At 38.7% G+C, this 72,089-nt stretch overlaps 1 protein-coding gene across 1 annotated transcript; it reads right to left on the bottom strand.

The window, feature by feature from the left end:
• Positions 1-18,097: 18,097 nt before the first annotated feature.
• Tespa1 (thymocyte expressed, positive selection associated 1) lies at positions 18,098-53,243 on the bottom strand. The gene is made up of 11 exons (XM_077799227.1): positions 53,081-53,243; positions 52,222-52,264; positions 46,225-46,274; positions 45,762-45,766; positions 45,598-45,649; positions 44,820-44,856; positions 44,459-44,557; positions 42,686-42,894; positions 41,381-42,186; positions 40,028-40,127; positions 18,098-18,517 (listed from the first exon to the last, which is right to left on the bottom strand). The coding sequence occupies exons 1-11, from the start codon at positions 53,241-53,243 to the stop codon at positions 18,309-18,311; spliced, it is 1,773 nt and encodes a 590-aa protein (XP_077655353.1). The 3' UTR covers positions 18,098-18,308.
• Between the last annotated feature and the right edge of the window lie 18,846 nt (positions 53,244-72,089).

Below are 72,089 nucleotides of genomic sequence, written 5' to 3'. Positions count from 1 at the left end.
AGCAGCTCAATTCTCAATAGCTAAACCGTGGAACCAACCTAGATGCCCTTCAATAGATGAATGAATAAAGAAACTGTGGGTATATATATACAATGGAATATTACTCAGCATTAAAAGAGAATAAAATTATGACATTTGCAGGTGTATCAATGGGGTTGTAGAATATCATGCTAAGTGAGTAAGCCAATCCTAAAAAAAATCAAAGGCCAAATTTTCTCTCTGATAAGTGAATGCTGATCCATAATGTGGGGTGAGGCATGGGAAAAATAGAGGAACTTTGATTGGTCAAAGGCAAGGGAGGGTAGGGAAAGGAGTGGGCATGGGGGTGTGAAAGGTGGTGGAATGAGATAGACATTATTAGCCTAGGTACATGTATGACTGCACATATGGTGTGGTGCTATATTGTGTAAAACTAGAGAAATGAATAATTTTGCTGCAATTGTGTACAATGAATTGAAATGCATTCTTTTGTAATATATACCTAATTAAAATTAATCAATTTGAAAAAAAGATAATATATCTATGACCAAGTTGGATTTATTCTAAAAAATAATTGTGAAATTTGCAAAGTGATTAATGTAGTTGATATTCACTGACTAAAGGACATGGACATCTCAACAAATGCAGAGAAAGCATTTGTCAACATTCATTCATGATAACCACTCGTAACAAACTGGAAGTGGAAGAAAAAGTCCTTAATCAGATAAAGAATTTCTATAAAGAGTAGTTATAATATTCAGGGAGTAGTATTGGTTAAATTATGTTTTTATACTGTGTATTCTGTGCATGTACAAATATGTAACAACAAACTCTATTAGTATGTACAACTGTAATGCACCAGTAAAAAATATGGAAAAAGAAGAGCTATAATAAACATCACCCTTCAACCTGAAATATTAAAACTTTTCTTTTCATTGATTAAGAAAACAAATAAATTAAAATCAAAATCAAAACCAATTCAGTTTTTTAAAATGGGCAAGTTTTGACCATGCAGTTGCAAAGATGAGAGTCAAATGACTTGTAAGTATGAGAAAATGCCTCATCTCACTAGTAATCAGAGAAATGCAAATTCAGACTTATATAAGTACTACTGCATCCTGTTAAAGTGGCTAAATAGATGACCATCACACTGTTGGCAAGGATGTAATGATGTGCAGGTGGTGTCCTGTTCTGCTATCATCATCTACTAAAACTGAAAATATATATAAATTATGACCCAGTAATTCCCACTCCAAAACAGCTAATCTAATGAAATATGCATCAGAAGGCTCATAACAGCATGGCTTATACTTGTAGAGCATTAAAAACAACCCAAACATCAACAGTAGTAGAGTGAATAAGTAAATTATGGTGTCTCATAAGATGAAATAGCAAACAGCAGTGAAAAACTGCATTTCATACAACAACATGGATATTACAGTTCAATGAAAGAAGATAGACAAAAAAAAAGTATGTGCTGGAAGTTTCCAATTGCATAAGATTCAAAACCAAACAAAGCTAAACTTTACAGTTTAGTGATGACTTCTTGGATAGCCACACAACAAAGAAAAGAGTTACCATAAAAGTCAGGACAGTTGGTCGCATTTAGATGGGAGAGTGGGCGTTGTGACTATGGAGGAGCCCAACCAAGAGCACCTCCATGATGCTGGGAATGTTTTACTACTTAATGCTGGTGTTCACTTTGTAACGTGTTGAAGTACACACATGTGTTTTCTGATCTTGGGTCTATGTCTCATAGCTCACAAAAAGTGTTAAAAACAAATGCATACAGACATAAATATTTAAATTTTAAGTAAATAACCATTAAAATGACAACGTTTCTTGAAGTTTGTGATAGAAAAATAGAATTTTGAATACAAAGTGAAAGCACTATGACTGTTTTCTAAAATTTTTTAAATTGATGTGGGATTTATTATAATAGTGGGATTTATTGTAACACACATGCACATAACATAATTAGGTCAATTTCATTCTCCAGTACCTCTTTTTTTCCTTTTCTCCTCCCTGTCCCTGGTCTCCTTCCTCTACCCTATGGGTCTCCCTTCTATTTTACTGACTGTTACATGGTACAAGTAGTTAATATCCTTATTAACCAGATAGCATTGTACTTTAGACAACTTAATTTCAATTCCCTTGCAACACTGTGGTTTTCACTGTTCTGTCTGTCCTTGTTCTTCCTTTGACTTACATTTTTGTCTCCCAATCTAGTGTATCACTGGTTACTTTGCTTAAGCAAGCTCAAATGTCAATTTTTCATTATGCCCTCATGCAAACTTTCCCTAATCCCAATCCTAGTCCTCATCTAGACTACACCATCTAGTTCTCTGAATACCTATCATGCTATTATATTTTGTCTTTTCTGTTAGTTTGGGCCTCCTTGAAGTTAAGGATTGTCTTATTCATCTTTATGCTACTTATATTTTGGGCAGAGTTGAAAATTGAACAAATGAGATCTATTTCTTCATCATTAAAGTTATATCCAATTATGATATGATTATATGATAATTAAGGTTCTCCTTTATAGTTACAAAATGACTTGACATGTTTACCATAAATGCTTCTTTGTTATACACAGGGTCTTAGTCATATTGTTTATCCTTGAAGTAGATTAAAAACTGTAAATTCCTATTATTTGTACGTTGAGACTTCTATTTCCTTCACCATTTAAAATCTCTTCTATAGTATTTGACCAGAGAGATCAATAAACCATATTTCCTCCATGTCCCTCTCCTCTCTATCATTCTTGCTTTCAATCAACTGAATCACAGTTTATTATCTACTAATCCAAATGCTTGAATTGTTCTATTCTAGTTCAGGACTATAGCTGAACATCTTGTCATATGTTATATTTTATGGCAAGTAAGATGGTTCTGAAAGACACTCATATTGCTAGCCTAGAAAGTGGGTAAAAATATTGTACAGGTGTACCTATATTTTTTGCAGAAAAAGTTTGTTAAAGCCTAGTAACCTGCAAATAGTCCTTGGGCTGAGGATTGTATATGATGCAAAAATGAGACCATAAAGAAGGAAGAGCAAAAGTTTTCTCTTCTCTCTGCAAGCATTTGACCACTTGTAGTTCCCTGAGAGTATTACTTCAAATTATTGATATCCAAATCTCTATTCATTCCTGAACTCATAGATTTTATTAAACTAAAATATTTTTCATAACTATGTAAATTTCATCATCACTAAAATGCATGCCTGTGTGTGTGCATGTACACACACACACACACACACACACACACACAAACTCCTCTCACTTCATAATGAGATTCAGATCTGAATATCTCTGGGTGAATTAACTTATCTGTGCAAACACTAACCTAACTACACAGCACAGTTATATTAACCTTCTCCTGATCAGCTATGATATTGTTGGAGGCATAAGTTTGTGAAAGCAAGAAGCAATATTGAAGGCTGGAGGTATAAGCTCAGTGTACAGTGCTTACCTAGCATGCATAGGCTCTGGGTTCAATCCTTAGCACTACAAAAAAAAAATGGGTAAAGAAAAGTTTAAATTACAGACAAAAAGAAACATTGTACTGTGCTCCATTAAAAAAAAATTAGCAATCCTAAAATTACTCTTTTCTTTCCAAGAAAATTCACATGAGTTTCTTATCCATTACCTTCACCTAACAAAATGGCATCAGATACTTCTGCTAAGGGAAGGTCATTTTGGATGATCCACTCATAAATATGTTTAGTTGAATGTGGGATTTTCTGATCTTTCTTGTGGGTTATAGACATGTCACATATTTCTAAGTTCATTTTCGTTTTATAGGGAAAAAATGAAATTGAGAAGACCTACCTGTAGTGTTTTGGGGAGGATCTCATTATGTGTTAGGAAAATACTCTGAAGCCCATGAAATATCTCATAAATATTTGCTAGTTCAGCTGTTAGGCATGGAGTCCCCTTTTCCTTTTTAGGACCACTCTGATTTATATTTCAATGTCCGTCTTTTCCTCAAGTAGCTCCTTGCATTTCAGGGTAAACTGAACCTACCCAGGGCTTCAGGCAGAAATATGCAGCTGAAATATAATCAGTGAATCTCAAATCCCCAGTCACAGCCATTGTTCAGGGATGGAGGGAAGAATGAGTGGGAGTGGCCACCAACCAGGTTGAATTAATTTAACTGAAGCCCAAGGCTTTGTACCAAACAAAAAAGAGGGAAAATTGACTTGTGGGGTCATATGTAATTAAGGAAGGCTTTAGCCCAGGACTAAGTGGCAGACAAGAGAAAATTGCTGAAAACTGAACAATTGTCAAAGAAGCAGGAGAAAAAAAAAAGGAAAGAAAAAGTTGATTTGTTCCCATCCTTTAAGCTGTCAGTTCAAGCCTCACCTGAAGATAGTTGTGCCTCTCTGCCTAGTCTGGGTCTCTCTCTCTCATAACAAAATATTTACTTAAAAAGTAAAAGCTATTACTTTTATTCTTGACTTTGTAAAAATAACTGTAAATGAGGAAAAACTATAATAACTTGAAACATGCTAATTTTGATAGAAATAGCATTGTCTCGAAGGCTCTTACCTCTCATCTTTCTAGGTACAAAAAATTTCTATTTATTTAAAGAAATTAATTTAAATTTCTATTACCATTTTAGACAGCTTTTTTCCTTAATATAAAGTTAAAAGAATTCCTATAGTACAATCTTGTACTAACACAAGGCAACAAAAAAATTATTATGTAGCATATAGAATAGGACATGATAGGTGATTTGTCTTAAATTTTCTTTTTGCATTAGTAATAATAAATTATTATATGTAACAACAGTAAAAATTAGCATTAAGTATAATGATCATTTATGTCTAGGTTCTGGATGAATACAGGTCGATTGAGGAGCCCCAATGTGAGTTTAGATAGGACATAGTTGAGTTTTCCCTTTCCAGAAGTACCAACACTTACTTGCCTCAGCAGAAGACCCTGACTCTTGATCTTGCCCCTGTGTAATGTAGACAACCTGTGTGTTTTAGTCATTTTTTTTCCTGCTGTGACCAAAAGAATGACAAGAACAATTAGAGGGGCTAATGGTTTCAGAGGTCTCAGTCCATTAACAGCTGTCTCCATTCCTAGGGACCTGAGGTGAGGCAGGATGTCTTGGCAGAAGTGTGTGGCAGAGGAAAGCAGCTGGGAACATGGTACCAGGATGCAGAGAGAGAGAGAGAGAGTTCCACTTACCTGGGACAAAATATACACCCCAAAGGCATGCCCCCAGGGACCTCCCTCCCTCAGCTATACCCTACCTGCCTATAGTTACCACCCAGTTAATCCCTATCAGGGGATTAATGCACTGATTAGTTAAAAGACTCTCATAACCCAACCATTTCACTTCTAAACTCTCTTGCTTTGTTTCACACATGAGCTTTTGGGGGACACCTCATATCTAAATTATAACACCATGGTTCTCATTTTCACCAGTTAGAATTCTCTTTCATATTTCAGCTCCTTTACAGGTACCCTAAAGGGGAACAGTCACATTGAGGGAGAGGGGATTTCAATCAATTTTTTTCTTGTAAAAAGAAAGTCCTAAGAGTCTTGGATAGGAGCTGGAAACTTGATAATCTGGGATTAATCAACCATTTTCACCCTCAGTATGTCTCCCTTCCTACAAACACATTTGATCTTTCATCACGTTTCTCAGTTGCCATGAGTTTTTGAAGTTTTTCTGAGCTCACAGCCCTTTTAATTCTATGGAGAACTTTTATTTGTTTTTGTTTGCAGGAGTTCCAAAGAAGAACATTTTAGCATTTTTCTCAGTAGTCATTGTCACGATGCTTTATGATTATTACTGACAGTAATAATACTGATGATATACTGATCCCCTTGGATCCAGTCTGATCATCAATATGCTGAACTCTTTGCCCATTTCTCTCCTCTCATTCTTTGGCTGGGAGCACAGCTGTTTCCCATTCTCAGCAGGTAGCAACGTGGTTTAGACACATGAACAATTCCTACTCAGTCTGCTCTTTCGAGAGCTGAGTCATTCCTGTTCCCACTGGATTGAAACAGTCCAATCTATTTTAAAGGCACTTTTGGCAATACAAAAACTTAGGGGGGAAAAATCATCTCACACATCTTTTTTGTAACCTGGCAGAATCACTTCCTGCCTGGAAGGACAATGTTCTTTCTTCTTTCTGAAGGATCCTCCAGGAGAGGGATTGCATCTCAGACTTTCCTAATACTGGTCCTTCAGGTCACCACTGAGACCCTACTAACAATTTTTTAATCTCATACCTTACAGATAAAATGAAAGGCCCCAGTGCTTACCTTCTAGTAATTTTAATATACATTAGAAAATAAACTTCATTTAAATAGAATCAATCAAGAATGATTTCTACCAGGAGTTAACAGAGTTTATTTTTGTTAATGTGAAAGCCTTTGGATCCATCCTGAATCCTTGTTGCTATTGTTGAATTCATGGGATGGTGGCAGAATTTATTACAATTCATTTGAGGGAGGATAATACAAGGTAGAATGAAATCAAATGATAAAATACCTCATGACTAAATCAAGAGTCAAACCATTAAATCTGGCCAAGTTGAGATTGTCATTTCTTTCCTTCATTTATTTAGTCACAGAGTGACTCATGCATCTGCCACTCTTCTAGACCCTGAGGAGACAGTGGTGGGCAAAACAGACAAAAGTACTTTCCCTCGTGGTGCTTTCATTCTGTTAAGGAGAAATAAACAGTAAACAAATAGGTAACACAGAATGTTGAATCGAGAAAAGTTCTACAGAGAAAAAAGAGGCACAGGAAAGGAGGGTAGGGCTGCTCAGGTGAAGTTGGAAGTGAGTGAAAGCACAGATTGAGAGCTGGAAAGAGACTTGTCCAGGTCAGGGAGCAGGTTAGAGCCATGGCAAGACAAGAAGCAAAGTTTCTTGGCTCTCCATCCTCGTGCCTTCCTCTAATCCTCCTGTAGGTGCCAAGATCAGAAGGCAGCTTTATGACACTCACTGCATCCTCAGTAAACCTGATGAAAGGAAACAGGGGAAAAAGCTGAACAACACATATTTTTTTTTCTTAAAATATTGATACGTTTGTTACCCAGTATAAAAACTACATAGCCTGGTTGAGCTCTTGCTCGACTCCTGTCTTTCTCTAAGGACAGGAAATTTAGGAGGCGAAGAGTCCTCTGCAACCAGACCACTTGGAACCAACTGAGTCTAAGATGGCCATCTAAACTACTTCTAGTAGAACCCAACTCCATTTTAATACTTCTGCATGCTAGATGACACCACCCCCAGTGCCATGACAGGTAGAAATTGCCACAACTAGGATCAGAAAGAATGTGATAAAAGAAGCAAAAAGAGGAGACACCAAGTTCTCAAAAAATCTCTGCCTATTCTAAAAAAAGAATGAATGTGCCTTCCCTTTATAAGCCTATTTCTCCCCTTCATTGTTTTTACTCTGTATCCATGTCTCCCCGCTCTCCAACAAGGTGAGAAGCTGATTTGTAAGCTCGACTCCTGCTTCTCCATTCTTTGGCCACTGAATAAACTTGTGCTTTTGGTGTTCAGCTTTGGTTTCTTTTCCCTTCTTCTTCTTCTCCTCCTCCTCCTCCTCCTCCTCCTCCTCCTCCTCCTCCTCCTCCTCCTCCTCTTCTCCTCCTCCTCCTCCTCCTCCTCCTCCTTCTCCTCCTCCTCCTCCTTTTTCTTCTTCTCCTCCTCCTCCTCCTCTTTCTTCTCCTTTTTCTCCTCCTCCTCCTCCTCCTCCTCCTTCTTCTCCTTTTTCTTCTTCTTCTCCTCCTCCTCCTCCTTCTTCTTCTTTTTCTTCTTGACTTTGCAATGCTAAATGAAAAAAGATTTTGCTCAAGGGGTCTCCCCCTTTTAAGAGGGAACCAACAAACCATTGGTAAGATTTTGAATACAACAGACACTAGTATGGCAGTATGTATAAAGCGGATGTGTAACCAGTGTGATCCTGCAATCTGTACACATGGTAAAAATGGGAGTTCATAACCCACTTGAATCAAATGTATGAAATATGATGACAAGAGCATTGTAATGTTTTGAGCAACCAATAAAAAAATTTTTGATTGTAGTATAAAAATTGATTTTACAGGTAAATTTGGAGAGTGCTAGGATATGAAAAGAGAATATCAATGACTTAAACTTGTAAAAAGAAATATAATTGCATATATATGTATATATACATATATATATATATTATAGTTTATAAGACACTCTTATGCTTTTATCTAGTCAATGACTTTTAGTAACAGAAGAAATCTGAGAAATCATTTATGACAATAATTGAAAACTCTTCCCCGTTGCTTAATATACATATAAGAAACTCCTTTTTGCTCTTTATACAGAATAACACATTTAGTGCTCAGAAGTATTATGAAGTAAATATTATTATTATTGAACAAGATAACCTTAACATCCTCCTCCAACTTGACTAAACTTTAGACTTTTTCCTGATTTTGGTCCTGAACCTCCTTTTTCTTTGAGCGTTGGCTTTAGGAAACTTGCTAATTGATATACTGCCTCTTTGAGGTATGAATCTTCCAGACTTTGGAAGCCATAGATATTTATATAAATATTCAAGTATATTTTCACATGTATATATTTATTCACATATAAATTTATACATAATTCATATATGTTCATATTCTACCTACAATCCAACCTGTACTCATATACCTAACCCTAAATCTATCTATATATAAACGATAAATATTTATTTTGTTTTTCATATATATGTTTATGTATATTCTTATATATGGATATATATATTTATACCCTAATCCTCAAACAACATTACCCCTAGATTTACTCCAAACCCTATTGTTAACCATAAAACTATTTCATATAAAACATATTTATGTGAATATCCATATATATTTAATCTATAGATTTAAATATTCAAATATAAGTTTACATATATTTATCCCTTATCATTAAACAAAACTTTAACCATACCCCAACCCTAAATCTATCTACATATAAAACCTTATATACTTAAATAATTTTTCATATATATTTGCACATGTATATTCTTATATATTTATATATATGTTCATACTCTAACCCAAATCCTAACATTACTCATAAACTTAGTTCTAACCCTGACACTTTCCCTATCCATAAAGTATTTATATATAAATCTATATATATTTTTATGAATATTCACACATATTTTGACATATTTATTTATATATTCACATATATATTCATAACTTCACACCCAACTGTAATCATATATAAAATCATTTATATTTATATAGGTTTTTATATATATTTTACATACATATTCTTATGTATGAATATATATATTCAACCCTAATCCTAATCCTAAACATACTCTTAAATTTAGTATAATCCTAACACTACAACCATAAAAGCATTTTTTATAATACCATACATATTTGTATGAATAGTCATATGTATTTGACATATATATTCAAATACATATGGATATGTATTCATATATACATACTTTATCTCTAAACTGAACCCTAATGATACACCTAACCATACCTATCCATATATGAAAACATATTTATTTAGGTTTTCATGTATATTTTTAAAATATATATGCCAATACATATTCTTATAAATAGATATGCATGTTCATACCCTAACCCAAGTTATAAACTTACCCCTAAATTTAATTCAAACTCTAATGTTACCCTTAATTACAAAATTATTTTTGTATAAAACCATGTATATTAAATATGAGTTTATATTAAATAAATATTCACATATATTCTCACATATATATTTGTATATTCAAATATATATTAATAGACATATTATATATATCATACCTTATCACACAACCATCTCTAACCATAGCCTAACAATTAACTTATCTGTGTATAAAGCCACATATATATAGGGGTAATGTTGTTTATATAGGTTTTCTCACATATTTTCACACATATATTTTTATCTATATTGTTATATATGAATATATAGGTAAATATATATATAAATATATTTGAATATATAAATCTATGTCAAATATTTATAAATATTCATATAAATATGTATGATTTAACCTACAAGTAGTCGTACAGGTAAAGGCTAGTTACAGGGTTAGGCTAAGTTTATGGTAGTGTTAGGGTTAAGGTGAGGTTATCAACACATATATCCATATGTATATGAACATATACATGGATAAGTATGTAAAAATTTATATGAAAACCTATAAATATATATAATTTTTTACCTTCAGAATAGTTTTAGGGTTAGGGTATGGTTATCATTAGGTTTAAAGATAGGGTATTAATATATAAATGAATATATATGAATTTATATGATTTATAAGTAAACTTATATGTGAATATATAATATAAACAGCAAAATACATATACATATTTATAAAACATATGTGGTTTTATATATAGTTTTATGGTTAAAAGTAGTGTTAGATTTAGGACTATATATGGTTTACATATAAATACTTACATGATTGGGGCAATATTAGGATAGGACTATGTTTAGGGGTAGGGTCAGTGTATGAGCATATATATTCATTAAAAAATACATATAGGCTTATATATGTGAAAATATATATGAAAACTAATATACCTATATAAAATTTAATATATGGAGATGTTCAAGGTTAGTTATATGATTACTGTTTGATTTAAAGATAGAGTATAAATATGGAAATGAATATATATGTGAATTTATATGAGAATATATAAATATCAAAATCAAAATATATATGAATATTCTTATATAAGGATTTATGTAAAAATAATTTTGTGGTTAGAGGTAGTGTCAGGATTAGGACTAAGTTTAGGGTTAGAGTTAGGGTATGAACATATACATCCATGTATAAGAATATATGTAGAATATGCAAGTGAAGGGCTGGGGTTGTAGCTCAGTGGTAGAGTGCTTACCTCACACATGGGAGGCACTGGATTAGATCCTCAGTGCCACATAAAAATGAATAAAAAGGTATTGTTTCCTTCTACAACTAAAAAATATTAAAAAAGAATATATGTGTGTATATATATAATCTATATAAAAATATATGGTTTAATATACAGATAGGTTATGTGGTTTTATATATGGATAGTTTAAGTGCTAGGTGATGGTTACAGTTTGGTTTAGAGATAGAATATGAATATATAAATGGATATTTGTGAATATATAAATATATATTTGAATATGTAAGATATATAGGAATATTCCTATAAATATATATATATAATTTGTATAAAAATAGTTTTATGGTGTTTTATAGGGTTTGTATTAGGGTTAGGACTAAGGTTAGGGTTAGGGGTATCAACATATAGATTCATATGTATGAATATATATATGACATTTGTGGAGCATTCTGAGAACTGATTTAACCCAGTCTCTGTCTGATTAGCTCTGGCATCTGAGGCCAGGACAGTGGATTCCTCACCTGTATAGTTAAATATGGGATCAGGAGGTTTTCAGCTGTCAGTTCTCATTTCAGGTGTGAGAACTTGCTGGCATTAAAAGGGTGATTGAAACCTTGATAAACTCAAAACTGGCCAAATCATGAATTACAGGGAATAGAAACTCCAGTTTTTATCAATACCTTAATGTAACCACACTTCTGAGTTTGAAAATTAAGTTGGCTGTTAAAAGGATTCTGCATATATTTTACACATTAACAAGCATTTTTCTTGGATAACACCAAACATTTTTTTTATAACTGTACATATTAATTTATTATCAGGATAAATTGTATTGGCATGCTAAATAAAATCATCTGATAATTTCAGTTAAAAAAGAATATATATAGGAATATATATGTGAAAATATATATGAAAACCTAGTACGTATATAGGGTTTATGTATGGATAAATTTAAGTTTAGTTATATGATTATGGTTTGGTTAAAATATAGGGTATGGATATATAAAAGAATATATATAAACATATGTGTGAATTTACATGTGAATACAAAAATATATACATCAAAATGTATATGAATACTAATAAATATAAATGGGTTTGTATAAAATTGTTTTATGATTAGGGGTAGTGTCGGGGTTAGGAATAAGTTTAGGGAAAGAATTAGAGTTACAGTTAGGATTAGGGTATGAACATACCTGTTCATACATAAGATTTTATATAAGAATATATATGTAAAAATATATTAAAACCTATATAGATATATATGGTTATATATGTGGATAGGTTTAAATTTAGTTATATGATACAGTTTGGTTTAAAATGAAGTAAATTTATATAAATGAGTATATAAATATATTCATTGATTTATATGTGAATATATAAATATATACATCAAAATAAATATGTATATTTATATAAGCATATAAGGATTGATATAAAATTAGCTTTATGGCTAGAGATTGTGTCAGGGTTAGGACTAAGTTTACAGATAGGATTAGGGTTAAATTATGAACATATGTAATCCATGCAGAATAATATATATACAAATATGTGTGTGTGTGTGTATATATATTATATATATATAATATATATATATATATATATATATATATATATATGAAAACCTAGATAAATATATATGATTTTAAGTAGAGATAGTTTATATGTTAAATGTATGCTTATGGTGTGGTTAAGAGATAGGATATGAATATATAAATGAATATATATGAGTCTATATTTAAATATATAAATATGTATGTCAAGTTTTATAGGAATTTTCACATAAATATATATGGTTTTATCTAAAAATATTTTTAGGGTTGGGTAATGTTAGTACTAGTGTTAAGGTTACGATTAGGGTATGAACATATACATGCATATATATGAATATATATAAGAATATATGTAAAATTATATATGAAAACTTATATAAATATATTTGGTTTTATATACAGATAAGTTAAATGTTAGGTGTATGGTTACCATTTAGTTCAGAGATAGGGTTTGAGTATATAATAAATATATATAAACATATTTATATGAATATGTACTAAATATATGAATATATAAAATATGAATATTCATATGAATATATATGGCTTTATATAGAAATACTTTTATTGTTGATAGTGTTAGGTTGGGACTAGGTTTAGGGGTAGGGTTAGGGTTAGGGTTAGGATTAGAGAATGAACATATATATCCGTACATAAGAATATATATAAGAATATATGTTTAAATATATATGAAAACCTGTATACATATGTATGATTTTATTTTATTTTATTTTATTTTTTTTAAATTTTTTTTTTAAAGAGAGAGTGAGAGAGGAGAGAGAGAGAGAATTTTTAATATTTATTTTTTAGTTCTCGGCGGACACAACATCTTTGTTGGTATGTGGTGCTGAGGATCGAACCCGGGCTGCATGCATGCCAGGCAAGCGCGCTACCGCTTGAGCCACATCCCCAGCCCTATGTATGATTTTATATAAGGATAGGTTTCAGTTTAGTTATATGATTACAGTTTGTTTTAAAGATAGGGTATGGATATATAAATGAATATATACGAATATATGTGAATTTTTATATGAATATATATAAATACATTTCAATATTGATATAAGCATATGCATATATAAGATATTTTTATATTTGTATAAATATATTTTGCATATGTATTTTTAAATAAAAATAGTTTTATAATTAGGAGTAGTATCAGGGTTAGAACTAAATTTAGTGTAGGTTTAGGATTAGGGTTAGGATATAAACATTTATATTCATATATAAGAATATTTAAACAAATATGTATGTGGAAATGTACATGAAACCTATATAAATATATATGATTTTACATATACATGTTATATATTAGGTGTATGGTTACAGTTTGGTTGAGAAATAGGGTATGAATATATAAATGAATAAATCTGTGAAAATATATATGGAATCTTATATAAATAAATACAGTTTTATATATGGTTAGTTTTAGTTGTAGTTATGTGATTACAGTTTGGTTTAAAGATGGGGTATGAATATATAAATAAATTTATATGAATATATACATTAATTTATATGTGAATACATAAATACATGTGTCAAAATATATATGAATATTCATATAAATATACATATAAACAGATACATATATAAATATATATGGTTTTATACACAGATAGGTTAAGTGCTAAGTGTATGGTTACAGTTAGGTTTAGAGCTAGGGTATGAATATATAAATTAATATATATGAATAGGTTTTCATATATATTTTCATATATATATATATATATATATAATATTATGTATGTATATATATATGTTCATACCTTAACTCTTATCGTAAAAATTAGTCTTTAACAGGATCACTAACCATAAAAACATTTTTATAAAAAAAATATATGTATAATTAATATATATTAACCTTTTATTTATATATTCACATTTAAATTCATCTATATCCTCAGAAAGTGAGTCGCCTCATCTTGGCCTGTAGTTTTAACATTTACAGAGGGAGAGTAGCTTGCAGATGGAGTCAGGGTGGGGTTATGCAATTTCATGCCGTTTCCTTGCACATTGCCCTGGCATATTCTAATCATGCTACTTTCTACATTTCATGTCTCATTAGTATCTTAAATTTCTACCCAAGAATGTGGGTCTTACTATTTATAATGAGGCTGGGGTCATTTCTAGGTCTCCAAAGGCTTCAATGTGCATGTTCTTTAAAGGAGTGGTTCCTCAGGATTTCTTGTGGTAATTTTGTGGTTTTGTTGCTTTTCTATCAGCTAGCTACTGGCAAGCTACTGGCAGGGACATGGGCACAAGGACACAGGCTGGGTTGCTCACAAGTAATATGTTCTGCATTCCAATGACTTATGGGTATTTATCTGGAGACTCAGTTTTAAAAAAAATGTAATGTGGAAAGCAGAAAAGTAACTTTAATAGGTATGGCCATCCTGGGAAGACAAAGGGGACCAGCATTTCTAGTCTTTCTTTGGGGTTACTGACAAGAACTTTCAGACAGTATAGTCAAGGGTTGGGAGAGGGGGGAACCAGAAATATGCGTAGTAACCAGTCTTGGTCAAATTGTGTCTGGCTGATCATTGTCTCAGGATTGGTCACCTGAAGTGATAAGAAAGTTGCCTGGGGGTAGTTTTGATTCATCCCAAAGTGTTTATCAATGAGACCTGTTGTTTACTCAGAGTAAAGGAGTCAAATGCAAAATGGAGACAGAGTTACTAGGTTTTTTACATTTGCAGGCCCAAGAGAAAAGTCAATATGTTTAGCAAAAGTAGCCTCTAAGTCCTTGTTACATGCCCTATGAGGTTCATAAGAGTGTGGCAACATGGTTGCGCTGAAGGAGCAGAGGGCTTGTTTACAAACACACAGTTTGGAACTGGAGGCATTATGGAGCCTTCCAAGGCTTTACTCCACTTACACAGCTGATGACTCTCCAGGAGACTAACCCATCCTACCTGACCAATCTAGTCGCTCTTCCATCAACTCAGCTCCTTTTTGCCACACAGCTCTTCTCATGAGCTCTGACATTGGAGAAAGGTGGGAACTGCAATTGGCCTGGGGACCATGAGCCCCCACTGACTCCTATGTCCCATTACCTGAGGGCTGAGGAGGCTGACAGGGAAGCCTGGTCATCCTTGGTCACCAAAGGGGCAAGGAGGATCCCAGAGAGATGTGGCAACAGAGAAGCAGGGAAGTCTTTGTTTCTCAGTCTAACAACAGAGCCTTCTGCCAAGAATTCTGATCACCTCAATTCTCCAGAATCTGCTTGGTAGTAGGAAGGGTGGGGGGGGGTGTTTTTTTTCCCCCTGCCTTGTACTGCATGTAAGGATTCATCATTTACATCTCATGGGTTGTGTAGCCTGGGGACTAAGGAAACTTCTAGGGAACAGAGTAAATTATCCTGGCCATACTATAAACAGAGGCTCCCTTGAAGTTGTTCTTTAGCTGAAGAGAAGCCTCACTTGGATGGTTCTATGCAAGCAGCATTTACTGTGTCATCAATTTACACATCCATATGAATTGAGTTGCAGAACAGTAATATGTCTGTTTGAAAAGAAAATGCTAGAGCTGGGTGGGCCCAGGAAGTTGAAATGTTCTGGAGAAGACACCCACCCTAACTGATGAAGGACTGGCCCAGCCTGCAGCCTGTCTTATTTCTCTTCCCTATAAAATCCTGTCATGTCCCTGAGACTCCCTAGGGTAAAGCTTTGAAGTGAGCCCCTCTGTCTCCTTCAGGGTCAGCCAAAACTTTCCAACAATTCCTGTTTCTTGAATTTTGGTCATTTTGAGTGGCAGTCAGCCTGGTAACAATACTCTGCCTCCAGAAGGCCCTCCCATAGCCAGAAAGACATCTCCCTAGGTGCCTTCAGCTATCCACTCCTGTATCTAGTGGGTAGATTCTGGATGGAAACTGGAAGTAGGGATTACCTCACTCCACTGCCCCAAACCTTTTGCTCAACAACATGGGATCACATAGGCTTTATTCTCCTGTCTTCTTTATATGAAATAATCTCAGATCCTTCTATTCTTGTTTGTGACCAAGACAACCTTAGAGTTTTTTTAAAAGTTTTTTTTAAAAAAAAATTTTATTTTTTTAACCTTAGAGTTTTCACTTAGTCTTGCCACTTGAGGAAAGAGATTTCTTTCTGGATTCTAGGCTCCTGACCTCTCTTTGAGTATTTACTTTGGAAAATGTATTGCTAAGTCCTTTCTCTGTCCTTTTGAGTTGCAAATATCCTAGCCTCTTTTCAGCTTGACAACACCAAATGTCTTTTTCTAGGACCCTAGAACCTTCTCTTTGAAAGGTAAGCATCAAGGAAGATAGTGCCCCAATCTCCCAGATTCCGTAGGAGCCTTGAGTGGGAGCTTGATGGAGTATCCCTCTGAGCTGTAGAACTATCTTCTCTCATGAAGCTAGAAGAAAGTTTATTTTTCCTTTGAATAAGTAAGGTCAATTAGTAAACACATATGGTCTAAAATTACCCTTAGTTCAGCACTTAAAAATTCTCCAGCCCTTTAAGTGCTGTGTCTGGCTACATAGAATTAAACCAAAATTTAGGGAATCTCTAAACTAGAAGTATTGATTGAACTGTGACAGATGCTAGCCAGAAAAGGACCAGAAAAGAATGAGTTCTGTAATCAACAACAGGCTACTTAAGAGGATTTTTTTTAAGGAAAAATTGGGGAAGAAAAGTATGGGTTGTTTACATTGAACCTTCATTGGCTATAAAGAAAAGAGGCCTGATAACATGAAACAGGTCGAGTTTTGGGGTAGGGGGATAGTCCATTAGTTGTTGCTTCTGGATTGATTGGTTGAGAATGGCTGAAAGCAGGATGCTATTTTGCCAAGGGGATGGTTACCTGGGGTTCTGAGTAAAGATTTTAACATCCTTTGAAATGTGGACTGTTTTTTGTTGTTGTTGTTTGGACCAAGGTTAACTAATTAGCTCCCTTTCCGCTTTCCTCTTCCATCCTCCCCCTTATAATTAAATTTAGGACATCTCAGAATTTTTCTCATCACCAGGTATTCAGACTTAGTCTGTGCTCTCCCCAGTATTGATGGCAGTGGTCTTAGAATAAAATAAATCTTCTGCCCATTCATGTCTGTGATTTTTTTAACTTTAGCTCTCATGGTTATGATTTCCTTCATATTCCCTCAAATTCTTTTCTGCACTTTGCTTTCTTGCAACTTATTGAGCAATGAAGTAAAATGTTACTGAAAACATGTGTCTTGCCACTCCATTCTACTAGACTATTCTTGGAAGAAGAATGTGTTCAATATGCTCTATACCACACACGACCTGGCACAACCCTGTCTGTGCTCAAGTCTTTTTGTGGCTGAAACATATTCCCTCCAAAGCAATTCACGACAGTCTACCTTTAAAAAACACAATTAAGAAATATTTTTATTCGGATTGTTTTCTGCCAGCAGAAAATTTGCGATTTTTTTTTCAATGGCCAAGAGTAAGAACCCAGAATCCAACTCCTCTTTTTTCCTAGGAAGATACAAAATTTTAGATAGAGGGAGGAGCTGGATTCAAGGGGGAGGCACCAAATAGATCTCATCTAATAAGTCCTCATGAAGAAAAATAGGACTCTGGGGTTGTGGAAAATTTTATGGAAGTTAATTAGGACATAGGGATAAGTGAAGTCCACAGGGAATTCCACTGTGCTTTGTACCAAGGTTTTAAAACCAGAAGGTGGGATTTCTCCTTCTTCTCTTAGCTTGAACCCTTTGAGAACATTCCACTAGCAAACCTTATGCCCCGAACTTAGTCATCCTTAAATCTTCTGCCTTCAGCAATGTCAGAGTTTGGGAGAAAATTATGTCTTTGTCCAGTTTATCACTGTCCATGTCATGTAGCTAAAACCTATCAAGTAGAAAAACCAACGTGCAGAGCAATGAAGTTATGTGCCTGGGGTTCTTCTCTGAGCATGAAGTTTGCCACACCATCAGGATGCAGAGTCCCGATCTCTCAGTGTGGTCTCCTTTCTGGTGCTCCAACTTGTCTTTCCCCTGCTGAATTCAGGGGTTTGGAGTGCCAGGGAGCAGCGGCTGGATGTTGGGGGCATGGATGTAGAGGGCAAGAAGAGGTGGGAGTTAGGATCTTCTGAGAAGCCACTGCTGTCGGAGCATGTGCTGCTGTGGTGGTGGAGAAAGCCTGCAGTGAGATTGAAAAGAAACACATGGTGCATCTGTGAGACGACTGAGTGTACTGAGGCTGGTAGGTATTTTCATGCCCCACCTGAGGAAATATTTCTCAACATCATAAGTCATATTTAAGGTTATTAGAAGCAGTAGCAGCAGCAAAAGATTATGAGACTTAGGGTTTCTGCTCTTCTCACCATGAAATGAGATTTCTGGAAGAATCAACCCCTTATTAACTGTAATACTTACAAAAGTATATGTTTGTACTTGAAAGTATATTATTTTATGGTTATAAAAGCATGTTTATTCTTTTGTTTTATGCTGCATTTAAATGATTATATTTAAGTGTATGTTTATACTTTTATTCTTATATTTTATTATCTATTTTGGATTGCTGAGCACTGATGGACAAAATCACAAAACTATTTTCAATGTACATTTTACATCATGAGCTGAACCTAACATTATTCACTTATACATCTTCCCTCCCTCCCTCCCTCTCTCCTTTCTTTCTTTCTTTTGCTGGGGAATGAACTCAAGGCCTTGCACGTGCTTGGCAAGCACTCTATCACTGTGCTACGATCTCAGCCTTTTTAAAATGTATTTTATTTTGAGATATGGTCTTGCTAAGTTGCCCAGGCTGGCCTTGAACTTGCAATCCTCTGGCTCATCCTCCTGCATAGCTGGTATGTACCATCATGCCTGGTTATATGTTTCTATTAATAAATATTTCTCTTGCCATTTCTCCATGTGACATTCTCAAATATTTACTACCCTTCTCCAATCTCCTGCCTCTTCAGTCATGCTCCCGTAGGGAAAAGAGAGAAACCAATAGGTAGAAAGTTCTTTGACTTCCTCTCTGGATGACCAATATAATGGTGCTCACACCTATCATTTTTTTCTCTAATCTCAAAGATCTGTACTACCATTTCATAATTAAACCCTAAGAGTGCTTCAGATCTCAACTCATCCCAGTTCCCAGTGACCTCCACCTTCATTCTCCCCTTCCGTCCTAAGCCTTGGTCAAGACCATTCTATTGATTCTTTCCCCTCAAGCAAATGTATGTGATAAACATTTCCTCTCTCAGAACAGCAGCAGCAAACATTCCCTGGAGTCTCTTGAGTCCTGTATCTACTTTCTTTTCATCATTTCCTATTTGCTTTTCACATCAATATTTTAAAGCCCTGCCACACAAATAAAAATACTCTCATCAAGGTTGCAAGTCACTATCGAGTTGTAAATGCATTGGTATCTTTGCATTCTCCTTCCTTACTGGATGTCTTATGACACATTACTGAAGACTATACTCTCCTTCTGGGACCAAATTTCACTTGACTTCTACTTGCAACTTTATGTTTCTGATCAATTTGGATGCTCCTTTTGTTTTTTCTTGATTGATCCATAAATATTCTAAGGTTTCTTTTTGGCTTCAGTGTCTGACTCTCATACTTTTCCTGTATGAACTATTTTTTTCTTAGGTCATCACTTATTATAATTAAGCCTTGAATTAAAGAAATCTCGATATTTAGGTGAAGAACATGGCCGCCGGCGAAGAGGCAGCACATTCAATGCATCCGTGGTAAGGGGATCAGAGAGACTCATTAATACACCCACAGGCGTCAGGCTGAGAAACTTCAAGCAAAATTCCACTGAAAGGAGACCTACCGGGAACTAGTAAGTTTAATTGGACGTGTCTGCTTGTCACAGACTACTGAATCACGGCAACACAGATCAGGGGCACAGCCCCTCCAGCAGCCGCCAAATGGCTGCTGCTCACTCGTAGCAGAAATCCAAGGAGCGGGCGTGGCCTGCCTGGGCCCACACCGGCCCGGCTCCGTGATCCACCACCGGCCGCTGCCGGGTGGCAGCAGCTAACGTAGGAGCAGACATTGACCACCTGGGCCCCCGCCGCCCGATTCTGTGAATCGCAGCCAGCCGCTGCTCACAAGTAGCAGCAATCTACCGGCCTGGCTCTGTGAGCCGCTGCTGGCCGCTGCCGGGTGGCTGCAGCGAACGTAGGAGCAGACATTGACCACCTGGGCCCCCCCCACCCGGCTCTGTGAACTGCCGCCGCCCACACGCTACAGCAAACCTAGGAACGGGCGCTGCCTGCCAGGGCCCACGCCCGCCGCGGCTTTGTGAACCGCCGCCGGCTGGCGCCAAACAGCCGCTGCCTGCAACCTTGCAGTGAGTGGGGAGCGGGCGCTGCCTGCTCGGCACCGGCCGGCCCGACTCTGTGAACCTCCTCTGGTGGTTTGGAGCTACAGACGACCACCCCCCACCTGCCAGCCCCAGTGCTGCAAACGACCCCTGACCAGCTCTGGGAAAGGCCCCGCCCACAGCAGGAGTGGAGACTCGCCCAGTCCGGGAGGAAGAACTGCTGCACAGTGATTGACTCCCGCCTACTGAGAGGAGAGACTTGGCCCGAGGGGGAAAATATCAAAGACACAACAATTTCACCAAGCAGAAAGAAACGCCAGCAGTATGAAACGACAAGGAAAGAAAGGACCACAGGCAATGCAGGTCAACTCAACTTTAGAAGAGGTAATAGCTGCAACAGATGGAATGTCAGATAGAGAGCTCAGGACATACATGCTTCAGATGATCTGGAGTCTCAAGGAAGACATGAGACAGCAAAATCAGACAATGAAAGATCACATTGACAAACAAATCCAGGAAGTAAAAGATCAATTTCACAGGGAGATAGAGGTAATAAAAAACAAACAAATAGAAATACTAGAAATGCAGGAAACAATAAACCAACTTAAAAACTCAATTGAGAATACTACCAGCAGAGTGGATCACTTAGAAGATAGAACATCAGACAATGAAGACAGAGTATTTCAACTTGAAAAGAACATAGATAGCTCAGCAAGTCTACTAAGAAATCATGAGCAGAACATTCAAGACCTATGGGATAATATCAAAAGACCAAACTTAAGAGTCATTGGGATACAGGAAGGCACAGAGCTCCAAACCAAAGGATTAAGCAATCTATTCAGTGAAATAATAAGAGAAAACTTCCCAGACTTGAAGAATGAGACAGAACCCCAAATCCTAGAAGCCTACAGGACGCCAAATGTGCAAAATCATAAGAGATCCACACCTAGACACATTATAATGAAGATGTCCAACATACAGAATAAGGAGAGAATTTTAAAAGCTACAAGGGAAAGGAAGCAGATTACATTTAGGGGTAAACCAATCAGAATAACAGCTGATCTCTCAACACAGACTCTAAAAGCTAGAAGATCCTGGAATAACATATTTCAAACGCTTAAAGAAAATGGATTCCAACCAAGAATCTTGTATCCGGCGAAATTAAGCTTCAGGTTAGAAGATGAAATTAAAACCTTCCATGATAAACAAAAGTTAAAAGAATTTGCAGCTAGAAAACCATCTCTTCAAAAAATCCTTGGCAAAACATTACAGGAAGAGGAAATGGAAAATAACATTGATAACCAACAATGGGAGGTAGGACAGTAAAGGGGGGAAAGTAGTCAAAGAGGATAACAAATCAGGTTTAGTAACATCAATAAACAAATATGGATAGAAGAACAAACCATATCTCAATAATAACCCTAAATGTTAATGGCTTAAACTCACCAATTAAGAGACACAGGCTAGTAGAATGGATCACAAAACAAGACCCAACAATATGCTGTCTACAGGAGACGCATTTGATAGGAAAAGATGTACATAGACTGAAGGTGAAAGGTTGGGAAAAATCATATCACTCATATGGACCACGGAAACAAGCAGGAGTGTCCATACTCATATCTAATAAAATAGATTTCAAGCCAAAGCTAATCAAAAGGGATAAAGAAGGACACTTCATACTGCTCAAGGGAACCATACACCAACAAGACATAACAATCATAAATATATATGCCCCAAATAATGGTGCAGCCGTGTTCATCAAGCAAACTCTTCTCAAGTTCAAGAGTCTAATAGACCACCATACAGTAATCATGGGAGACTTCAACACACCTCTCTCACCACTGGACAGATCTTCCAAACAAAAGTTAAATAAGGAAACTATAGAACTCAATAACACAATTAACAACCTAGACTTAATTGACATATATAGACTATACCACCCAACATCAAGTAGCTACACTTTTTTCTCAGCAGCACATGGAACCTTCTCAAAAATAGACCATATACTATGTCACAGGGCAACTCTTAGACAATACAAAGAGGTAGAGATAATACCATGCATCTTGTCTGATCATAATGGAATGAAACTGAAAATCAATGATAAAAGAAGAAAGGAAAAATCAAGCATCACCTGGAGAATGAACAATAGGTTGCTGAGTGATCAATGGGTTTTAGAAGACATCAAGGAGGAAATTAAAAAATTCCTAGAGTTAAATGAAAACACAGACACAACATATCGGAATCTATGGGACACATTGAAAGCAGTTCTAAGAGGAAAATTCATTGCTTGGAGTTCATTCCTCAAAAAAAGAAAAAACCAACAAATAAATGATCTCATACTGCATCTCAAAATCCTAGAAAAAGAAGAGCTAAACAACAGCAAAAGAAGTAGAAGGCAAGAAATAATTAAAATCAGAGCTGAAATTAATGAAATTGAAACAAAAGAAACAATTGAAAAAATTGACAAAACTAAAAGCTGGTTCTTTGAAAAAATAAATAAAATTGACAGACCCTTAGCCATGCTAACGAAGAGAAGAAGAGAGAGAACCCAAATTACTAGCATACGGGATGAAAAAGGCAACATCACAACAGACACTTCAGAAATACAGAAGATAATCAGAAATTACTTTGAATCCTTATACTCCAATAAAATAGAAGATAGTGAAGGCATAGATAAATTCCTTGAGTCTTATGATCTGCCCAGATTGAGCCAGGAGGATATAGACAACCTAAACAGACCAATAACAATAGAGGAAATAGAAGAAACCATCAAAAGACTACCAACTAAGAAAAGCCCAGGACCGGATGGGTATACAGCAGAGTTTTACAAAACCTTTAAAGAGGAAATAACACCAATACTTTTCAAGCTATTTCAGGAAATAGAAAAAGAGGGAGAACTTCCAAATTCGTTCTACGAGGCCAACATCACCCTGATTCCTAAACCAGACAAAGACACTTCAAAGAAAGAAAACTACAGACCAATATCTCTAATGAACCTTGATGCAAAAATCCTCAATAAAATTCTGGCGAATCGGATTCAAATACATATCAAAAAAATTATACACCATGATCAAGTAGGATTCATCCCTGGTATGCAAGGTTGGTTCAATATACGGAAATCAATAAATGTTATCCACCACATCAATAGACTTAAAAATAAGAACCATATGATCATCTCGATAGATGCAGAAAAAGCTTTCAACAAAGTACAGCATCCCTTTATGTTCAAAACTCTAGAAAAATTAGGGTTAACTGGATCATACCTCAACATTGTAAAAGCAATCTATGATAAGCCACAGTCCAGCATCATTCTGAATGGAGAAAAATTGAAGGCATTCCCTCTAAGATCTGGTACAAGACAGGGATGCCCTCTCTCACCACTTCTGTTCAACATAGTCCTCGAAACACTGGCCAGAGCAATTAGGCAGACGAAAGAAATTAAAGGCATAAAAATAGGAAAAGAAGAACTTAAATTATCACTATTTGCAGATGATATGATTCTATACCTAGCAGACCCAAAAGGGTCTACAAAGAAGCTATTAGAGCTAATAAATGAATTCAGCAAAGTGGCAGGATATAAGATCAACACGCATAAATCAAAGGCATTCCTGTACATCAGCGACAAAGCCTCTGAAACGGAAATGAGGACAACTACTCCATTCACAATATCCCCCCAAAAAATAAAATACTTGGGAATCAACCTAACAAAAGAGGTGAAAGATTTATACAATGAAAATTACAGAACCCTAAAGAAAGACATAGAAGAAGACCTTAGAAGATGGAAAAATATACCCTGCTCATAGATAGGCAGAACTAACATCATCAAAATGGCGATATTACCAAAAGTCCTATATAAGTTCAATGCAATGCCAATCAAAATCCCAACAGCATATCTTGTAGAAATCGATAAAAGAATCATGAAATTCATATGGAATAATAAAAGACCCAGAATAGCAAAAACAATACTAAGCAGGAAGTGTGAATCAGGCGGTATAGCGATACCAGACTTCAAACTATACTACAGAGCAATAGTAACAAAAACAGCATGGTACTGGTACCAAAACAGGCGGGTGGACCAATGGTACAGAATAGAGGACACAGTAACCAATCCACAAAACTACAACTATCTTATATTTGATAAAGGGGCTAAAAGCATGCAATGGAGGAAGGATAGCATCTTCAACAAATGGTGCTGGGAAAACTGGAAATCCATTTGCACCAAAATGAATCTGAATCCCTATCTCTCGCCGTGCACAAAAGTTAACTCAAAATGGATCAAGGAGCTTGATATTAAATCAGAGACATGGCATCTGATAGAAGAAAGAGTTGGTTATGATCTACACGCTGTGGGATCGGGCTCCAAATTCCTCAATAGGACACCCATAGCGCTAGAGTTAACAAATAGAATCAACAAATGGGACTTACTCAAATTAAAAAGTTTTTTCTCAGCAAAAGAAACAATAAGAGAGATAAACAGGGAGCCTACATCCTGGGAACAAATCTTTACTCCACACACTTCAGATAGAGCCCTAATAACCAGAATATACAAAGAACTCAAAAAATTGGACAATAAGATAACAAATAACCCAATCAATAAATGGGCCAAGGACCTGAACAGACACTTCTCAGAGGAGGACATACAATCAATCAACAAGTACATGAAAAAATGCTCATCATCGCTAGCAGTCAGAGAAATGCAAATCAAAACTACCCTAAGATACCATGTCACTCCAGTAAGACTGGCAGCCATTAGGAAGTCAAACAACAATAAGTGCTGGAGAGGATGCGGGGAAAAGGGCACTCTTGTTCATTGCTGGTGGGACTGCAAATTGGTGCAGCCAATTTGGAAAGCAGTATGGAGATTTCTTGGAAAGCTGGGAATGGAACCACCATTTGACCCAGCTATTCCCCTTCTCGGTCTATTCCCTAAAGCCCTAACAAGAGCATGCTACAGGGACACTGCTACATCGATGTTCATAGCAGCTCAATTCACGATAGCAAGACTGTGGAACCAGCCTAGATGCCCTTCAATAGATGAATGGATAAAAAAATGTGGCATTTATATACTATGGAGTATTACTCTGCATTAAAAAAATGACAAAATCATAGAATTTGGAGGGAAATGGATGGCATTAGAGCAGATTATGCTAAGCGAAGCTAGTCAATCTTTAAAAAACAAATACCAAATGACTCCTTTGATATAAGGGGAGTAAACAAGGACAGGGTAGGGACGAAGAGCTTGAGAAGAAGATATACATTAAACAGGGATGAGAGGTGGGTGGGAAAGGGAGTGAGAAGGGAAATTGCATGGAAATGGAAGGCGATCCTCAGGGTTATACAAAATGTCATATAAGAGGAAAGGAGGGGCAAGACAAGATAATACAAATGGAAGAAATGATTTACAGTAGAAGGGGTAGAGAGAGAAAAGGGGAGGGGAGGGGAGGGGAGGGGGTACAGTAGAGAATAGGACAGACAGCAGAATACATCAGACACTAGAAAGGCAATAAGTCAATCAATGGAAGGGAAACTGATGTGATACAGCAATCTGTATACGGGGTAAAAGCGGGAGTTCATAATCCACGTGAATCAACCGTGTAATATGATGTATTAAGAACTATGTAATGTTATGAACGACCAATAAAAAAAAAAAAAAAGAAATCTCTATCCTTAAATGCATTTATCTAGTTGCCAAGTGGACTTCTCTGTTGTATTATTTTAGAAGTACTTCAGGTTTACTGTGTCTAAATCCGAATGCATCAAGTTGTTTTAAACTTGACAATAGCAAAAAAAAAAAAAAAAAAAAAAAGTGTATCAGGACAGTGTTAGTCTTGACTTTCTATTTATGGGATTATTTTACAACTCTGTAGGGTCAGAGCTTATATTACAGATTTATGTTGGGTAGAAATACAAATAATTTTTGTCCAGTGCCATCAATAATTCTAGAGATTATAATTTACAATGTTATTAAATATTAAACAGTTATATATCTAACTTGGCATTTTATTAGGTTGTCTTTATATACAAAGTATCTTATCAAATACACTTTGAATCAGCTCAAATACTTTATTGGTACCCTTATTAATGAATGAATTGAATAAAATCTCTGAATACCTTTTTGGAAATTATACCTAAAATATTTGCCTCCCAACTTGTTATTTCTGCTGTATTGTGTTCCTGATAAAAGGACATTAATATCCACTTAGTCATCTGAGATGACACCTGGAAGTCAACCTGTTTTGTTTTTTCTTTCCCTCATCCTTTCTTCCTACCTAAACACAAGTTTATTTGGCCCTAGGTTTGGCCATTGCTATGGTGTGCATGTGTCCCTTCCAAAATTCATGCTGAAAGTTAGTCTCCCATTGTGGTGGTACTGAGAGATGGGACCCTTTGGGAAGTGATTAAGTCATGAGGCTTCTACCCCCATCAATGAATTAGTCTTATACAGGACTGGAGGAAACCAGTTTAGGACCCTTTTGTTCTTCTGTCCCTTCTGCTCTGTGAGGAGCCATGCAAGAGATTTTTACAGACACCCAGCCTGCTGGTGCCTTGATCTTGGATATCCCAGCTTCTAGAACCAGGAGAAATTATTTATAAATTTTTTATAAATTATCCAGTTTTGGGGCTGGGGATGTAGCTTGGGAGTAGAGTCTTTGCCTAGTATTTGTGAGGTCCTGGGTTCAATTCCCAGTACCATAATGAATGAATGGATGAATAAACAACTTGGTCTCAAGCATTTGTTACAGCAGCACAGATTAAGACAGCCATTTTATGTTTCAAATATCTAGGAGTTCCCTCTTCCTTCCTCCTTCCCCAATGCTCCTACCTTACTTCTAATCATCACATTCTCCTCAAGGGTCTGTGGTAGGTTCTGAAATTTTTTCCCTTACTTCATGGCTCCCTACTCAGTTCATCCCCCTATCTCTGCCAGAATTATATTTCCAAGACAAATCTAATCATTGACTTCCTTTGTAAAATTTCCAGTAACTTCATATCTTCTCAGACTAAATAAGAAACAATTAAATTATAAGATTTTGTTTCAAAAATCTGATTTCTAATTATCTTTCTTATTCTTGGTTTTGAATTTTTCCCCAGTAGGTACAAGGGGTATAACGTCTGAAGAGCCTGAGATATTCTCTTCCTTTCTGCCTTAGAACATGTTTTCTTCTCTGCCTGAATCAACAGTTTTTTGTTTCCTTTTCTACTTCTCCCTAGCTCAGGCTTTACTCATCTGCCCAGACTCACCTAGAAAAGCCATCTTCCTGGAAGTGAACTCTGTGTCCCATGGGATTTAATAAAAAGTAACTGTTGATTCTCCTGTCATATTATTCCCTACACTATACCAAAGTATCCTGTGGCTATTTCTGCTCAACCTGTGTGACACTCTTCTTGACATTTACAAGTCAAGATCCAGTAGTGATAAAGGTAGTGAGGACATTGCTCTCAGCTCTTAGGGCACAGTCAGGGCACACGGTTAATAAAATTCAGATCCAAGTACAGGTAGAGAGGCTTGCTCTGATCCCAGGAATAGGCTGCACAATGAAGGCCCTGTGCTTGGATGGAAAGAGCACTCACATGGAGTCAGGAGCTTTGAGTTCAGTTCTGACTTGTCTACTAACTGGTTGCACCATCTTGCCAAGTCATTTTCCTTTTCTGAATCTTTTCAAATACAAATACTTGTAACTCTCTGTATGATGATAAGATTTACACAGGATAATATCTCTGAAAGTGCTGTCTGAAAGATAGTATCTCTGAAAGACTAGAGGCTCTTTTTACCATAAAGGCTGTGTAAGGTAGGAAGGATGGAGCCAGGGCGCTTGCTCTGCACATCTCCAGGAGCAATGCATGCATTGCACTGCATGTTGACACCTGAAGTTGTATGGCTTGACAGCCTTGGACATTGTGTTGGTGACCCATTCAAACTACAGCTCAGAAAATGGGCATCATGCAATGTACATAGAGATTATCCTTCTGCCTTCTGCAGCCTACTGAAAAATGAGCCAGGAGATACAGGTAAAGCTGAGGAAGAAATAAGAGAATACACAGAGGTGTAAAAAATTAAAAATAAGAAATAAAATAAAAATTTAAAATAATTTTTTCTCCTGATGCAAAAAGGGAAAGATACCTACCCCTCATTTTCTTGGAACAGCTTCTTCTGAATACTCATAAATTCTTTCTCTGTGTCTTTGAAATGTATGCAAATCTTTTCAAAGGCTAAACAGTCTTGTGCCTCTTTTTTACAACCCAGGAATATCAAACTCTTTCTGTTTTTACTGTGGTAAAAACACTTAACATGATATCTACCCTCTTAATGAAATTTTAACTATATAATATATTGTTGTTAATTGCAGACAATGTTGAGTAATAGATGACCAGACTGTCATCATCCTGAGTAATTGAAATTTAATGTCAGTTGAATAGCAACTCCTGACCATCACTACTCCCCAGCTGCTGGGGAGCACCATGCTACTCTGTTTCTATGTATTTGAGTATTTTATACAGCTCATACAGGTGGTATCAAACAGTATTTGTCTTTCTGTGACTTATTTCACTCAGCTTGATGTCCATAGGGTTCATCCATGTCATCACATATCACGGGATTCCCCTCCTTTTTAATGAATAATATTTCATTTTATATATGCCACACTTTTAAAATTCATTCATCTTTCTATTGATATGTAGCTTGTTTTCACAATTGATCATTGTGACCAGTCTGAAATGAACCTACAAATATTAATATTTGGTTAAGATCTTGACTTTAATTATTTTGGATAAATGCCCAGAAAAGGAATGGTTGGATTCTTTAACAGTTTACTTTTAATTTTTGAGGGATATTCATACTATTTCTTGTAGCAATGACACCCTATTATCTTCCCTTCAACAATATACAGGAGTTACAATTGCTCACATCCTTGTTAACTCTCCTCTTTTTAAGAAATAATATTAGCCATCCTATTTTATTGTGATTTTGATTTGCATTTCCCTGTTGATTAGTGAAGTTGAGCCCTTTTTGATGTGCCTGCTGGCCATTTGTATATCTACCTTAGAGAAACAACTATTCAAAAATAAATAAGAAACTTCTTCAACTTCCATAGCTTAAAAACCTCAAACAAACAAATTACCTGATTTTAAAATGGGCAAATGTCTCGGAAGTCTCTCTTTGAAATGGGAAGACAGCAGCTCTGTCTCTTAGCCTCTGTGGGAGCGTAGGAGCCTAACTTATGCAAGTTCCTCCTACTTCCAAAATCATCTCCTGTCTTAGATAAGAGAGGTTTATTTATTTATTTGGAATAAGCCATTTAGCTAACACAGATGGCCACCCCAATTACTGGGTGAATCTGGGGTGAATCATGTGTTACAAATGATACTGTGAAATCTTCTTACTTGAGGATCTGCTATTGTTTATTTAGACAATATGTATGCAATGAGTTGTATCTACTTGGTTATATAAAAGGGAGAAATTCCTTTCTTCCCCCAATTTCTTCAGTAGAATTTCTGTGGTGTACATCATATTCTAATTTAATGCTTACTCAAAAACAAAACTGCTTTATTTCTCTTACACCTTTGTGGAGAGACTTTCTGGGACAGAAGAAGATTTTTAAAAATTTTCATTTTGAGATGGTGTTGCTAAGTTGTTCAGGTTGGCCTTGAACTTGTGATCCTCCTGCCTCACTCCCAAATAGCTGGTATTGCAGATGTGCACCACCATGCCTAGCTAAAAATAGTGCTTTGAGTTATCTGCTATTTGTGGCTATCAAAGACTAGTTTCCTTCTTTATCCTGTGCTCTGCACCAGCCTTCCCAGCTAATCCCTCTTGTCTCTTCCCACTATTACTAGCAGAGTTGATAGTAAAATGAAACCTCCCACCTCTAGATATGGCTTCTTCATGAATAGAATGTACATATATATATTGGCCTGAAAAAAAAATATATATATATATGCCTCAGATCTGGTAAAAGAAACAGAACAACAATAACTCAACATGTTCCTTGGCCCTGTTTCTTATTTATGTGGTAAAGAACAGATAGTTTACATTTTAGTCATAGGGTATCAATAGAAAGGGCTGGAATGTGAAATTCTTGGGCAGGGCGGAGAATAGGAGGAATGATGAGAATCATGAGGAGTCTCAGGAACTTGGAGGAAGATTAAGACCTCTTCCTTGGCAAGGACGAAATGAGAAGGTGGAGAGGCTGGCTGGGGATCAGGTCCTCTTTTAACAGAAAAGCAATCCCTGTGCTGATTATAAAAAAGGCATTTACTTTATGTAGATGAATACAAAAAAAGGAATTCCTTCTTAGAAGATGAAGTCCCTTAATTTCTTGTACGGCAAGCTCAGTAGGTCTGGATTCTAACCCCCATTCTCCTCCCAACCTGGGTATCTTTGGGCAGTCACTGGGTATCTTTTGTCCAATTGAACACAGTGGCCAGTTTAAGGCTGCTACCATTTCCTACCCAAGCTCATACCCTCCTACAGCTGATTGCAAGTCATACATCAATTACTGGGACTGGCACTATCACAGGAAATCATTAATTTTTAGCAGATAATTGCAGACTCCTGAAGAGGCAGATGCAGGGCTGCTTCTTCCCAGCCCCAGATGCTACTTTTTAATGGAGTGTCAAAGTCATATTGTACAAGGGCATATGGAACCGATGGGATGTTGTGACCATATCTGAGAAACCGTCCCATCGAGTTCTGCCTCTGCAGCTCTGCCTTTGGAGTTGGTGAGTGAATTTCCCTCTTGTACATTTAACACAGAGGTGCTAATTAGGGCAGCTGCTGAGATGTTTTCATAACTATCCCACCCTATTGTGGGATGATAGAGGAACTGGGTTGAGCAAGATAGTTTTCATCTTTGTGGGAAGATGGCAGACACACACACAGAACACTGCAGAGGCCTGGGAACCATTGGGATTCAAAGACTCAGCCAAAGACTGTGTTAAAATAGATTTCTCATTCTCCTAGGTAATATTAGGAAGGAAAGATACCAAATCGTTTGCTCATTTACTTGAGATACTAAGTGAATTTCACTTCTAAAGTTACTATATTTCGTTGAATCTGGTGAACTGCCTTTTGTAAGGCTCATACTTATTTTATATTCCATGTAAGGAGGAAAAAAGATAACTCAATTGTCTGACACTATCAATTGTAAGACAAATTCTGATTCCAAGCATGTTAAAATGTGGAAAACTGTGTGCCTGCGAATAAGTGAAACATAGCACTTTAACAATAATCTCTGCAGAGATGAAATCTCATTACCTTGGCAGAAACTTAAATCTAGTATTTTACTTGAAATGTATAATTCTCTCATAAGTCAATTCTAATATTCTTAGAAATTTAGTCGGAGTGGGGACAGGTTTATGAGGGGAACTGGTGCTCTGGGTGTTGCATGGATTGCTCGGGAGGTACTCACACATGTCCTGCTCAGGGCCTGCTTTGATGACCATCTTGGCATTTTTTTTTGTGTGATGCTGACATCTGCTGGACAAACAACACTTATGCAAAGCTCTGCATTTGCAAGTAAATTCAGTTCTTGGTATGGTTTGGTAACCTAGCCATGGGGTAGGTAGTACACATTTTTATTTGAATTTGATGGGTCTGGGAGTTAATTTCCTTTTCAAAATTTGTATGCCATGTCTAAGTTTGAATGAGCTTTAAAATGAGAGCTTACTCTCCGGGAGTCTTTAATATGTGAAGAATAAAGCCCTTTAATTAAACTGATAGTTCTTATTGTCATTGCTAGACTGCTTATCAAGATGGTCACAACAGCCCATCCATTCCATATACCCTTGTACAATATGACTTTGTTATTCCATTAAAAAGTAGTGTCTGGGGCTGGAAATGTGGCTCAATGATAGAGTGCCTGTTTCATGTGCAAAGCCCTAGGTTTGCACCTCAGCACTGCAGAAAAGAAAAAGAAAAAATAAGATACTAGAAAAACGTTATAGGTAATGAAAATGTTGAAAAAAAATCTATGATCCCATCTACTCAGGAGGCTGAAGCAGGAGGATAGCGAGTTCGAGGCCAGCCTGGGCAACTTAGTGAGGCTCTGTCTCAAAATAAAATGAAAAGTCCTGGGGATATAACTCAATGGTAGAGCACTTGCCTAGCATGTGCAAGACCCTGGGATGGATTTCCAGTACCAAGGAAGAAAATAAAACAAAAACCAAGTAGCATATGTATTTTCCATCCCTTTGAATCTAGATTGGGTTTGTTATTTGCCTTGACTAATACTTTGTAGAAGAAGGAATTTAGTACAACTTTCAAAAGAATCATTGCAGCTTCATTTTTGGGGGGTCAAATTTGCATGTAAGAAACACAGGCTAGAAAATCTGTGTTTCTTATATGTAAATTTCAAGTTGTGCTGCATTTGTGTACAATGAATCAAAATGCATTCTGCTGTCATATATACCTAATTAGAATGAATGAATGAATGAATGAATGAATAAATAAATAAATAAATAAATAAATAAAATAAAAAAAGAAACACAGGCTGGATACTGAAAGACAACACATCCCATGGAGAGAGCATCTAACTGACATTTAGGATCCCACACATATGGGTGAGCCCACTTGACCTTCCAATCCAGACACTGGCCAAATGCTGCAACTGTGTAAATGAATCCAAGTGAGAGGAAGAAAAAAAAAAAAAAAAAAAGAAAGAAAGGAAGAAAGAAACCAACCTATTAGTCAATCCAGAAAACAATGTTTCCATTAACACACTATAGTTCTGGGGGCTGTTAAGTAACAATAGGTAAGAAGCACATGAGCAAAGCTTCAAAAGAACCAACAGCAAGGCCCAGATCTTGACCTAACAGATTTGTATTTAATTCAACTGGGTCAACCTCATGGAATAGTTATTTTTTTAAAAAAGCTCATCAGGACTGAGAACTACTGACCAAAGTATTTTATGCCCATGATTACTTTTATAAAATTCAGTACAATCAGCAACATCATTATATTTATTCCAATATGTTACATTTCCTTCACATACTCCTTATAGGGGTTTAAAGTGCAGTGAATGTATAGTCCATATACAGGTACTTGTGCATACATAGAAACTGTCATTATTCTCCTATTACATAGGACAAAACTGAAGTGATTTTCCCAAGATCACTGAATTAGTACAGAGTAGGTAACTTGACTGCACATCATAAACTCTTTTTATAAAGTACATTTATTTTTTAGAGAAGTTTTACGTTCACTGCAAAGTTGAGCAGAGGGACTGAGATGTCCTGTGTATACTCTGCCTCCACAAAGGTGCAGTTCTCCCTGTTGTCAACAACTCCCACAGGAGGTGTACATTTTTTTGACTGATGAACCTGCATGGTCACATTGAAGTCAGAATTAGACAGGCAGTCAGTATAGATAGGTAAATCGAATCAGGTCTGATCCAGGAGGCTAATTTGAGTGAGTCCTAGATGTTAGAGACTTCTCTCTGAGGGACTGAAATGTTAATTCCTTCAGAGCCCTTCCTCCACTTTTATCAAAAACCTGCCCCTGCTCCAACCTGTTGCCAAGGTAACCTGTCCCAGGAATTGCCCCTCCCTACAGGGAACTATAAGGTTGTTCCTTAATGTGTGCTGGGCTGCTCCGTCCTCCCCTTCCCCTTCAGCTCACCTATATCCCACCTTTTGGCTGTCCCACCTAGCATTCTTGGGCCTATGGAGGAAGGAGATAAGGGGAAGAGAGTAGGAGAACAAAGGAAGCCTAGGACATATAAAAGGTCAGAACACCTGGCTTCTTGAGATACCAGGATACCAGCTATGGCCCCCTTCTCTCTCCTTGGAGAAGTCTGTTTCCCCTTTTAAAATAAACCCTGCTTTATATGCTTGCCTTGGCGTGCTTCTCTAATGTTATACTTCAACATGTGAGGAAGCAGAACTCGTCACCAATAACCAGAGGTGTCAACATCATCCCCCAGAGTCCAGAGTTTATATTAGGGTCCACTCTGGGAGCTGACCTCTGTGGGTGTGGACAAATGTATGATGATATGTATCCACCACTGTAGTACAGCTCAGAGTAATTTCACAGCCATAGATATCCTCTGTGCTCTGCCTGTTCATCACTCCCTCCCCTCTGTCCCCTTTTTACTGTCTCATAATAATTTATTTTCCAGAATGTCATAAAAATGGAATCATACAGCATGGGGCCTTTTCAGAATGACTTCTTTCATTTAGTAATATATACTTAAGTCTCCTCCTTAATAACTTATTTCTCCTGAATACTAAATAAGATTCAGCTGTCTGATGTACCAGTTTCTTAATCCATTCATCGACTGAAGGACTTCCTGGTTGCTTTCAAGTTTTGGTAATTATGAATGAAGATGCTATCCACATCCATGTGCAGGTTTTTGTGTGGACATTAAGTCTTCATTCTTGGGGGGAACAGGTAAAAGTCTGTTTAGATTTTTAAGAAACTGCCAAGCTGTCTTCCAGGGTGGCTATACCATTTTTTGTTTCCACCAGCAACAAATGAAGAGTTATTACTGTTCCATGTCCTCACCTCATTAAGTGTGGTAAGTGCTCCAGATTTTGGTCATTATAACAGATGTATGGGGCATCTCACTGTGTTGATTTGCATTTCCCTCGTGACATTTGATGTGGAGCATTTTGTCATATCCTTATTTTCTATTTATCTTTGATGAGGTGTCTGTTAAGGTTGTTGATCTTCTTCTCCTTCTTTGCCTCCTTCTTCTTTTCTTTCTTCTCCTCCCTGCCCCCCTCCCCTTCTTCTTTTGTGGTGATTGAACCTAGGGGGATTGAACCTAGGGCTTTGTGCATGTTGGGTGTGTGCCACCATTCCCAGCTTCCTTTGTTTCTAATTTAGTATTTTATATCATTCCATTTTCTTTTTTTTTTGGCATGAGTTATATCTCATTTTTTCACTTTATAGCAGTTTCCCTAGATTTTATGATATACATTTGTAATGAATCCAACTCCATTCAAGAAACACTCTATTACTTAAAGGGTAGTGTAAGTACTTCATTATAATAAAATAATCCTAATTCTTCTCTGCTGCCCCTTGTACAATTTCTTTCATTCATTTCACTTACATGTAATATATATAATACACACTATTAGATTATTATTTTGAATAAACCATTATCTGTTAGATGAATCAAGAATACAAAAAATGAAAGCTTTTTATTCTATCCACATTTATTCTTTCTCTGATGATCTTCCCCTATGTAGATTTGAATTTCTGACCTTTATCTTTTTCCTTCTCTCTAAAGAATTTCTTTAGCATTTCTTACAAGGAAGGTCTATTAGCACCAAATTTATATTTGTCCGAGATGTTTTTATTTCCTTTTCCCTTTTGGAGAACAGTTTTGCAGGGAATGGGATTCTATGTTGTTGTTTTTATTTATTTTTCTCTCAACATTTTAAATATTTCACACCACACTCTTCTTGCTTGCATGGTTTCTGAGAAGTTGGATGTGGTTCTTATCTTTGCATCTCTATAAGTAAGGTGTATTGTCTATGGTCCTCCCCTAGCTTCTTGAAGTATTTATTTTTTTTTTTAGTTTTGACATTTTGTACTTCAAAAATAATATGGATAGTTGTTTTTATTTTTGTTTTGCATTTATCCTGCTTAATGTTCTCTGAGCCTCCTGGGTCTGTGATTTGGTGTCTGACATTCATTTGGGAGAAATATTCATTATTGTTTCAAAGATTTTTTTCTGTTCTTTTATCTCTTCTTCTAGAATTTTCATTATGCCACATGTAATATCTTTTGTAGTTGTTCTGCATTTCTCAGATATTCTGTTCTGTTTTATTTTCCCCAGTCTTTCTTTCTCTTTGCTTTTAGTTTTAATAGTTGCTATTGCTATACCTTCAAGCTCGGGATTCTTCTTTCAGCCATGTGCAGTCCATTAAGAAGCCCCTCAAAGGCATTCTTTATTTTTGTTACAGTGCGTCTGTTCGCTAACATTTATTTTTAAAATTCTTTTTCAGGATTTTCGTCTTCTATTTACATTGCTCATCTATTCTTCCTTGCTGTCTACTTTATTTTTAGAGTCCTTAGCATTAAAATCATAGTTGTTGGAAATTTCCAGTCTGATAATCATGTCTGACTTTGGTTCTGATGTTTGTATTATCTATTCAATCTGTGCCCCTTTTTTGCCTTTGAGTATGTCTTATAATTTCTTCTTGACAACCAGACATGGGCTCGGTGCTAAAATTAGGTCTTTAGTAATGTAGTGGTGAGCTAAGAGGGGGAGGGGAAGTCTCCTACAGTCTTAGTTGTACCTCTGGACTAGGAATTCCACATGTGCTTCTCTGCCTCTTCTCCCCACTTTGGTGGGACAGGATGTCTCCAGGGAACAGGAGTTAGGTGCTTTCCTTCCCCCAGGGTCAGCTAGTTTTTTATAAAACCCCAGCAGTTTATACTTTGGTTAATTAGTTTTTCTTGAGGGCAAACCTTCTTCCTTCTTCTGCCAGAAGTCATAGGGGATTTTTCTTTGTTATTTACTGTAAGAACCTGGTTGAGTTCCTGGAGGCAAAACTCACCAAGTGTGGTGTGCCCCTGGAGTTTTCACCTCTCAGTCCTGTCCATGCCGAACCTCCAGCAAGTGCCACGGGTTCCTGGAGGGGTTTCTGCTTGGGAGTTTTCTAGTCTGGCAAATCGTGAATCTCTGCAGGAGCCCGTCAATCTCTCCAGCAGCAGAGGCAATGATTTGCCCTGTGACGACACTTTTCTCATGAATCTAAGAAGAATGATTAGGTTTTTCTGTCCGTTGGGCTTTTTCCTTGTTTGAATGTAGGGGTAACTTCTAACTCCTTACATTCCAGACTGGAACCTGAAAGCCTCTTAAACTTTTTTTTTAAAGTTGGTTGTAGATGGACACAAAGCCTTTATTTATTTTTATGTGGTACTGAGGATCAAACCCAGTGCCTCACATATGCAAGGCAAGCGCTCTACCACTGAGCCACAACCCCAGCCCCCTTCTTAAACTTTTTATACTACATATAAAACATTGTTGCCTTCTAATATTTGCCTCTTTTGCAACTGACTAAGTGTATACATACTACCTACATACCCAGAGGTGTAGATGATAGGTAAAAGAGAAAGAAGAGTGATTCATTCAGATCCTAAACCCACAGGGAATTACCATCAAAAGAGAATCAAAGATCTTTGTGTGTCTGGGCATATATCATTGAGAGTTTAGAGTATTAACAATAACAGCAACAAAAATTATTGGGACAGAAAGTGCAGTAGATAGTACCAAGATGTCCAAAATAGAGGGATCTCTGACCAAAGTTCATTTACTTAATCCAAGAAAAATTTCAATTCCTACTATCCTAGGGAAAAAAAACTCCATGATCCCTCATGTCATTTTTTTTTTTTGTGGCTGTAGTACAGAGGAGGTTAAAACTATCAGAGATTAATTTTTAATTTTTTCTTAGTTCACATAATAAATTTCTACTTAGACTACAGCAGAGTCCCTTTAAAATTAAAAGCCCCAATCTCCCCCAAATCATTTTTTCTGCAACTGAGTTTGCTCATGCTGAGAGTAGAAACTGAAGAACTGACCCCAAAGTCTAGGCAGGTGCCAGGAGGATTGAAAAACTGGAATTGTAACATATCTTTGGCTAGTGCAGCCTGGCTGAATCTACATATTTCCTGGCTTTTATTCCTGTAAACTCTAATGTTCCTATACGATGAGCAGGGGAAGGTTCTCTACCTTCCCATCTCTGGCCAAACTGTAATTAAATTCATTTTTTTCCTTTTAACATCATTTGCTAATTTATTCTGTGGGTGAGGGGGCATTCAGTCTCTGCCTAGGGTATGGTAATAAACCTGTTCAAAGGTAAAAGGAATACCTCTGAAAGAGTTAATGTGGAAAAAAAACTCATCTCTGGAGGAAAGAAATTTCAACTGCAATAACTAGGTGTGTTAAGTTCATTATCCTACTCTAAGAAGGGGGTGGAGAGTTGTGTTCATCAGACTCGAGCTGCAGAAATGCCCTCAGACTCTAAATGAACATAGCTGTGAGATACATTGTGGAATCTGCCCTGAGTCCTATGAGGTGGGCTGGTTTAGAACATGGCCACAAGCAGGTGTCATACAGATCATCAAGGATGTCTCTACCTGTTAGACAACTTCTACAGCAATAGTTCTCAAACTTCAGTGAGTAAATGAATTACCTAACCTAAGGATCTTGATAGACATTATCATCGTGTGTGTGTGTGTGTGTGTGTGTGTGTGTGTGTGGTGTAGTGATAATGTATATAACTGTATAACATAACTCTGGCTGGTGGGATTCTACATCATGTATAACCAGAAGAATAAGAAATTATACTCCATTATATATGATATATCAAAGTGCATTCTACTGTCATGTATGACTAATTAAAACAAATTTTTTAAAAAGCTGACAGTAGACAAAAAGTCAGGATGGAATAAAATATGAGAACGTTGCAAAAAAAAAGAATGTCATATAGTTGGAATAATAGAGTATAAAGCCTTTTCAGATTGGCTTTTTCACTCCATGTTTATAGTTTCCTCAATGTTTTTTCACAGCTTTATAGTTCACTTCCTTTTAGTGCTGAATAATTATTTCATTGTCTGAATGTAACCACAGTTATTTATCCATTCATTTACTGAAAGACTTCTTGGTTGCTTCCCAGTTTTGTTTTAAATAAGAAAAAGAGTCCAAATATTTTAGACATGTATGCAGAAATCATGTGATGTCCAGGATTTCCTTCAAAATAATATCAGAAAAGGGAGTAATAGAGGAAACGTGAATTGATATCAGCTGGGAGTGGGTGAGGAGTATATAGGGATTCATTATTATATTACTTTCTCTACTTATACGTATGTTTGAACTTTTCTATAATAAAAACATTTTAAATGCAAAAAAATTATGACTCAGTAAGTCTGGGATGGAGACTGAGATTCTGTGTTTCTGACGATGCTGATGCTGTTGGTTATAAATGGCATTTTGAATGTTAAGATTATGCAGAATTTCCTCTGGAATAGTCTCTCTCCATTACTGACCACCAGACAAGCAGCAGCATCACCTGAAAACTTGTTAGAAAGGCGAATTCTTGGGCCCTGTTGGATCCTACTCAATCAGAAACTCAGCGAGTTGGGGACCAGCCATTTGTATTTTAATTTTAACAAGCCCTCCAGGTGACTCTGATGTCTGATAAAGTCTGAGCACTACTGATCTAGAAAAGTATTTTCCAGCCTCCTCTGGGGAGCTTAAAAACTAGTCAGCCATGGTTTCCATGCCATACCAGTGAAATGAGAACTGTAGCACGTGGGGCCCTTCCATCATGAATATTAAAAAAAATCTCTCCAGGTGATTACAATGAGTAGCCAAATTTGAGAACCATTGCTGGAGAGACAAGCTCACTTACTTCTTGAGTTTTTGCCAGGGAAAGTCTGGTAGAGGTCAGAGTGTCTGGGTCTGCTGGGCCAGTGGCTCTCCTCTTCCTCTTCCTCACTGTTGCTTTGAACCTGTAACCAAGATCCCAGCAGAATATGGTCAGAGCCAATGGGGCACAGAGGCAAGAAAAGGTGCAGGGTGGCACCTACCTGTGGGGGAAAGAGGTTGAGTGTTTGGGAGATTTGGATAGGAATCTTGGATAGGAGATAGGAGAGGAGTACAGCTCTACATTTGATGAGAGGCGACAAACATACAAATGATATTGCAAATAAACACAGCCTCTCTCTGTGGCAAGGATTTGAGAGATTTTTTCTAAAGAATACAAACAATCAATGGCAGTAATACCTGTAGACCCAGGTAAGAGAAGTGCTCAGTTTTAGAGGGTCCACAGGGTGAAGTGTTGGTAGACTTAGATGATATCCCCACCTGCTAGTCATGTGGCCCTGAGCTGGCCCAGGGACCTGCCCTGGTTTTGCCTGGTGTCTATTCTCTCAGAGGAGACTTATTTGCTAGTGTGTGCAACCCCAGGTCTGAGTGGTTAAGGGATTGTGGCATTTGGATATACATGCACATGGGTGTGCAAAGCTTCTTATACAGTAGGACAGATATATCCAGATATAGGCAGGGAAGGGGACAGATCAGAGGCTAGGGGGACATTCTGCCCATACTATCCTCTCCTAGCCCAGAAGTCCTTAGTATAAAACTTCTAGATTTAGAAACTGGACTTTTAGGTCTTAATGGTTACACATTTCTTATGGTAGGAGAGAACATATTTTAGTTAATAGTTTCTAGCTTTGTGCATGCCTAACTTCCTTTTGCACTTTCATAAGGATCCCAGCAAACGATAAGGGCAGGTGTGTTTCATGAGAACCTTCAACAGGGATCAGATCAGATAAGAATAACAAAAGCAGCTTTGAAATCTGAATGCTCTTAAGAAACAAGGCCTGTTTCTCTTTCTCCCTGTATATTAATCCATTCTCAAAAGTTTCTGAATTTAATTCAAGAAGTGACACATCGGGCTGGAGATGTGGCTCAAGCAGTAGCGCACTCGCCTGGCATGCCTGCGGCCCGGGTTCGATCCTCAGCTCCACATACCAACAAAGATGTTGTGTCCGCCGAGAACTAAAAAATAAATATTAAAAATTCTCTCTCTCTCTCTCTATCCTCTCTCACTCTCTCTTTAAAAAAAAAAAAGTGACACATCTAGGGAGGATAGAAACCCTGGATCTTCTATCCTTTTTACCCAGAAGGACTCCCTCACCTTCTGGGTAAGAATCCACAGATTTTTCTCTGCCATTCTCTCTTTCACCTCCAACTCACTTACCTTCTCTGAGTCCAAAGTGTGTTGAGGCTGCTGGGTTAGAGATCGGTGCAGTTCTGGTCTGTTTTGGTTCTGCCTCCATTTTTGCTGGATGATTGACAAGTCCAATGACTTAACCTTCTTGTCCAAGGAACTCTTTTGAAATAGGCTCTTTCTTGCTTTGCTCTTTCTTTTCCAGAATATCTCATTCGTGGCTGAAGGAGCTTCCTTATTGGTAGCCTGTAGACCCCACAGCTCTCTCCTTACCTGTGCAGAGTTTGTGCTCCATTGTGGATTCACTCTGGTTAGAGAATGTATGCAACAGGGTGTCTCGGGGTTAGAATCCAGATCTTGTGATGGTGCCAGAACTGTGGACATCCATTGCTGTGTTTCCTCATTAGGGTAGAAGACACATGGAGAGGAAGCAGGAAGCTGTGAATCCCTTGTAGGGCCGGCAGTCTCTTCCTGTGGACCTTCCTCAAACCCAGGGCCTTTCTGGAGAACCAGCTTCTCTTCTCTCACTCTGTCCATGACTTCCCACACCACTTGGTCCAAACTGTTTCTTTTGGGGGTGTTGCGGGGTGGAGACAACCGATCCCGGGAACCTGTGTATAGGCACATTTTGGAGATAGCTTTCCGGAGGCGTTCTCTGGGTGAGTGGGGCTCAGACTCTGGGGCCAGAATCCTGATGGATGGCACATCTGTTGGGTTGCAATTCCAGAACATATGGGATGGTGTGAATTTTTGGACAGGTGTCTTAGACACGTAGGAGTAGAGACAGAAGAAGGCATCAGCAGTGACAGCCAGTGTTTGCACCTGCTTGAACCTGCCTGGGTAAAGGGTTAAAGATGGTGATTCAGGAGCACAATCAGCAAATTCTCTCTGAAATATCTCCCTTCAAAAGGCTTCCTAAAGCTCAAACTTCAAAGAAAGCTACCAATTGACCCATGAGTGTTTTCCCCCTTTAGATTTTGTATACTCAGGGTACCTTTTCTGGACTTTCTTGAGTCTCCGTACTCAGAGGATATCCCAAATAGGAAGTAGAAAATGGGTTAAGATTTACAGACATTGTACTGATTTAATTCAGCTGAACGAGACAAGGTCTAAAGGAAGCAATAGTGGTCTGAGATCTCTTGAAGACTATTTCTTCAAGAGAAAGAAGCAAACATCAAAGTTATCCATCTTCCCTAAGCAACATAAGAGGAAATAGAAGAGACAAAGGGTCAAGTGAATCTAACCAAGAGAGTGTAGGATTTGGGGCCATTAGGCCCCTTTGTAAACAACTGAGACTGGCAGAGAAGTGGAACACGCATCCATGGTAACACTCACTGGCTAACATGAGGCAGGGGTCCTCCATTTCAATCCTCCGCACCTGAGCCTTCAGGAAGAGCTGGAAATCGATGCCCTTGGCCTGAGAGGGGTTGGTGAAAAATCTTGCAGGGATCCGAGAAGTGTCTTTGTGGTCCTCTTGGCCAAAGCCCAGACTAAAGAGGACATCTTCTGCATCTTCTTGCACCTGGTCCAGAATCTCTGAGATGCTGAAATGAGGGAGTTTGGATAAACAGGAAACAACTTTGAGACCTAGGAAAATCTAGGATATCTAATAAAAGTATCAGGAGACATTTCTTTCTGGCCATTTCTCCACCTTCCTCTGTGACTTTGAGAAAAGCTTTCACTTCTTAGAACCTAAATTCTCTGTCTGAAACAAGGGAATTGCAATCTGGTTCTAAAACTGAATAAAATCTCAGCACAGTACTGTGAGCAACTTATTACAGTTGAAAAAATTTAAATAAATAAGAAAACATTTTGAAAAATGAAAAGCAGGGTAGATGCAAAGAAATTATGTGGTTGCATTATGAACTACTTATGCATTATTAATTAGATATATTGTGATATATCTGGCTTTTGCTTTGCAATGTGCCACTCAACTTGCCCTAGTAGTTGTATGTGGAAGAATTAAACGATGAGTGCTTAAGAAACATAGGCCTGCTTTTATTCTCACTCTGAAGGCAAAAACAAATCAGTAGGTGCATTCAAATCCTGATTATGGAAAATATACCTCTTACTAGCACTATTTTCAGGAGAGAAGCCCTGGGTCACAGAAGATCAAGTGCTCACTCTCTCTTTCTTTCTCTCTGGCATCAACCTCTACCTACATTCAAATCTGAGTCCTACTAGTGACACCAGTGGTCAATAAATGCATTTCAGACAATGGGGACAGTGTAGTTATGGATTATTTGAGGTTTTTAGATAAACATCATCACTCTTTTCAGAAATGATGCTGGGTTTTTTGATCCAAATAGGGACGGTCTTGCTTAATTCATAGCTGAAGAGTTAGAATCCCGAATCTACTCTTGTGCTCACTAGCTAAGTGCTCATTTTATCTCCATGGTCCTGAGTGTCCCTATCTGTGAATTGCAGACATATGACAGGAGAGTGAGTCACAGACATGGCTGCATATGGGTCTTAAAAAAAAATAATTCAGATACCTGAATCCCCTTTCCTGACATTCTCATTGAGTTGAACTGGGTATAGCTTAAGCTATACAGCTCAGGGAGGATGAATCTCTAAACACAGTCATGTGACAAAGTTTAAGTCTCAGAACCAGGTCTCGAATTAAAAATTTGACTCCAATTTTCAATATTTCATCACTTTTCTCTTGTTTAAGGTTTGTGCATATGTTTTGTCCACCCTCTAGTTGAGCCCCTCAGAGTCAGTCTGTCTGCTTCGGCTTTTTAAATTCTATAGTGATTGAATGACCAGCATTAACTGATATTTTATTGCTTCATTCAATCAACAAATTAGTTGATGGATCAATACACTGTTTATTGAGTACTTACTGTGAGTCTTGGCACTGTGACGGTAACATGACTACACCTCCTGGAGTAGAATGTTCGGTGGGAGAAGATACCTGTATTTTATATATAGGATCCAGTTCCCTGCATCCCCCACTGTTCTTAAAGCAAAAATGATCAGATTTTTCAAGTGTAAATAACAGTTCTAGTGAGACATCCCAGAAAAAAAGGGAAATAGCTCTTAGGTCCATTCTCCTCGGCCTCTTATCTTCCTCACCCTCCCAGTCCTACTGAACTTAGTACTTACCTTGAACTAGTCTTGTTGGTCCCACCAGTCATGCTGCTGGATGCCAAACTACAGCCGAGATCAAGTAGCTGTCCAGGCCTGGGTGTGTGGAGAAAACTCCTGCAGAGATCAAAGCTGATGTCATACAAACCTCATTGCCAGCCTGCACCCTGGCACCAAGCATTCCCCACTGGGTATATCCACCCTCTGCTGGATGCCTTTGAACTATTTGTGGAAGAAGCTCAGTCTATGTCCTCATTGCTGCTTAGAAAATTTCAGTCTCTATTATGAATCGGTTTTTAATTTCTTTGATTCTGGTCTTACTCTAGTTTTCTGTCTCCTAAAGGAGACATCATTTACCCTGACTGACCCTAATACTTACCTGGGGAAGAGCTTTCCATTGGCGGCCAGCAGTGTGGCTGGACAGGAACGGAAAGACAAAGAACATGTTAAAGTGAAAATGAAAATCATTGGAGTTGCTCCTCTGAACTTAAAACAGCCCTTCTATTCCCCTACACCACTGCTACAGGCTAGCTGGACCCCAAGAATTCTGTTCCTAGTGGGTCTTAAGATTATTTAGCATAGTTTAGAAGGGGGACAGATAAGGCAGAAGACACCTGACCTCTGAACTTTTAACCCATGACTGATGTCTAGGCAAGGAAGGACCCTCCAACCCCCATCCTGAGGTGGACAGTCATTCTGCTCTCAAGGCTCCTGTTCCTGACCGACCACAAGACTCTCTATAGGTCCAGGAGAAATGGTAGGTGGTTGGGCATCCCTGCTGTACTCAAGGCCCTTCTTCCTGCAGAACAATCTCTCTTAAACCCAGGACTCAGTCTTCTCCGGGCTTTCTATAGAGAAAACAGTCTTAAAGATGTGTGGGCCACAAATATTACATTGATTTTTATGTTATCTTCCCAGGAGCCAAAGGCAAGCTCCAGGGAGGGACCTTTAGGAGTCATGATAGGCTGGCGAGGAAGTGTGCCCGAGCATTCCCGCTGTCTGTTTTTGCATGAGAATAATGAGACCATTCTTTCTCTACAGAAAGAACCCCAGGGAGAGCCTGCTTCTTTCTGAAGTTTCCCCTTCCATACTTTCCTTAATTCATCCAATGTGTAGCTTCTTCCCTTGTCTCAACCTCAGAGAGCTGTGTCACTTACCCTCTGCTCCAAGGGTCAAGTCATCCTCAAAGCTGGCCCCATGGCTGTAGCACTCTGTCAAATAATCAGGTGAGGGTCATGTAAAATTAGTCTGGAACACACACACACGCACACACACACACACACACACACAAAGACACAATTGCATATTTGAACATCTACACAAATCCTTAGATTTGCACAACCACATATGACATTAGGCATCCACATGTTTCCAGAGCTACCCTGGGGAATTTCACTCATGTTTTGATTCAGAATCACACATACACTCACATATACTAACCCGTGTTTTATATCACACAGTCCCTTGCCAAATGGAAAACACATGAGGGTGTGCACCCTCACACACAGACACACACATATATAAATGCACACATTTTATAAAGCGCTTTTCCCATAGCAGTGGTCCTTGGCTGAGCACCACTAACAGAAGATAATTTTTGAGTATTGGTGAGCTTGTGGGCTCTGAGCTGGCACTTTCTTTTGGGCCTTCTGGACTCCCTTGTAACAACTAAAAGGTTTTGCAGACACTTTAGAGATATGCAAGCATTGTTATGTGTGTATACCCCCCCCCCCAACAGCTGTATTGCTCTTCAGGTAGAAGAGCAGAACAGAGTCCATACTTACCATTGTAGATGGATTGTCCTGCTTCTTCACAAAGCCCCTCTTCAGAGTCTCTAAAATCCAAAAATCATCTTACACGTTGAAATCACTACAGTTTTTATTGGACTTTTCCTGAATGATCTCCCACATATTCATATGATTTTCCAATGGGAGTCAGCAGTACTTAATTTGCTTTTCTTTTGGAGAAAGCTAAGACGGTGGTTACTTGATGGACAAATTTATAGAAGTGTCAATGAGGAGCTGGGATTGGAATGCACTATATTTTGATGGTACTGCCATTGTCCTGGTGACATTGTTTAAAGCCAGGTTTGGAATGATTCTTTGGTCTTTAGGTAAAATGTAAAATAGGGAATAAAGAAGAAAAACTACATGCATTTATAGAAGAGGGGTTTTGGTGCCATATTTTCCAAATCACAAATACAAATATCATTTTTTTTTCTTAAAGATTTTAGGAAATCACCTTATCTACCCACACCTCCTTTTTCTTGGAACCACCATCTTGCTGAGTATCATATCTTTCAGGAAACAGCAGAACTGCACCTTGCTTATTTTTAAGATTTTGAGATATGGTCTTATCAAACATTTACCATCTCTACCAGAAGAACAAACGGAAATCAGCATAAGTGGTAGTAAGAAACAACTCAGTTTTATAAACAAGGAAGGAATTTGCTCTCTTTCAAAACAGGTGATTGAAGTAATCTGTGAAAAAGCTTTGAACTGGGACTAGCACATCTGGTTCCAGACTTGGCCTCTTGTTGCTAGTGTGTTCTCAAATACTGTGTAAGGGCCTCGGATCTCCAGATTTTATCATGAGCTAAGTCCACTTCAGGCACTGATATGTAGTGAGATTTTTAGAGTTTGCTTTCCTGAAAGTTTTTAAAACGGCAGTTGTGCACGATGCTTTGAATGTAATCTCAAGTGGCGGCTAGAGAGGAAAAAGGTTCGAATGATGAGTTAGCAGGGAAAAAGACTGGAGCTGGCCCTAAACAAGCCTCCCCTTTTATCCATCTCCAGCAATTCAGATACCTCTCAGGCTTTTGGAGTATTACTTGACAGGATGTTTAACAACAGGCATGGGATTAATTAATCAAATCCGTAGATCAAGTGGCACTTACATTTTACAAGATAAATCATTACATATCTAGACAACTTTTGCTTGTACCTTCAATACTGGAAGGTATTGAAGCTTAAGCTAATTAAGAACAAGTAACTCTAATAGTACAACTAGAAGTACAAATATATACTTTTGTCCTTTCACATAATTACACAAAAATGTGTTGTAATGTAATACTACAAACGTGTGTATATATTAAAAAAATTCATAAACATTAATATTTACTATGAGTGCTAAAATGCTACGATAACTAATATAGTCATCTAATACTAGAATATTAGGTTTATATTGTATTTTATGCTTGTGTTATTGCTATACGCTAAAGGTTGAGAATCTTTTATCCAAAATGCTTTAGATCAGAATTTGGGTTTTTAAAATTTTAGAATATTTGCATATACATAATGAGATATCTTGGGGGATGGGGCCTAATTCTAAGCATGAAACTCATTTATGTTTTATATACACTCTGCACACATGGCCTGAAGGGAATTTTATTTGATAGTTTTAGTGTACTGTGTTTTGACTGTGACCTATCCCATAAGGTCAGATGTGGAATTTTCCACTAATGGTTTCATGTCAGCCCTCAAAACATTTCAGATTTTGAAGCATTTTGGATTTTAGGATTAGAGATGAAATTCCTAAGGCATACTATTACCAGAACTACAATTAAAACAGACTACTATCCCACTTCTAGGTTGTACCCAATGGAAATGACAGTGCATATTCTCTCTCTCTCTCTCTCTCTTTCACACACACACACACACACACACACACACACACACACACACACACATTCTAGTCATTAATAATCCAAAAAGGAAACCCCAGAATCTCTGCTTAGTGTAAAATGGAAAAACTTATAATGATAATTATGTAATTTAATACTACTGAAGGATCAAACAGAATGATCTACAGCCACACGTAAATGCATGGATAAACATCACAAATATAATGCTAAACAAAATAAACAGATAAAATAGTATATATTGCACATTCTATTACATAAAGTTTAAAAATTCTAAAACTTGTCTATAATATTATAAATCAAGATATTGATTACCCTGGTAGGCGGGGTAGTAAATAGAGGGAGACAGAAAAGGGTTTTTGGAGTGCTGATAATGGTCTTCTTCAGGTTGCGTTCCTTTTGTGAAAATTCACTGAGCTCTATACTTAATGCTCACTGATTTTCCATAAAGAATATTATACTTCAATATAATTTGTATTGAAATCAAACATGTGCTGGGTGCAGTGGTGCACAACTGTAATCCCAGTGGCTTTGGAGATGGAGGCAGGAGGATTGCAAGACTTGGTCTTAAAAAAAAAAAAAAAAAAAAAAAAAAAACCAGGACTGGGGATGTAGCTCAGTAGTAAAGCACTCCTGAGTTCAATCCTCAGTAGGCCCCAAAGCAAAGCAAAACAAAACATAAACAAACAAAAACTGATGATGTGTACACTTCAATAAAATTTGCTATTCAGTAGGCACAGTCTTTATTGGGTGCTCATCCTACAGTTCTCTTCTCTAGTCGTGCCCTTCTCTAGTTGCAGTCATTTTGTATTCTCTTTTTGGGGACCGGCTCAAGACCAGGCTTGGGGCAGTGGGCTTTCCTGTGTGTGTGGTGGTGGGATTCTACCACAGAGTATGAACATGAGCTGCATCTATTGATGCCTTCTTACTGAGCATGATGATTTGAAACTTCATGCCTACACCCAGGTCCCACACATTCATAAGTCATTGTGTAGACGAGAAAATCAATGACTGGGGACTAGATCCATAGCTGCTCCCCTCTTCTCATTCTTGTGTTGAAAGGTCCCTTAGCATCATTTCAACTGTGAATTAGAGGAGCCAAGGTACTGTTCTTCCTGTAGGTCCAATTCATAAACAAATAGTTGTGTGTGGAATCGGATTGTGAGAAGAAGCATGTGGCTATTTTGAGCCCCTTCCAGCAGTTTACATAGATGTCTGCCTGCAGAGATTTAAGTCGAAGCCCTCATGATGATTTCTGGGCTCTGAACTCTTACTCCTGATGATTCATGAGCAAGATTTTTGTGTCCCAGAAAATTCTTTAACAGTGTAAGGGGAGAAAGAAAACAGGAGAGCCATGATTTGTAAAGATGTGCATGTTCTAATCCTGTAGCAGAAAGGAGTGCCACTAGATTTCGGTTGCACTGAGAGACTGACACTAAATTGTCCAAGAAGGTAGTGGATTTTCTTAGAGAACTTGGAGAAAAGAAAGCCTTCTTGCTATCAGAGGATATTTGGTATTGAAAATGGAAAGAAAATGGAAACTTTTGGTCTTGGAATCAAATTTGCAAAGTGCCTCCAGGGCAACCTTGTGGACAGATAAATACTGAATGTAGGTACCTGGTGCATCTGTGACCCTGGCTGCCTAAGAATTGAAGACCGCAGCACCTCAGAATGTCATGCTTAGAGTGCGCTTTTCCTGTCTTCTTCCTATCCACTTACCAAAGGCCAAGTGTTCTCTCACCATCATCAATCATTCTCATCATTATTATCCTTCAATTTCTTTAATTTCCCCATTACAACTAAAAAGTGCAATCATGCACTTCCTATTTCTCAGAACAAGAATATGTTCTGAGAAATATGCCATTAGATGATATCATCAGTGTGCAGACATCATACAGTGTACTTACACAACCCAGATCAGCTATGATGTCACTTGGTGATAGAATCTTAGGGGACTACTGTTGTACATGCAGTTTGTCACTAACTAAAGTGTCAATAAGAGGTGCATGACTCTATTACATATGTACTAAAGAGAATTAGAAAATAAGAAAATTGGAAATGTTTTCTAAATCTAACAAATCCCCTTCCAGAGACAAATGTGAGAATGCCATCAATAGATTTATGGCCTTTTTGAGTTTAAATATTGAAAGTTTTTCAAAACATACAAAAGAACTATGACAGGTAACCCTGTGCCTACCACCTGGCTTTCACATTTGAACCATATGCCATATATTAGCTTCAGGAAGAAATATAATGTTAAGTAATCAATAACAGAATCTTAAATAAATAAAAAATAATAAAATATTAAAGGTTTAACTAAAGTCTCATTGATTATCATTGTATCTACTCTTTCCCTTCCTAGTGGTAACCACTTTCCAGTAGTTGGTGTATATCATTTCTGGTCATACTTTTTCCTAATACATAGAGGTAGATAGAAAGATAGATAGATCAGTAGGCCAATAGATAGATTTTGTGAAATTACAAGTAAGTGTAAAGATCCTTTTAAATCAGACCATTTGTACACCATTCTAGAGTACAAAGCATGTACCTATATATCATCTCATTTAAACCTCACACTTTATTATTTGACACATTATTCAAGTGTTATACTTTATAGGGAAGGAATCTACCATGGAATTTCATTCATTTGCTTACTCTTTGCTACACAGGTAGTAGCACAAGAATTGGGTTTGACTCTTGGAGGCTTTTCACTTACCAGATCATCTTTTTTTAAGTTTTGGATGAGAGTTTATCTTTGTAGAACATAGATGGGTAAATATTATTTCTTGAGCTTACAATTTTGTATTTCTGTGAATTTTTTCATTTCAACTAGAATGTAGTATATTTGAAATTAAGGAGCATATTTAAAAATACGTGGCACCTTGTCAGACAATTGGACATTTACCAAATACACACATAAATTGATAAGACTCAAGAGTAGTTAATGAGATAAAGACATTAGCTGAGCCAAGGATTTCTCCTGTTCACACCTGTACAGCACTTTAAAACCCAGTAATCTGCAAAACATTCCTATTATCATCATCCTTTATCTTCCATTATGTTGAGGATGACTAGTTGGCTTTGAAGTCAATGAACTGTGAGTAAAATTAGGATAACAAGGACAACACATTTTATAAACTATAAAAACAAGCACAAAATAAATCCTCCTTACATTGCCTTCTAGGGCAGAGTTCTCAATCACTAGGGACTAGACCCATAGCTGCTCCCCTCTTCTCATTCTTGTGTTGAAAGGTCCCTTAGTATCATTTCAACTGTGAATTAGAGGAGTCAAGGTACTGTTCTTCCTGTAGGTCCAATTCATAAACAAATAGTTGTGCGTGGAATCGGATTGTGAGAAGAAGCACGTGGCTATTTTTAGTCAACCTTGGATTATTTGGTGCTATTTGTTTCCTACTGAATAAAGAGTGGGTTATTGATGTCATTAATAGATGAATTTAGATTAAAGTCTATATAAAGCTTGAGACATTCCTGCCTTCCTGGAGGGAGAATAAGGATGTGCAGGAGCTAATACATTCTGAGAATTCTTTCTCACAAAAGCGATCAGGCTTAAGTAGGTCACTAGCTTCGGCTTTGTGTCTGGGTAGATTGAACCTAAGACGGTAGAGGCTGAAAGAGTGTGGGTTTCCTACTCGAATGTTTCTGAGCAAAGAGATGGCATACTTTGCTTTGAAAGGCCTGAACTCTTCACTGCTTTGGATGACAGTGGTTACCCTGAGCCCTCCTCCTGATCTATAGCCGAGACAGAACAATGGCGCACTGATCCTCTTTCTAACTCCTGTTTTGTCACACAGTGTGGGACTCCAGTCTGAAAGGGGAAGCAGTGGAGTGGGAGTCTGGAACTCAGCCTCACCATGTCCCATAGATACCCATTTCTGCCTATTCTTTAGTTCACATCCACCTGAATTCCCAAGCCTTCAGCCTCACTCCAGGGTTGCATTTGCTTCCCATCCTGGATTAGCAGCTGATGCCAAATCCTTTCAACACCCTGTCAATCACTGTCAACCTCATCACCTCAGGTCTGGTTCAAACCCTTTGGCCTCTCCTGAGTTCCTGAGGAGCATGCCCATTAACATAGCCGACCCCCAACCATATCCTGGGCCACGGTTTGTCCAGCACTCACCCGCAGTCCTGCAGCCAGTCTTCAATCTTATGGATTGGATTCCCTAGAAAAGTCACACATCACATCATTGTGAGGCTTGAAGGGAACCAGACCTCTTCCCTGCAACTCAACCCATTCCACAGGTTTATCCTCATTTAAGCCACATCACGATTCATTCATTTTTTCCCCATAAAACTTTCCTTTATGATATGAGAGGATACCCTTAAAGGAAGGTAGTGATTATGTCTTCTCTCTCTGGTTCTGTTATCCCTTCACCCCTGGGACCTGGGAAATGCCCAAGAGGTCAGGGAACAGGGATGGCTTCTTTTTCAAAAGATGTGCTTTTTATTTCCTACCAAATAAGCAAGAATAGGTTTATTTATATCAGAAGTTTTGTTTCCTCTGTGTGGTCTCATCTGAACCTCCAAGAAGCTCTGAGAGGCATGTAGGAAAGAAACTACTGTTTCAACTGGATCAGCACGTCTCAGGTAAGTGACTCAAAGGTCATACAGCTTGTTAGTGACAGAGTTGCAGTCAAGAGTCCACGCACAGCTTGAGCATAGTCTGTTACATAGACAAAGTCAAAACCTCCCAAAGCCTTCATTCACAGACTACCCCTAACCTCTGCTTCCCACAGAAGCTTCTCAGGATGATGCAGAATGTGCCCCTTTCTAATCTTATGACTGCCTCTTTCTTGCATAATTTATATCTTGTATTTCTTTATGCCCTTTCCCTTAAACTCATTTAGATCTGTTCAAAGGAGCCTCTCTGAGGTCCTAGTCTAAACAAAGGGGCCATGCCTCCTGTCTGTGGACCTGAGTCACCTTCTCCCTACCACCAGACTATGTGGGAGTCTGTGTGATGTCTAACTGCCTCTTACCTTCCTGGAAAACATCATCCAGGCTGGAAGGCTCAGGATCTGGGACATCCTGCAGGGCGGCTGCTGCTTCTTCTTCCAGGACCTGGGTCTGCCAGTTTCGGCTCTGACGGAGCCAGGCCCGCCGTTTCTCCCAGGACGTGGGGCTCAGGACAGAGGCCTCCATGGCCCAGGCTCACACTTCAGGGCCCTCTCAGCACGGTATTGCTTTCCTGAGGGTAGAAATAGCGATGTTTCTCATCTGTCCAGAAACCACTCCTTCCCATCTCCACAGGGAGGAGCTTGATCTCTGCCCATGCAGGGGGAGGGAGGAGATGCCTTGCTCATCTTCTACCCCATGCAAAAAAGAAATTCTCTGTCACATCTAAACACCAGAGCAAGCCTTTGAAATCAGTAAGTCCAAAAGCTCCAAACATCACAGGATTTAAGGGACATTGAGAAGGCTCTTCTGACTTCAAGTATTTGTATTTTTATGGTAACTGAAATGGATATTAAAGAACAGTCTTCTTTAATCCTCAAGGATTTTGTCTCCCAGAATCTTCCATTGACACCAAAATATCTTTACATTTACAATTCATGAAATTCTCTTAATTCTATCCTCATCCAGATATATAAAAAAATTTCGGTTTTCAGAAGTCAAACAGCTTTTCTAAGGTCCCAACAGCCCGGATGTCACCCCACCTACAGTAATTCTGGATTTTTTTTGTTGGTTTCTCTTGATCTGTTTTGCTTCCTTTTGATACATTAGGGGTCCACATAGGATTTTTCTCAGGAAAATCAAAGCTGTGATAGAAACAAGGAGATTCTGCTTTAAAGCAATTAGCAGATCGCACCTTTGAAATAATTACTTTCTGATTTGTCAACTTGTGTTTCTGCATAACTGTGGGTTACTTACCCAGTTTATCAGTGCAATAATTGATTCAAATGCATTGATTTCATTTAACATTACCTAATCAACACCTCTGTATTCTTCTAAAAAATACATAATGATGGCTCTAGGCACAGATTCAAAGAGGAAGAAAGACAGGCAGAATCATTCAATTGTCCAGATAGGCTGAGAGAGGCTGCTCTGTCCTCTGTCTCTTCCAGGCCAGCCCCACTAGTGTCCCTCCTCAGCGAGGAAGTAGATGTGGGACCAGGGCTCTCTGTCTTGCCTCCATTTCCTTGAAAGCTGCCATGAACTATTTTATCTTCAGAGCTACACTTTTAATTGTTGGAGTCAGGAAAAAGAAAAAGAAAAAAAGAAAGAAGAGTGACAGTTTCCAGAGACTTCTGTTCTTTCAAGACTTAAAAACAAAATCATTAGTGAGACAGTCAATGATTTAGGAACTAAAATAGCTATTTTTGAAGAGAACATCCTGAACATAAAATGTATTCCTGGGGCAATAAAATTGTTTTAGATGCCTCTGCTTGCTGCAGACAAAATATATCCAGAGAAAAATAATACAGACTGACGGTTGTCTGATCCAGATTCTTTTGTGTCAGGTCCAGTCCAAGGCATTTTTCCCCCCAGGGGAGACAGCAGTTAGCACCATGAAGCTTTGTGTTTACTCTGGGCAACTGGTCCTTTGTGCCTTTTAGGGAAAATTAAATCATTGAATTAAGCTTGTGTCAGAGGGAAGCCACCTGGTGGGTAGCAGACAGGACTTGCTGTCCTTGGGCGATAAAGAAAGGATGAAGCTGCCAACAGAAAGAACTTAACAAGAGAGTCTGAAAAACCTTGATCACGGTGCATTTTCCTAGTCCTAACCTCCAAAATATTTAATAGGTTGGCTCCAGCCAGCCCAGAGAAGAAAATATCAAAGACTGACTTGCCTATTGTCCTTAATCCCTGCAAGAAGTGGACGTCACGTGATCATAGGGACTTTTCAGTGCATGAGAAGAACATTTTTGGTGCTTAGAAGAACTTAAAAGGAAGGCTGGAGGACAGGAAGGAAAAATGGAAAGAAGGAGAGGAAGAGAGGGAGGGCAGGGTAGCTGACTTCCACACTCTGCCAATCACTAATGGCAAAACCTTGGAAAATTCAATCCTTTTCTCTGGTCTTGGTCTATCAATGAGGATATTATGGCTTTAAGATTTGCTGTCTCTACTACTATAAACTTCTGGATGTCTCATGTTAGAGCAAAATCCCCATAATGCCTAGTGTGGTGCTGGCATCTCGCTGAGATGATAGATAGAAGGCTTCAGCATCCTCTGTGATATGAATCTATTTTATATTCCTCTAAGATGTCTGAAACTGCCTCACAGTCATACAGGTGAATTTCTTCTCCAATTCCTTTAAGTCCCCAATTTTCTTGTCCCCTTCCTTCTTCCTCTCCCTCCCTCAGTCTTGGCCACACTCTCTCTGCAAATCCCACCTCTTAACTGACTTCCCCCAGGAAGCCAAGCTGGGCTTTCCCCAACCTACCCTGTCACCAAGGCCCTTTCCTTCTTAGCCTTTTCTTCTTAGTTATCACCACTAATATACTTTATATATTTATTGATTGATTGTTTACCCTTCAGATTAGAATATGAGCTCCAAGAGGACAGAGATATTTGTTTAGATTGCTCACTGCTGTGTTCTAATGCCTACACAGAATCTTATACATAGTAGTTGTTTAATAAATACTAAATGAGTGTTTAGTAGTTGAGCATTCTCCATGGGAACTCAATGCTTTCTAGAGACATCCCAGACACATGCAGCTTCAAAACTGTGACAATAAGATTTCACTATGTGCTTACCAAGAATATTAAAAAAATTGGGGGCTTAAAATTGAAGAGAAAAGGAAAGGCTCTTTTATAACTTGTTTTTGCCCTAGAAATTCCTATAATTGAGGACAGAAGTTGTATTTGCATGCCTATTCCTATTTGCATGCCTATTCCTATTTGCTATCTGTCTTTATGGCCTATATATAGTAGTTTTTTTTATGTAAAGACCTAAGATAAAATGCTTATGGAAACAGAATCCTTAATGCTCAAGGGGAGTTCCAGACAAAGACTTAGGAATAAATGGCAACAAACAGACCAAGAGAGGTTGCATGCTCTATGGCCCACTGAGAAGGACCACCAAATTCCAGGCAATTCTGGTGAGAAGGGAATAATTTGTTCACTTGAAAGGGAAACAGTGGTCTTGGGTGTGAGAGAAAAGATGCAGGGTCTTCACAACTGTGATGCACTGGACATGGTGTGGGGAACTAAATTAATTTCCCCCAATCTTTGGCACCCTTGGATTGTAGACAACTACAAATACTATAAGAGCAGCCGTGTTAGGAGGCAGGGGCAAGCAGAACTGTCTTGTTTATGGTAACAGGAGGAAGCTATACTGCTGGGAGATATGAAACTGGACATTCTTTGCGGAAATCTGGAGGAAGTGACCAATGGTCATCAGAAAAGCACATCACTACTGTTGTAGAGAATTGAAAGACAGATACACTTAGATGTCAAAATAGGAGTTTTGAAGTCCTTGGGGCCCCTTGCAATATGGAGAAGGGCACAGACACACTTCCTCCAAATAAGCTAATCAAAAGCACATTCCTATAACACAATGTAAAGTGAAAAGAGCACTGGATGCCAGCATTGATGAATTTATTTTCACACATCCCAGTTGAGTTTGAAGTATTTAAGGGAATAGTATCTATAAAAATGCATTTATATACTTTTCCCATTGAAACATAGAAAATGATCCAGTGGTCTCTGGAGTTACTTCCCACTTTACAAATCTCCTTTTAAATGAACACTGAGTTGTGGGGATCCCAGTCTTGCAGATTTCACTGACCCAGGGAACTGATGGGCCTGACAAGGGAGGCCCAGCTGGACTCCAGAGGACTGAGTTTCAGTCAGGGGTTGCTCACCAACGCCCAGCACTTCTTGGATTTTCTGCTTCATTGTTTCAGCTTACACAGTGCCATTCACCTTCTATTTCCCTCTTAAAGGCCAACTTAAAACATCTTTCTCTGATCAACCTCTAGCAACTGGCATGCATGCCATACTGTGTTATACTCGACATGACAGCAAGGGGCTACCTTTCTTGTCATTATGTCCCACTCTTTCTCATCTCTCCCCAATCCCTACCTCTTGACATAGGAGTGCTTTTTCAGTGGGCGTGGCTCAGCCATTGCTATAGGGACAGAGAAGCAAGGATCAGGTTGGTGTTAGAAAATGATCCTCAGCTGGTGTGTATCATAGGACAGGTGCTCCTGATTTTCCTCCTGGTCTCAGATCCTATGTATACCTGCTGCCTCCCTCATAGTGAAGAAGAGAGAGGCTTGGGCATGGTCTTCCCAGTCCTTGGTTGGTACAACATAAAGATCCCTCAAGTCTAATGAAATGTATAAAGTTTAAGCTAACAAATTATTCTATCTTCAAAAACGAGTTTCCATTTATTTTGATTATTCTAAGAATAGTCAAAATTCCTTTGAAGGTGAAATCTATCACCTTCTTGGTTCTGGATTATATTATATTTTTGTATTTAACCTCCTCTATGAGGGTAGAAGTCTGAAGCCCGCAGGTATCTTTTCTCCCACTTTCCCACTAACCCAAGAAGCCTCACCCTGGGATTCATTACTTCTTGCATGAATTACTCTAAGCCTTATCCTTTCCCTCTGCTATCATGTTCTGCATTTGTCCTCTACACTTCCCGATTTCTCTAGAGATTTGTTCCCTGAAACCTTTTCCACAATCTGTTTATAGAGTTCTGCAATCTGACTACAACCAACTAGGGGAAGAGAGAATTCTCCCTGTTCTGGGCGTGCTATAGTGAAAGTGGAAATTGTAGCACTCAGAATGGAGGCAAGACAAGAGAAATCACCTCTAGTGGTTTGAGATTTGGGAACTGTGTAAGAGCTGTGAACTTCCAACAAAGGATCATCATCAGAAGCAGAAACCGCAGCAGCAGCAGAAGCAGACCTTTAGCAGTATGTCACTATTGCTGAACTGAGGACACCATCTGACTTTCAGTTTCTATTCATTGACATGCAACAGTCAAGGCAATGGGGACTCACAATAGCTGAAATGTCTAATATTTATCTGTCCTATAAACTACTTCACTTGATCTTGACAAACACTTTAGGGCTAATCATCATTACCTGCAGCTCAGAAGGAGACCTATCTTGTCCAAGGTCACATATTTAGGAGGAGCTTGTAGAGCTGAGATTTAGACTCAAGTTGACCTGATTCCGTGCTGTACACAGTCTTTCCACTAATTATAGAATAAGAAAATAGCCTAATGTCACCATCCAAGTGTCAGTGGTGGATGTAATCAGGGATAAAGGAAAGGAGAAACTGTTTTAGTAAATTCTGTATTTTACATGGCTGTGTAAACTCTCCATCTTATAGTCTCGTATGGAAGAGGCAACATAAACCCAATGTAATTTGTACTTGACTTTGTGATAATCTTTAGCGAAGTAAGTATTACTTGCTTTGTTTGTGTTATTCGTATAATTTTCCCTCTTGACTCCTACTAGAGATTATGAAGCAGTTTTTATCCTTTCTGAGGCTTATAAAGCAGTTTTTTTTTATTTTTGCAAGGACCTAGTTAGGTTCCACTTGCAAGGAGAAATTCTAGAATTCTCTATTGCTTTCAGTTTTTTTTTTTCCTGAGCAATATCCCTAGTCCTTTTTATTTTTTATTTGAGAAAGGGTTTTGCTGAGTCGCTTAGGGCCTCATTAAGTTTTTGAACTTGTGATCCTCCTGTCTCAGCCTCCCATGTTGCTGGGATTGCAGGTATGTACCCAGCTGCTTTCTGGTTGTTGTGGCAGTCAGATCATTTAACAATGGTCATGTGGTGGCACTGAACAATCAGAGTTGATAACTGTCACAGTCCTGTAGGTGGGCCAAGTAAGTGACTGGCTGATGTGGCACTGAATTTTGGGAACTAGGCTGGGAAATCTTTTGGGAAGAAAGGAGATAACTGAGTTGATGAGCACTCAGAAGTCTTGGAGCAATGGGTATTTATCATAATTTGCTATGGACACATTTAATATTTCAATATGCATGGACCTACCTATTTGCATCTGCCAAATATCAGCTCTGCTGATGGGTGCTTCAAAATGGGGCTTTTGTGGGGGCGCAGTAAGAATAGTCAATGCTGCTTTTTCTTTAAAGTTCAGAGTTTTATTTAGAAACTCATAAGAAGAAAAACTGTAGAAAGAACTTGGATCTTGGAATCGAAGTAAAGTAGGGATTAAAGTTCTGTCTATTGGGGGACCAATATATAAACTTTAGGGGTGCACACTTAAATCTTATCCAAACCATAACATTCATGAGGTTTATTCTGGTACACAATTAAGTTCTCTAGAAATGGTTCGATTCTTTGGGCTTTAGATCTTAAGGTTTTCTGGGAAGGACTAGAACTGCATTTATTCTAGAGCTAAGTCTGCTTTTCTTTTAAGATGTGGTGGTTAATCCTGTCCAGGCTACTCCATCTTTGGCTAGAGTGGAAGTCAGATGTTTGAAAACATGTGGTTTTAAACTGCCATGAGGTGAGCAGTTTTCCTTCTCCATGTGTTCCCTGCCATCATATACTCCCCCATCACAGGCCCAAAGGCAACTGAAGGATTTCAAAAGCCTGGTGAAAGTAACATGATGCTTGAATGGTGAGTGGGAGAATTGGAAAAGCAGCCATTTCTGGAAACTTCTGATGTCCTGCACGACGCCTGACTATCACAGATCCAGACAGAATGCCTGGGCTCCACCAGAGACCCTGTGCTGCAGCCCTTTCTCCTAAACAGATCTGAAACTTCTGCAAGCGGGCATCTAAATCAGCTTCTGTTGAAATGAGTACAGGTCGGCTCTGAGGCAGCTCTGTCCAGGGCTACAGTAAAAAGATAGTGATCACCTTTTACCCCACAAATTAAATATCTATTCTAAAATGTGCTGATTTAACCATGTAACAATGGTTATGGATTGAACTGTCTCCCCCCACCCCATGATATTTTTAAGTCCTAAATCCTGGCACCTGAAATAGGGTCATAGCCATTGGGTGAGGTTATACTGGAGTAGAGTTTGTCCTTATAAAGAAAGAAGAGAGTCAGCACAGAGGGAAGATGACTTGAAATGATGGTGACTGAGATCACTGTATGCTGCCATAAGCCATGGTCCCTGGAGCTACCAGAAACTGGAAGAAGATGAGGAAGCCAGCAGAGAAACCCTGATGGGAATGTGCAATGGGGAGACGTGTTTGCATAGAAGTAAAACAAACCCTGTAAGCAGCCAAAAAAAAAAAAAAAAAAAGTTCTGTCTACTTACACAAATTTTCCTTGATAAAATTATTAGTTCCCTCTATACCTAAGATTTTCATACATTAAACCGATAATGTGCCAATTTCTTTCTTTTTTTTTTCTTTTTGGTTATTGGAGGGTAAAATCAGGCAATGTATAATAATGATAGCTATGATTATTTTTAATCTGCCTTCATCTAAGACAGTCACTAAGTTGGGACATTTTTAGCGATAAGGAAAGAAGGAAGCGGGAGAGATGAGCAGTTAAGTGTATCTAATCCAGAAGGCTAAAGAGGGGTGTTGCTGGCAGGCAGAGAGGAACAATGAACAGGGAAAAACCCCTTGTTCTTATCTAATGCCAAAGGGATGGGAGGGATCATCTGACTTTGCTTGCTTGTTTTTGGTACAGGAAACTGGAGAGAGACAGAGACAGAGACAGACAGAAGACTTATCTGGAGTCACAAAGGTAAATGGTTGTAAGTAGGATTCAAACTCACAGGTTCTGTGGCCCAGATGTGTGCACTTTCCCTTGACAACCTTCCTTGTGCCATTCTTGGTCCTAAAGGCCCAGGCCTAGCGGGGCCTCCAGTGCTTTGGGCCTCTGCCCAGGGACCTGGATGGTGTAGGCCTCCCTCCTCCCCTGACTGCATTCTATCAATGCCCCAAGCAGAGCCCACGAATTGGCCCTGAGAGCGAGAACACGCGTAGGAAGAGAGAAAAAGGAAGTGGAGTTTCCATAATGGCCAGAGACCTTCCGCATCCACAGCGGAGACGCACTTCCCTACTGTAAAGGGCTGTGGGGAATTCCAGAACGGCGGACAGTTCCATCTGTGGTCAGGACGATCTCCGCCTCCAGCCAGGTTGGCTGTCCCCAGCCTCCATGCCCCCAATCTGCAACAGGCTCTCACACCCTTTCATAGATGAGAAACACCTTCTTGGCTTCTAACCCTCTTCCGTGTCACTTTAATTTGAAAGATCATCAGAACAAAACTTACCTGAGTAGAGCACTTGAGTGTTCCGAGACTTCTGGGGTCTAAAGGAGCGCTTTAGTCTAATTCAGGGAAAAAGAAGGAGGTTATTTGGTAAAGAGCAACCAGAACAATGCCAACTAAGCAATGCAACTAATTTCCCTCCTTCCCACAAATTATTTTAGCTGAATAAATACCGAAGAAAGACCATCAAAGACCTCTTTTTCTCTCCTTCCTGTTCTTCCTTATTTCCACTTTCAGAATGTGGGTGAGTTTTATGGAAGGGTTACAAACTACTACAGGAAATATTAAAGCTCTGTATTTGTGAAAAGTAATCCTGTACTTTCATTGAGAAAGACACCATTCTTTTTTTTTTTTTTTTTTTCCATCTGGATGGGCTAAAAAAGACTCCCAGAAGAAGACCCAGTGTTTCATCTGGCCTGGTTTTCAGAGGGTTTGGTGGAGAGAAGATAGGAAGAAGAAGAAGCAGATTTCTTGATGGTTGAATTAGGTCTGTGAATTTATATCATTAATCTGGCCTCATCTTCTTGGTGATGAAACTCTTTTTCTCAGGTATTCAGTTTTATTTCTTTCCCCGCCTTCATAGGATACATGCTCTTCTTTTCAGCCCTTGGCTTGTTTGCTTGAACTTTATTCTCAACCCAAATCTGTGTTCCAGCCCTTCTGCATTAGGCCCATGCAGGGTGGGGCAGGGCGCTGTGGAACTGGGTTAGCCGCTTTGGCCTTGTCTCAGGTGGAAAACAGAACAGCTGTCAGTTTTCAAGTGGAAATGCGTATTTGATCTTTTCCCCCCTTTACTGTAGCCTAGAGTGAAGCTTGTGGTTGTGACACAGGCGGAGACCAAACCTCTTCTGCGTAGTTTATTAGAATCTGAATCATTAACCTTGAACTGAAAATGACTGTTGGGTCTCTGTGGCCACAGATTATGCCTAATCTCAGGATTCGATCTTAACTGCCAGAGGATCAAAGGAGTCATGAGAATGTGTTATTATTATGGTTATAAATAGTCTCTATACCTCCTGGGGTGCCTGTGAATAAGAAATCACGCGTTAGACCCCACTCTTTCCCTTTGGTTATATCTTCAGTTTGTGATCTCTCTTAAGGTTCTCAGTAGAGACAGACAATAAGCCCGGTTTCCTCCTTCCCACTAACGCTTCATGTTATGGGAGAAACCAGATCTGTGGCTCTAACCACCCAGGCTGAACAACTGGTGACCCTGAAGCTTGGACACACTTCATAAGCCACCAACCTGCGGCGGCCGATCCTAGGCCCTGGGCTGAATTGTTTAGGAATTGTTGCCCCTCTACCTGGGATATTTGTGGTAGACAATCACGAGTGCTTTTCAGGACATCTCTTCTAAACCCTCATCATCCTATCAAACTGCTTCTATGAGACTCTTTTATCTTGACCATGCTCTGCCCTGAGACCCACCTCTTCTTTTTCACCCACTGGTGAGCTGGGTGGCACTGTAGGGTGTGGGAAAACCCCAGTGTAGAGGATCTTTCCACTTCTCCACCCTACCCAAATGTCATGTAGGTGGTGACGCCCTCAGCCTGGCTTCCACTGAGACAGGTGGTATTGAAGGTCACCCCCACCCCCCACCCCAGCATTATGGAGGTCATTGAGAGACCAACATATCCATTTCTGAGATGTGGAGTCTGTCAACAAATCCAAACAGGACATGAACTCTCTTGAGCACCCAGTTCATTTGGCCTGGCGTCGTCCGCCTGTGTAAGTCCTGCTGGTGTATCTTGCTGAAGTTTACCCCGCAGCACCTTTCTTCTGCAGCTTCTGAAGAGGTCTTGCCCGTAGAAGGTCGAGTTCAGTCAGGCCGGGTGTGCCCAATAGCTGGAGTTATGGACACCAGAACAGGACCTTCAGTGAGACTGGGAGATGTCTCCTGGGGAACTTTTCAAATTTGGAATTAGACTGAAATAACCACAAAAGTAAATTCAGCAAGAGGCAGAGAGGAACTCAGGTGAGAAAGATGAAAAATTCTCAAATACTAACTCAAGCCATCAAAGAAACCCATGTGTTGTGACCCTAGATGATTAACCTCTCTGGTAACAGGGAAGAGGGGGATATAAGTGACAGGATCTCCTTGATCCTAGAGCATGATGATAAAGTTTGCAGGTTTAAAGCCAGGGAGGTGGGAGATTTTTTCCCTGATTTTCCCTTTTCTTGGCAGCTTGATTTTTCTCTGACCTGTTTCAATCTCCTGCTATCATCCTAGTTTAGTGCACCTTAAAATGGAGGTTAATGCTGTACTTACCCCCTCTGCTAGTAGAGAGTCGATTTTGAGGCAAAGCAGTTCTCCCCAGGTGTGGGGACATAGGTGAGGTCCGCAAAGGAGTCTCATGTTGTAGACTGCTTTCTCTCTATTCTCATTCAACTGCTGCTGCCCGCTCAAAAGGGGAAGCGGAAATGAGAGAGCACAACTACATAGTATCGCACAGTCCCCGCCTCCTACCCCAGCCACATCCTTTGCTTTGGCTCAAGAGACTGAAGAGCAAAACATCTGTAGTCCTTGGGCTCATAGGGAGCCCTTCCTCTCAGAGAGCTGCCTGGCTCTCCCCAAGGCCATGCAAAGTCCTTTCCTGTTGGAAAAAAGGCACAGTCCATGGAGAGATGTGAGCTTGAACCCCTGGCTGTCCGTATCAGGAGAGGTGTCTAAAAGGAGAACTTTCTCAAAAATTGTCTGGGACAGGATGCTTACTGCTATAGCTGGGCCAAAGCCTATCTGTTTTTGCCACTCTTTAAAAAAATTCCCCAGAAGCTTGTTTTCGAATTCTGTGTACCATTAAAAGATACTTTTTCTGTGCTAATTTGTTAACACTTTGTTTTCATGTTTAAACCACTTGGAAGTTTTGCTTTTTTTTTTAAGTAAATGACTACTTTCCTAAGGAATGTTGGAAGCTGAATTTTGAAAATTGCACCCTAGAGATGTCTTCAGTTCTTAACTTTCAGTTCCAGGAAGCCTAATTCATCTCCAAAAGGTTTCTCCCATCCTTACTTTCACCCTTGGGTGGCTCAGTGTTGTCATCCAGGGCTCCCCCACCTCTCCAGTGATTCCAGATGTGCCTTCCTCTTTTTCCTCTTTGTTGGTTTGATAGCTCTTATCTCTTTCCTGCCTTTATTCCATTACTTTCTTTGCATTATTTGTATACAAATATTTATTATGTATTAGACAAGGCACTCCTTTAATATGCTAAATGGGGCTGCTTTTCTCTTTTCATTCTTATCTTTCTTTTTCATAGTTGGATCTCTTTTTACCTTGTCCCCAAATCCCATTTCTAATCACCAATAGGACAACATTGTTGAATATCCACAGAATAGCTATAAAATGGGGGAAAGAAGTCTAAATAAAATTTCTGCTCAGCAGATTAAGTATTATAGCTATTATTTTCTGAAGTATAATGTAGGAAAATGAAAATTATATTCTGTTTCTTTTTCTCCCTCAAACTCTCACCTATCCTCTGACCACATTCCTTTATACATAGGGATGAAAATGTCTAAAAAATTTTCTAGTATATAGTAGATGTTAAATAAATACAAACCTGACATTCTCTGGTTCTCTTTTTACTATTTTTTTTCTGTAAAAATTAACTGTTAAAAACTAGGCTAATGGAACTTTTAAAATTCTTTTTAACCTTAAGTTTCTAGAATTCAATATTATTATTGTTGTATTTTGTACCTGGGGTTGAACCACTGAGCCACATCCCAGCCCTATATTTTGGGGAGGGTACCAGGGATTGAACTCAGGGGCACTCTACCACTGAGCCACATTTCAAGCCCTATATTTGTATTTTATTTAGAGACAGGGTCTCCCTGAGTGCTTAGCTGAGGTTGTCTTTGAACTCAACCATCCTGTCTCAGCCACCTGAGCAGTTGGGATTATAGGCATGTGCCACGGGGCCAACCCTAGGCCTCTTTTATTTACATTTTATTTAGAGACAGGGACTTGTTGAGTTGCTTAGGGTCTTGCTAATATGAGGCGGCTGGCTTTGAACTTGCCTTCCTCCTGCTTCAGCCTCTTGAGCTGCTGGGATTACAGGCATGAGCCACTGTGCCTGGCTCAATGTTATTTTCTTTTAATGGTTGTTTTGATAGGTTTTGGACATGGAGAGTGTGACCACCTCCCTGGGTGGGAGGATGGAACTACGTGAAGGAATTTTCATTTTCATAGTGATGGAAAGCTGATACTGGTATTTAATGCCTGGAGACAAAAGATGCTGTCTTTTAAAGCATGGGATCATATAGCACAAGGAATAGTTGTCCTGACCAAAATGTCAACATTTTGTCAACACTGATAATTTTATGGTTAGGAGAACAGGCTTTGGAATCAGACTGGCTCTGAGTGGTTCTTTAATCCTGGACACATAATATCTCCAAGTCTCAGTGTTCCTGGCTGCGAAATGGGGAAGGTTAACCTAAATGAGTAGTTGCAAGGCTATAGGAATAAAGGAATATATACTTCTTAGTTCAGTCCTGTTTCAAAGAAAATGTTCAACAAATCACAGCTATTTTTTAAGACTCCTGGAATATAAATAAATAAGATATATATATATATATATATATATATATATATATATATATATCCCTATCCATTTTTAATTTTGAGACAGAGTCTTACCAAATTGCCTAGGCTGGCCTCAAAGTTGCTATCCTCCCACCTCAGCCCCAGCTCTGACTAGCTGGGATTGATTAATCCCAGCTGAAATATGTTTTTCAATTTTTCCAGCATGCTGTGTATATTATATTATATTTTACAAGCAATGTTGAGATATTTTGTTAATAAAAAATAAAATTGTAGGGCTGGGGATGTAGCTCAGTGATAGAGTGCTTGCCTCACACCTGAGAGGTATTGGGTTCCATCCTCAGCACCACATAAAAGTAAATAAATAAAGATATTGTGTCCATCTACAACTAAAAAAAATTAAATAAATAAAATTGTTATTTATGATTTTTTTTTAAAAAAGAAGCATCTTCTTCTGTAAGTAGTTGCTATAACACAAGGATGGAGAATATGGTTCTGAGGTAGAGACGAAGGCCTAGGGTATTCCTCTGTTTTGTTTTTCTTCTTCCATTGTGTAAGCTCTCTTTCTCATTTCCTTTTCCTCCATCCTTTGAAAACATTATGCTCCTCTGTATCTTTTACACCACAAACTTCTATGAGCATAGTGTCCACGTGCTTCATGAAAACATAACCACTTGTCCCTTTTTTAAAAAATAGTTTTTTAGTTGTAGGTGGACACGATACCTTTATTTCATTTATGTGGTGCTGAGGATTGAACCCAGAGCCTCACACAAAGGAGGCAAGCACTCTACTGCTGAGCTCCAGCCCAGCCCACTACTTGTGCTTTTTGTACCAGGTGTACTTCAGGATTTCACAAGATTTTTATGTGATTTTGCTTATTTCTTCCCCTTTGTTAGAAAATGAAAACTCCTATACCAACTGAGATAACAAATGACCTCTCTATTATCTATGTGATTCAGCAGTTCACAGAGGTCCCTTGCTTTGAGCCTGAGGTGAGGTAGAACACCATGGCGGAAGGGGGTAGCAGAGAGAAGCTCAGCTTATGGCATCCAGGAAGCAGAGAAAGAGTGATTGAGTATGTGCAGGCCTTGGAGGAGCCAGGGACAAGATAAAATTCCCAAGGGCATGCCCCCTCTAGCCACGCCCCAACTGCCTACAGTTACCACCTAGTACTATTCAAATTATAAATCCATCAAATAAATAAATTAATCCAATGAATGACAAGGTTACAGCTCTTATAAGCATTTTCATTTCTGAACATTCCTGCATTGCCTAACACATGAGCTTTTCTGGGGACACCTCAGATGCAAACCATAACAGAAATCATTGTGAAAATAATAGAAATTATATTAACAGACTCTTGCCCATTGCAAATCCAAGTAAAAATCGCTTTTGAATGATATTATCCTTCAGACATGTAACCTGAGAACACTGATAAGTCTGAACAGTTTCTGAACACTGATGTGCCCATCAAACAGATGGACGGGGTTGGGTGCTGTTTTGAAGCGGCAGAACTGAGAGCTCAGCTGGCAGGTTGCCCAGACCTGGGGCAGAGCCAGGACAGCTGCCCACAAAGGCTGTCCCAGGATAGAGAGGCTGCGGCACGGAGCCTCCGCTCTGCTGAGCAGCTGGGCCCCTCTGAGCAGGCCCAGATGCAGGTCATCTGCTCCCATTCAGCTTGCAGATTCTGGGGTTTGAAAATGCCCATTTTAAATAAAGGACTCTGTTCCTCCAAACTGCTGATGTGGGGTTTTTAGTGAATCTGTTTCCTCCCTGTACCAAAGGCTTAAAAGTGGGGAGTGGTGAGAGTCCTAGGGGAGAAAGCAATAGTTCAACTCATGAAAGGTTTCTTGAACGTTCTCCAGGCAGAGAAGGGTCCCCTAAGGGCAACTTGTCCTTTGCTCTACATCTAGGTTCTGCGTATGAAGGACCCTAAGAATGGGGATTCTCTCAAGTTCCTACACACTCTTCTCTCTAATCAACCTCTCAATGCCGGAAGTTCCCCCTTCTCTCCGGCTGTATTTTCCCCATTGGTAAGTCCAACAGAACTCGGGAGCAAGCTGCTGCAGGCCCCACGAAGGCGTTCTTTCAGAGATCTGGATTATGATTCACTTGTTTTAGTCTGCCCGAACTAGGAGACCCAACAAGAACAATTTTAAAGGAGAAAAAGTTTATTTGGGGGCTCATGGTTTCAGAAGTCTCAGTCCATGGAAAGTCACTCCATTCCTGAGGGCTCGAGGTGAGACAGAACATCACTGTGGAAGAGTGGGGTGGAGAAAAGCCGCCCAGAACATCACCTCAGCAAGCAGAGAAAGAGCTCCTCTCACAAGGACAAAATACATACCCAAGGGCACCTCTGGGACCTACCTCCTCCAGCCACACCCTACCTGCCTGCAGTACAACCCAGGTAATCTTATCAGGGATGAACACACTTATAGGGTTAAGACTCTCCTAACCCAATCATTTCACCTCTAAACCTTCTTTCACTGTCTCACACATGAACTTTTGGGGGACACCACATATCTAAACCATAACGCCACTCAAACTGTGTTCTACGAGGTATGCTCTAAGTACCTGGTGTGTGTGTGTGTGTGTGTGTGTGTGTGTGTGTATGTGGTATGGTGGTAGATGTAAAGAGAGACAATAGAAAACACTATTGCTTAGACAGATTTCCCTTTAGTATAAGTAGATAATTTGGGGAAATGTAGGATTAACAAAAGACAAACTCGGTTTTTTACAGCACCACTTCTAGGGGATTTTCATAAGCTGATATGAATTGTGACCGTTCTAGAATGAAGGAGTGTTATATTCTGTAAATGATTTTTTTTTGAGGTTCATTCTGAAAAAGTAACTTTTGGGGAAATTGTCCTCCTCTATAACCATTTCAGTTCTGTCTTTTCTAGATTAAATAATGACATTCCTGTCTTTCACCATACACAGGTGGTTGTGAACACACAACAAGCTCCATCTTTCTTCTGATCAAGATGGTTTAAATCAGAGGCAGAGGACTTGTGGAGGTCTCGAGTGCTCATATGGTGGGTACCCAGTGTTTCATGAGCCCACGAGGGAGGCAGAGCCTGGGGTGCCAGTACAAAGCTGGGGACTTAGTAGGATGGGAGTCGGGGGCCCTCAGGGGCTAGGAAGAGATCTATCTAGGTCCACCCCATGCACCTGAGGAATAAGAAATGTGGACTGGTTCTCAGCTCCATCTTTTTACCTAGAAGAAAAGGGGGCTTCCAGGAGGGCTCCTGTCTAAACCCAGAACCTGGTGTAAATACTCACAGCAGTGATAGAGTTGCTGACAGGAAAAGAGAGGACTGAAAAGTAGTCTGAATTTTGGGGTGAAAGAGCATTTAAAGTTGGTTGAACCTTTGTCTTAGTCTACTTGGGCTGCTGTAACAAAAATACAATAAATGGGGTGGTTTATAAACAGCAGAAAATTATTTCTCCCAGTTCCGAAAGCTGGGAAGTCCAAGATCAAGGTGCTAGTGGATTCAATGTCTGGTGAGGGCTGAAGGGAGAGCTAACTTTCTCGGGTGCCTTTCCCGGGGGGTGTGCTAACTCCATCACAAGGGCTCTGTGCTCATGACCTAACTGTCTCCAAGGTCCCCACCTCCTATTCCCATCACCTTGGGGGTTGGGATTTCAACATGTAAATGGAGCTGGAGGCCTAAACATTCAGACAGCAGCTGCCTTGGAGAAACCACAGAGCTAGAGTGGGAGGCTCAGTGACCTCATGGATTTGAGGAACTTTTAAGACTGGGATCTTTAGGCCCAGCACTCTGAAATTTTGAAAATGATAGGCATTAAAAGGCAGAACAGCATGCAGAACCTAGGGGCTGTTGTAGATACGGTATCAGAGAAAGAGGAGAGCCAGTATGGGGTTGAGTTGAGGGGCAGAGCCTGAGCACTTGGGAGACGGAGAGCGGGGGGAGATCACAGGTTGCAGGGAGCCTCAGCTTTTTTCTAAGTCAAGGTTCTTCTCACTTTTTTTATTAAAAAAAAAAAAAAGACAAAACAAAAACTGAAACCCTGAGATTCTTCCGCCAGAGCTGGACTAGCTTCCCCCTACCACAGGGGACTGGAGACTCTGGTGGGCAAAGGGTCATAGCTAGGGGCAGGAGAGGGCTTGGGCAGAACCCAGTGAGGGAGGGAAAAGAAGACACTCGGGCTGCTGCAAAGCCATGCAGCGTTTCCTGAGTGACGTCGGTTGATCACAGGAAGGGGGACAGCTGCGACCCGATCGGAGGGAGAACTGCAGGAGTGGGCTCCAAGGAGGGTTCTTGTCAAGCTTCGAGCAAGAGGAGGAGGAAGAGGCGGAGGAGGAGAGGAGAGAGACCACCTCTGGGAGGAGCACACAGAACCCATCTGAAAGAAAGTGATTCTCAAATAGGAAAAAGTGAAAGTGAAATGCAACCACCCACCCAAACAGCAAAAGGCAAGCTCCTCTGTCACCCAGAGATGTCTCATCTTCCTCAGGCACCTGTCCCTGCCCCAACCAACGGCCTCCTGGCAGAGCTTGCCCTGCCCCCCTTAGAAGAAAGGGTGGGTGTGAAAGGGACTTAAGCTTCTTAAAGCATCCTACAACTGTGTACTCTGGTTCTTCTGTATTCGTATTGAATTTGTTTTTTTTCCTGATGTATCTATGGTAAAGGGGTGAGGCATAAAACAGCTGCCCTTCAGGTCTTGCTCTTCTGGATTTCAGATTCCTCAATTGTAAAATGATGATATGAAAATAAATGGTCTTAAGGTTTTTTTCCGTATATTTTGTTTTCTGTAATACCATCTATCATTTATAGAATGAATACTGTGTGAAAAAATAATTAGCATGTTATCTCTAATTCATAAAGTAATCTGTGAAGTGGGTATACAGATGAATTGTGGTCTACAGATGAATTAAATGAGCCTTTGGGCCTCAGTTTCTGACTTTTCTCACCCTGCAAACTGTGTTCAAAAACTCCAGATTGATGTGCACCTGGACGCCACCAGGTGGCAGCCTGTACTCACTTTTGAACTCAGTTTGCAGGTGGAAAATCTGACTGCTCCATAAATCAGAAAGTTGATCTAATCCAAACTGAGAATTCACCAGGTATGGAGCATATGAACAATTCCTCTTTACCTAATTGAGATCACAGGAGATTGAATGAATTTAGAGGCTAAATGGACAATTGATAATTTTTTTTTTCCTTGAATGACTCATTTTTAATTTAAAGATTTCCAGTGTAGGATTTCAAAAGAGTAAGGAGCAAAAAGAAGACTGTCTTCTAAGAGATTGAAGATGGGAAAGTATGTGTTTTTTTTTTTAAAAAAAAATCGAGTAAGGCAGTGTGACTGTAATTCGAGTTGTATGAATAATGGCAGGAAAGGAGAGGAACCTAATATTATTAATGCAAGTTCAGTTTAGATCTAAGAAATACTTGAATGCCATATTTCAGGATTTGAACTTCAGTTGAATTTTTAAGTATTTATTTTGAAATAATTCTAAACTTAATGAAAAGTTGTAAGATAAGTAAATAAAATTTCTGCACCCTTGCTGCTCCAATTGATAATTATTAATATTTTGCTTTATCATATTCTTTTTTCCTGTACCTTTTGAGAATATATTGTAGATATTATGTCTCTTTACCATTTACCTAAAAACAAGGAGAGTGATTTTCATAACTACACTATAATTATCAAAATCAAGTTAAACTTAACATTTATACAACACTATTATCCAATTTCACTTACATTTTATTATTTTCTGAGTCATGTAGTGTTTCACACATTTCCCATAGTTTTCATTTCTCTTTTCTCTCCTTCAATCTGGAATGGTTTCGCAGTGTTTCTTTCTTTCATGACACTGACATTTTTGAAGAGTATAGTGATTCTATTCTGTAGTGGCCCTTAGTGTGCTTTGTCTGCAGTTTGGGTGACCAAATCTGGATGGGTGACTGTGTTGGGATTGCTATGGGTGAGGCTGTATCATGGTCCGTGCATCACACCAGGAAGCACATGGCACTACGGAAATATAACATGGTGTTGTTTCTTTTTACTGTAAAGTTATAGTTTCCCTTTTAAAATTATTAAGTATTTTAAAACATTTAAAAACTATATAAATGCCTTATTCCTTATCAAACTTTAAGCCTGCACCTCCTAGTTGGGATATTTTATTTTCTTAACAATGTGGCTTCATCAAAAATATGTCAAATGGCTGGGCTTGGTGGTACACTCCTATAATCCCAGTGGCTCAGGAGGCTGAGGCAGGAGGATTGTGATTCAAAGCCAGCCTTAGCAAAAGTGAGGCACT

This window comes from Urocitellus parryii, chromosome 5 (genome assembly GCF_045843805.1).
Source record: "Urocitellus parryii isolate mUroPar1 chromosome 5, mUroPar1.hap1, whole genome shotgun sequence".
Classification (NCBI taxonomy): Eukaryota; Metazoa; Chordata; class Mammalia; order Rodentia; family Sciuridae; genus Urocitellus; species Urocitellus parryii.
This window is presented reverse-complemented; position numbering and strand designations above follow the sequence as displayed.

Coding starts and splice junctions, on each gene's coding strand:
- Tespa1 (XM_077799227.1), bottom strand. CDS start 53,243: ATGGAGGCCTCTGTCCTGAGCCCCACGTCCTGGGAGAAACGGCGGGCC. Junction 44,857..45,597: donor CTTGACCCTTGGAGCAGAGG/GTAAGTGACACA, acceptor GTTCCTGTCCAG/CCACACTGCTGGCCGCCAAT. Junction 18,518..40,027: donor CCCTGGCAAAAACTCAAGAA/GTAAGTGAGCTT, acceptor ATCTCACTGCAG/GCTTTCTCCACCACCACAGC.